At 37.9% G+C, this 72089-nt stretch overlaps 2 gene segments (V, D, J or C); both read right to left on the minus strand.

The window, feature by feature from the left end:
- Nucleotides 1-23951: 23951 nt before the first annotated feature.
- Nucleotides 23952-28653, minus strand: LOC124239563 (immunoglobulin kappa variable 4-1-like). The segment is given in 3 exon segments: nucleotides 23952-23975; nucleotides 28036-28379; nucleotides 28597-28653. Coding segments are annotated over 3 exon segments (417 nt in total).
- Nucleotides 28654-41235: 12582 nt separating this feature from the next.
- Nucleotides 41236-41841, minus strand: LOC124239649 (immunoglobulin kappa variable 4-1-like). The segment is given in 2 exon segments: nucleotides 41236-41576; nucleotides 41793-41841. Coding segments are annotated over 2 exon segments (390 nt in total).
- Nucleotides 41842-72089: the final 30248 nt, after the last annotated feature.

The raw sequence follows: 72089 nt of genomic DNA on the forward strand, positions 1-72089 counted from the left end.
TCAATTTGGAGAAGATATTTGCAAACCATATCAGATAAGGGGTTAATATCCAAAATATCCAAATAACTCATACATCTCAAAAACAAAAAAACTAACAATCCAATTAAAAAGTGGGCAAAAGATCTGAACAGACATTTCTCCAAAGAAGATATACAGATGGCCAATAGGCACATGAAAAGATGTTCAACATCATTAATTATCAGCGAAATGCAAATCAAAACTACAATGAGATATCACCTCACTTCTGTCAGAAGGGCTATAACTAACAAGACAGGAAACAGGTGTTGAAGAGGATGTGGAGAGAAGGGAACCCTCAAACACTGCTGGTGGGAGTGCAAACTGGTGCAGCCACTACAGAAAATAGTATGGAGATTCCTCAAAAAATTAAAAATAGATCTATCATATGATCAAGCTATTCCACTGCTGGGTATTTATCCAAAGAACATGAAAACACGAATGCATAAAGAATACATGTATGCCTATGTTCATCGCAACATTACTCACAAAAGCCAAGACTTGGAAGCAACCTAGGTGCCCATCAAGGGATGAATAGATTAAGAAGATGTGGTATATATACACAAAGGAATACTACTCAGCCATAAGAAACTATGAAATCCGGCCATTTGTGAGAACATGGATGGAATTTGAGGGTGTTATGCTAATTGAAATAAGTCAGAGGGAGAAAGTCAAATAGTGTCTGGTCTCATTCATAAGTAGAAGACAAAAACAACAACAAACAAACACATAGAAACAGAGATTGGATTGGTGGTTACCAGAGGGGAAGAGGGGAGGGAGGAGGAAGAAAGGTGTGATTAGGCTCATGTGTGTGGTGATGGATTGTAATTAGTGTTTGGGTGCTGAACATGATGTAATCTACACAGAAATCAAAATATATAACGATGTACACTTGAAATTTATATAATGTTATAAACAAATATTACCACAATGAAAAATAAATTAAATTAAAAAAAGAAAACAGTATGGAGTTTCATCAAAAAATTAAAAGTAGTGTTACCATATGATCCATGAATTCCACTTCTGGGTAACTCTAAAAGATCTGCACCCCCATGTTCATGACAGCATTATTTAAAATGGCCATGATATGGAAACAACCTAAGTGTCCATTTGGGCATGAATGAATGAAGAAAGTGTGACATATGTATGCAATAGAATATTATTCATCCATAAAAAAATAATGAAATCTTGCCATTTGCGACAAAATGAATGGATCTTGAGGGCATTATGCTAAGTGAAATAAGTCAGACAAAGAAAGACAAATGCTGTATGATCTCACTTATATGTGGAATAAAACAAAAAGGCCAAGCTCATGGATACAGAGAACAGATTGGTAGTTTTCAGAGGTAGGAAGTGGAGAGCAGGCAAAACAGGTGAAAGTAGTCAAAGGTACAAATTCTCAATTATGAAAGAAACAAGTCATGGGGGTATAATGTACAGCATGGCAACTATAGTTAATAGTACTGTATTGCATATTTGAAGGTTGTCAAGAGAGTAAATCTTATACGTTCTCAACACAAGGAGAAAAATTTTAATTCTGTATTGTGATATGTTAACTAGACTTATGGTGGTGATCTTTTCACAATATATGCAAATATTAAATCATTGTGCTGTACACCTGAAGCTAATGGAATGTTGTGTGGCAATTATACCTCAATTAAAATTTTTTTTTAATTTTTTAAATGTCTCCTTTGACTAGGAAGAACGAGATGGCAATGGTGCAAAGAATTTTCCTGGTTTACAAAGATCTTGGCAATTGTCAGGAAACGTAATAGAAGTACATTAACTGGGAGGCAAGACACATGGTTCTGCCTCCAGCCCAGTCCTTCCCCAGCTACATAGCCTTGAGAGGATCACTTCCTTTCTTAGGAACCCAGTTTTCTTCTATTTGTAGTGAATAGAGTTAGACATGGTTTGTCTCTTCCAGTTCAAACAGTCTACAAGCCTACAAAACCCATCCAAGGATGCACTAAGTCTATTTTCTATTCAGTTTAACGTGGTTCCAGGGTGAGGTGCAACCGAGAGAATTTCAGATTAAATCAGCACCATCAGATGCAGCTTTCAGGGCTTCAGAATCTACTGAAGAGAGTCGCCTGAGGGTACCAGAGCAAGCAAGGAGAAAGCAGCAAGTGCCATGTGACTGCTGAAAACACCTTGTTCATTTCTTTCAATTATTTAATAAATAACTATTGAACACCAACTGTATACCAGACACTTGTCACTGAAAGCACAATGGTGAGTGTAAGCCCTTCGTGAGATGCCTTGTGAAATGCAAGAAATAATGAGTGAGGTGAAGAATAATATTGTTCATGGGATTGGAAGATATGACATCCTGGGTAGAGACAAGAGTCAGTGACATGTTCTGTATGATCATTCTTGTGACACTAGTTTTACTTCTAGGTTGATGAATCCTGGTATATACGCCTTACATTTAGGTAGACTCCCACTGGTTTCTGTTGTTAATGTTGGCACCTGCCCCTTGTGTGTAGTACTTCAAATTCCCAGCCAGGCGATTACAAGAGCTGACTAAATATCTAGCCTGTCTCTTCACTTCACTTAAAAATGACATGAAATTACTGGACTTAAGGTTCAAGGGGTGAACATCAAGAGATGAGCCCTTGTAATCTGTAGCAGTCCTAGGTGTCTTTTGAGGGCTACACTAGTCCAGCTGCAGAATCTAGTCAAGCCAATTCAGACAATAAATTGAAAAGTATCCCATATTTGTTTATCTTCTTGGCATAGGAATTACCTGTTTCAAAATAAAGTTTATAAAGACACAGGTTGAAAACCATCTTATATTAAATTTCTTTTGGAGGAGTTAGTTCTTTGGCAAACTTCTCAATCTCTTCTATAATTATGAGTTTATTCTGGTTTATATCTCTTTTTGAAAGAATTACTTGATTGATTTTTGGAGATGAGGAATTGTCCACTTCATTTAGATGTTCAAAAGGCAGGGGTTTAAAGGGGTTTTATTTTGAAAACAGGTAGAAAATTGGGTAAATAAATTCTATCAAATCCAACACTGCCTACCCCAGAAAACCAGCGTAAGTGGATTTCTGTTAAAATGAAGGAAGAAGAAAAGTCAAACATGAGATGACGAGGGGCAGAGAAAAGGCAGTGACCACATTAACCATGACAGCAGTGAGAGAGATCAGTAACCCCTTTGGAATAAGAATCTGAAACAGGAAGGGACCACACATTTGAGAAACTTCTGAGAATACTTGGAGAGGTGCAGCCTTCACCAACATGTCACAGAGAGGCCCGATTAGTATTATTTGGGTACTAAAAAGAGTGAATCAACTGATGAATGAATACACAAAATGTGGTATGACCATATAGTGGAATATTATTCAGTCATAAACAGGAAAGGCGTACTGATAAGAGCTAAAACAGGGATGAACCTTGGAAACACCATGCTTCGTGAAGGAAACCACACAAAAAGGACCATGTGTTATGATTTCATTTATATGAAATGTCCAGCATGAGCAACTATAGAGATACAAAGTAAATTAGCTGTTGCCTGGGGCTGGAAAGGATGGGAGTGATATAGATAAGGTGTCCAAGGTTTCATTTTGAGGTGATGAAAATGTTCAAAAGTTGATGATGGTGTTGGTTACATTTGTACTGTAGCATGGTGAATATATTAAAAATCATTGAATTGTACACTTTAAATGGATGAATTATGCGGCATGTGCATTATATCCCAATAGAGCTGTTACCCCCCAACCACTACCAAAAAAAGAAAAAGAAGATAATCATGAGGGTAGCCCCAGAAGGCTGGAAAAATGGGGATAATCCAGGAAGCATGTACTTTAATTCTTAAAAGTTCTTTTTTTATGTTATTACAATCTCTTTCTCATTCCCAATGTCTATTTGTGGTTCTCTTTGTCCTTTGCCAAACTTTCCAGAAATTTGTCTATTTTATTGCTCCTTTTCAAAGAAATATTTCTTGGTTTTATTCACCAAAATCTCTTTTTTGGTTCTCATCTGCTTCTATTTTTATTTTTACTAACTGCTTCCTTCTGCATTCTTTTGTTTTATCTTGTTCTGTGGCCAGCTTCTTGAGTTTAAAGTTAATTTATTTATGTTTGATCTCTTGGCTCTTTAGTCAGTAAAGAAAATATATTTTCATTTGAGAACCACTTTGACTCCTTCCCATAGATTTTGATATGTAGTGTTCTCACTGCTGTTTACTCTTAAATAATCTGATGCCTGTAATTTGATATGTTTACTTCTTAAGACTTTTAGAGTGGTGTGCAATTTTTGAGTTTTTTAATTTCCAAGTCAACAATTTATTAGTTGGCTATTTCATGGCTAAGTTCTAGTTTTGTTGCATTGTGGTTAAGACAACGCCACCAATGATATCCACTTTGGGACAATGTATTGTTCCATTTTTTGGAGGAGGGGCCTAGGGCTAGTACATAACCAAATGTTGTAAATATTCAGTGGCCATTTGAGAAGATTATGTTATAAACACAAATATATTCCATGGATATGTATAAATGTATATATTTTTATGTATACATCCATATATATATATATATATCAAATTGAACTGAGACACATGTCTCTTTCTATTTTTCTATTGAGGGTCAGTATGGGGATTCGAAAGAATTTATTTGAAGCTTGTGCTTCTCAGTCAGGGAACCCAGACAGAAGTATTCTCAGCTGCCTTCAAAATGTCCCTTCTGACATAAGCTTGCTTTGGAAGGAGGCAAATAATCTTTAACATGTTGACGTCAACGCCGTTACCTCACTCTACGATCAGTTCTGTGATTCCACAAAGGATATAGAATGATGGGTGTGAGAGGGAAAGAAGAGAGAGGAGAGAGATTCAAAGTTTTTATCGTGTTGTTCCAGTCTTCCATATACATATAGAAGGTCTTCTAGTATAATTGTCATTTTCTAAAGCTATTACTGTGTCTCTAATATGATATTATTTATATATAGACTTTGATGCAATGTGACTCAGTATAAAATCCATCACTAGTAAGTCTTCTTGGTGAATGGTATTTTTTATTTACAGTCAAAATATCCTAGTTCATGAGCTTTGGGTTCAAAATACACAGAAGAAACAGAGCAACGGACATTCCATTTCCTAACCGCATCCTTGTGTTTCCTAAGAGCACACTGACCTCCCTTTCGGAGAATTACTTCTTTCTGATTGGATACAGTCAGGTGAGGATGTCATGGGGCCCACCCTCTTCTAGCCAGAGGTGAGCATCTGACCCAAGTGAGGCTAAACAAACCTCCCTCCTTGCAGCCTGAATCTTGAGGAAAAAGACACAGAGACTGAAAGTATTTCATTCCATCTAATAACAGCAGCTTGACCAGCCTGTTCCTGCTATAAAGAATATTTGAGGGTGAGAATGAACATAAATTAGAGGCTTAGAGGCACTGCCCTTCCAGCAACATTGTTGACACCAGGTGAGATATCACCTTCTCCACCTTCTCCACCACCACCACCCCCAGAGCCTCTCTCAGCTGCTACTGATCCATGAGTGCCAAGGGACACACCTCTCCTTAAGTCCCAAGGCCCACCATCATCTTAGGAAAATTGGCAGTCACAGTACCCACTGCCTTGCTTCCATGGTTCCCAAAACATAATCACAAAAATAAATCAATCTGCTATAAGTGCATTTCCCACACTGATGGTTCTTCAGTCTTATGATTGATCTTCTTTTTTTTTATTGAGTTAATGATAGGTTACAATCTTGTGAAATTTCAGTTGTACATTAATGTTTGTCAGTCATGTTGTAGGTGCACTTCACCCTTTGTGCCCGCCCCCCACCCCACCTTTCCCCTGTTATCCACTAAACTGTTCTTAGTCCATAATTTTAAATTCCTCATATGAGTGGAGTCATACACAGATTATCCTTCTCTCGCTGGATTATTTCACTTAACATAATTCCCTCAAATTCCATCCATGTTATTGCAAATGGAATGATTTTGTTCTGTTTTGCAGCTGAGTAGTATTCCATTGTATATATGTACCACATCTTCTTTATCCATTCGTCTGTTGCTGGGCACTTAGGTTGCTTCCATGTCTTGGCTATTGTAAATAATGCTGCAATAAACATTGGGGTGCATAGGACTTTTGGGATTGCTGACTTCAAGCTCTTTGGATAAATACCCAGTAGTGGGATGGCTGGATCATATGGTAGTTCTATTTTTAATTTTTTGAGGAATGTCCATACTGTTTTCCATAGTGGCTGCACCAGTTTGCATTCCCACCAGCAGTGTATGAGGGTTCCTTTTTCTCCGCAACCTCTCCCACATTTGTTGCTATTAGTTTTAGATATTTTTGTCATTCTAATGGGTGTAAGGTGATATCTTGGTGTAGTTTTGATTTGCATTTCCCTGATGATCAGCGATGATGAGCATCTTTTCATGTGCCTATTGGCCATCAGTATATCTTCTTTGGAGAAATGTCTGTTCATGTCTCCAGCCCATTTTTTGATTGGGTTGTTTGATGTTTTGTTGTTGAGTTGCGAGAGTTCTTTATATATTATGGATATTAAGCCTTTGTCAGATATATGACTTGCAAATATTTTTTCCCAGTTAGTGGGTTGTTTTTTTGTTTCAATCCTGTTTTCATTTGCCTTGAAGAAGCTCTTTAGTCTGATGAAGTCCCATTTGTTTATTCTTTCTATTGTTTCCCTTCTCTGAGAAGGTATGGTGTCCGAAAAGATCCTTTTAATACTGATGTCAAAGAGTGTACTGCCTACGTTTTCTTCCAGAAGCCTTATGGTTTCAGGTCTCACCTTTAGGTCTTTGATCCATTTTGAGTTTATTTTGGTGAATGGTGAAAAAGAATGGTCAATTTTCATTCTTTTACATGTGGCTTTCCAGTTTTCCCAGCACCATTTGTTGAAAAGACTTTCTTTTCTCCATTGTATGCCCTCAGCTCCTTTGACAAAGATAAGCTGTCCACAGATGTGTGGTTTTATTTCTGGGCTTTCTATTCTGTTCCATTGATCTGTGCACCTGTTTTTGTACCAGTACCATGCTGTTTTGATTACTGTAGCTTTGTAGTATGTTTTGAAGTCAGGGATTGTGATGCCTCCCGTTTTGTTCTTTTTTCACAGGATTGCTTTAGAAATTCAGGGTCTTTTTTTGCCTCATAGGAATTTTAGGATTCTTTGTTCTAATTCTGTAAAGAATGTCATTGGGATTCTGACTGGGACGGCGTTGAATCTGTAGATTGCTTTAGGTAGAACGGACATTTTAACTACGTTTATTCTTCCAATCCATGTACATGGAATGTCTTTCCATCTCCTTATGTCGTCATCCAATTCTCTCAGAAAGGCCTTGTAATTTTCATTATATAGGTCCTTCACTTCCTTAGTTAAATTTACCCCAAGGTATTTTATTCTTTTTGTTGTGATTGTGAATGGTATTGTGTTCTTGAGTTCTTTTTCTGTTGGTTCATTACTGGAGTATAGAAATGCTACTGATTTATGCAAATTGATTTTATACCCTGCAACTTTGCTGTAGTTGTTGATTACTTCTAACAGTTTTCCAGTGGATTCTTTGGGGTTTTCTATATATAAGATCATGTAGTCTGCAAACAGCAAGAGTTTCACTTCTTCCTTTCCTATTTGGATTCCTTTTATTCCTTTTTCTTGCCTGATTGCTGTGGCCAGGACCTCCGGTACTATGTTAAATAAGAGTGGTGATAGAGGGCATCCTTGTCTCGTTCCTGTTTTCAGGGGGATGGCGTTCAGTTTTTGCCCATTGAGTATGATGTTGGCTATGGGTTTGTCATATATGGCCTTTATCATGTTGAGGTAGTTTCCTTCTATGCCCATTTTGTTCAGAGTTTTTATCATAAACGGCTGTTGGATCTTGTCAAATGCCTTCTCTGCATCTATTGAGATGATCATGTGGTTTTTATTCCTCAGTTTGTTGATGTGGTGTATCACGTTGATTGATTTGCGGATGTTGAACCATCCCTGTGTCCCTGGTATGAATCCCACCTGATCATGATGTATGATCCTTTTGATGAATTGCTGAATTCTGGTTGCCAAAATTTTGTTTAGAATTTTTGCATCTATGTTCATCAGTGATATTGGCCTGTAGTTCTCTTTTTTCGTAGTGTCCTTGTCAGGTTTTGGTATCAGCGTGATGTTGGCCTCATAGAATGTGTTAGGAAGTGTTCCATCTTCCTTAATTTTTTGGAAGAGCTTGAAAAGGATAGGTATTAAATCCTCTCTGAAAGTTTGGTAGAATTCCCCAGGAAAGCCATCTGGTCCTGGGGTTTTATTCTTTGGGATGTTTTTGATTGCTGTTTCAATCTCTTTCCTTGTGATTGGTCTGTTCAAATTGTCTGCCTCTTCTTGAGTGAGCTTTGGGAGATTGTAGGAGTCCAAGAATTTATCCATTTCCTCTGTTGGCATATAGTTTTTTGTAGTATTCTCTTATAATCTGTTGTATTTCTGCAGAGTCTGTTGTTATTTCTCCTCGCTCATTTCTGATTTTGTTTATTTGAGCTTTCTCCCTTTTTTTCTTTGTAAGTCAGGCTAGGGGTTTTTCAATTTTATTTATCTTCTCAAAAAACCAGCTCTTTGTCTCATTGATCCTTTCTACCGACTTTTTCATTTTAATAGTATTTATTTCTGCTCTGATTTTTATTATTTCTCTCCTTCTGCTGACTTTGGGCTTCATGTGTTCTTTTTTCTCTAGTTCAGTTAGGTGTGCTTTAAGGTTGCTTATTTGGGATTTTTCTTGTTTGTTAAGATGTGCCTGTATTGCGATGAATTTTCCTCTTAATACAGCTTTTGCTGTATCCCATATGAGTTGGTATGGCATGCTATCATTTTCATTTGTTTCCAGGTATATTTTTATTTCTTGTTTAATTTCTTCAATGATCAATTGCTTGTTCAGTAGTGTGTTGTTTAGTCTCCTCATCTTTGTGCCTTTCTCAGCTTTTTCCTTGTAATTAATTTCTAGCCTTATAGCACTATGATCGGAGAAGATGCTTGTTATTATTTCAATTTTTTTAAATTTGTAGAGGCTTGCCTTGTTTCCCAACATATGGTCTATCCTTGAGAATGTTCCATGTGCACTTGAGAAGAATGTGTATTCAGCTCTTTAAGGGTGAAGTGATCTATATATGTCTATTAAGTCCAATTGTTTTAGTTTTTCATTTAGCTGCACTATTTCCTTGTTGATTTTCTGTCTGGATGATCTGTCAGTTGATGTGAGTGGGGTGTTGAGGTCCCCTACTATTATTGTGTTGTTTTTAACATCTTCCTTTAGGTCTGTTAATAGTTGCTTTATGAATCTTGGTGCTCCTGTGTTGGGTGCATAGATATTTATAACTGTTATTTCTTCTTGATGAAGTGTCCCTTTGATCATTATATATTGTCCCTCTGTGTCTCTCCTTACCTGTCTTATTTTGAAATCCACTTGGTCTGATATAAGAATTGTAACACCTGCCTTTTTTTCCTTGCTATTTGCTTGAAGTATTGTCCTCCACCCCTTCACCCTGAGTCTGTGTTTGTCCTTGGGGCTGAGGTGTGTTTCCTGGAGGCAACAAATTGTTGGATCATGTTCTTTAATCCATTTTGCCACTCTGTGTCTTTTTATTGGAGAGTTCAATCCGTTCACATTGAGAGTGACTATTGATGCATGTGGACTTAATGCTGTCAATCTGTCGCTCATTATCTTGTTTTCCTGTGTTTCTTTTCCTGTGTGCTTTAGCCTACCCATTTAATACTGCAATTTCTTATGCTGGGTTTCTTAGATTTTTTCTTATTTATGATTTGTGACTCTGTTCTGTATTTTATTTTAGTGTCTACCTTAAAGTTTGCATTTAGAATCTCGTGTATAATATAGTCTATTCTCTGGTGGTCTCTTACTTACTTGACCAATACTGATTTAGACCCTTTGCTCTTGCCCTCCTAAATAATTATTTTCATTTTTCATTCCAACTCGTCTTATTAATTTGTAGTTAGAGTGATAAGATCGTCCTTGCTTTGGTAGTTTCCTTACCTTTACCCTAATGCTATAATTGAATAATTGCTATCCTGTTCTGGTTCTATCCATCGGTCTCCCTAGTCTGTGGATTGTGTCCCCTTTCTCCCTTTTTTCTTTTTTCAGGTATGAGAGCCTTCTTGAGGATTTCTTGTAATGGAGGGCTTCTGGTTACAAATTCCCTTAACTTTTGTTTGTCTGGAAAAGATTTAATTTCTCCCTCATATCTGAAGGAGATTCTTGCTGGATATAGTATTTTTGGCTGAAGATTTTTATCCTTTAAAGCTTTGAATATGTCAGTCCATTCTCTCCTAGCTTGTAGGGTTTCTGTAGAGAAATCCGCTGACAGTGTGATGGGGCTCCTTTATAGGTTATTCTCTTTTTTTTTTCTTACTTCCCTGAGTATTTTTTCCTTATCTTTCCTTTTTGCCAATTTTACTACTATGTGCCTTGGGTTAGCTCTTTTTACATTGACAAATCTAGGAGATCTAAAACCCTCCTCTACACACATTTCTCCATCAATCCCTAGATTTGGGAAGTTCTCTTCAATAATTTCGTTAAGCACACTTTCTGCTCCATTTTCACTTTCCATATTCTCGGGAATTCCTATGATCCTTATGTTCTTACTCCTCATTGAATCCATTATCTCTTGGAGATTTTCCTCATTTTTTTAAATTCTTAGTTCTCTTTCTTCCTCTGTCTGGAGCCATTCAGCCTGTCTATCTTCAATTATGTTAATTTGCTCTTCTATGGTGTCTACACGGGCATTCAGGGAATCCGTATTCTGTTTTATCTGGTCCATTGTGTTTTTCATCTCAAGTAATTCTGTTTGATTCTTCTTTATGATTTCAAACTCTTTTGTGAAGTAACTCCAAAACTCGGCTTGTTTCTCTATCTTTCTCTCTACCTCATTGAGTTTTTTGATTATAGCTGCTCTGAACTCATTATCACTTAGTTTACCTAATTCCAAGTCCTCAGGACTTAATTCTATGTTTTTATTGTTTTCCTTCTGGTCTGGGGCTTTTATAAATTGCTGGATGATAGAGGAGCAGTTTTTTCGCATGGTGGTAGAATTATGTTGCAGTTACAGCCTATCGCCACTAGATGGGGGTTGAGAGCGGCGTGTTATGAGCTCTCCGCCTTGGGGCAAGATGGCTGCGCCCACTGGCTTTGCCGGGGGGAGGGGCTGTTACTCACACGTGCTGGTCTGGGTTCAGATCAGTTCTGTTCTCTGGTCTCCCAAGGCCCTTGGTTTATGGGGTCCCCACGGACAGAAACTTTCCCCCCGTCAGCGGGTCTCCACTGAATCAGCGGCAGGAGTCCTGGATGATCCCACGGTCTCGCGGCCCCTCCCCCGCTCCTTCCCGACCCGCACCGCAGCGATCGCAGACTCTAGGTGACAGAGCGATGTTCTCTCCTACCGTTCCAGCGCCTCGGAGGCCGTCTGCAAGGTTTATGATCTCCGCCTTCTTGGTATTGTAGGTCTCTAACGAGCTGGCATTATGTTTATTCTCTGAAATTCAGTTCTTACAATCTTTTGTTGTATTTTGGAGGGTAGAGAATCCCAGGTCAGGTCACCCCGCCATTTTGCTCCGCCCCTTGATGATTGATCTTCTTGTTATATACCACTTATCATATAAGTTTTGTCCCTAGAAATGCTCTTTCCTCTATTTTTCTGATATTACATATGGTTTCTCCTTCAGTTGGCAGTTGCCTGATATGTCTTAATCCATTGCCTTAGATGTTTCAATCATTTTATGTATTTGTTTTAGATAAATCTCATCTAAACAGCATATGGCTGCATTGCTATGTTTTATTCACTCTTCTTTGGCTTTCAATTGTGAAATTTTTATTTTTTGAGGATGATTAAGCCTGAGCTAACATCTGCCACCAATCCTCCTCTTTTTGCTGAAGGAGGCTGGCCCTGAGCTAACATCTGTGCCCATCTTCCTCTGTTTTATGTGGGACACCTGCCACAGCATGGCTTGACAGGTGGTGCATTGGTCCACACCTGGTATCCAAAGCAGCAGATCCTGGGCTGCCAAAGCAGAGCATGCGAACTTAACCACTGTGCAACCAGGCTGGCCCCTCAATTGTGAAATTAATATTGTCAAGGTATAAACTTTTCAAAAATTTAAATAAAGTTCTCATGCATATATATTGTGAGCATGTAACAAAGATTCATTTAACTTATTAATGACAGGACCAGATGGTAAAGCTGGTTCAAAAAAGGATATACATGTACACACACACACACACATACACACACACACACATATCAATAAGGCAATAATATTGATAAATGAGATGCAAAACTTGTTAATGTCCTATAGAGCGATAAAACCATAAGCAGTAGGGTTATCTTCTCAGACAAAAATCACTTATCATTTCCATGATGTAAGTTTTCTCTAGGTTTACATCTGACTTTTTCCAATCTACTTTTTAATCAGTAGTAAATAGAAGACAAACAACATTTTTTTCTCTATCAAATCAATTCACCTCAAAAAGACACATAGTGTTGAAGAAAAAATTTATTCATGACACTTATTAAAAACAGTAAGACAGGCTTATTCGGGACCATCAACATAGGTGTAGGGTCTATTGCAATTGGGTTATACAGTGGAAGAGGGAGTTTGAGCTCAATTCCAAATACAATAAGAAAAAGTGGGAATTTATAGCCAAGGAGCAGGTGGGGTCAGTGGATAGAAAATTACTAAGAGGAAACATCAGGGGTCAGGGGTGATTCTGGCTAAACCAACCTGACAAGATGCTTGCTGAAGGCAGGCCAGGATGATCAGACACCACCTGGGGGAAGGTAGAGGATGAGGAGCCCGATCAGATATCAAGGAGGGAGCATTCTGGTTTAACTCATTTAGCAGGATTCTTGATAAAATTGGAAAATACAAAGATACAAAAGCTCAAAAGTCAGGGACTAGTTGAGAAAAATCTTTGGAAAGTAATGTAAGAAAATTTCCAAATTTGATGAGCATGATAAATTTACAGGTTTAAGAAGTGCAGCACACTCCAACAAGATATACTCAAAAAGACTCACATCTATTCATGTCATAATCAAACTGCTGGAGAACAAAGAAAAAAATCTTGAAAGGAAACACAGCAGAGAAAATGATGTGTAGAGGGAAACACAACAATTCAAACATATGCAGACTTCTCATCAGAATCTATGGAAAACAGGAGACAATTGAATAATAGAGTCAATGTGAAAAACAGAAGAAACACCAGCTCAAAATTCTATATGTCTAGTGAAAATATTCTTTGTGGATGATAGAAAATGAAGACACACTGTGATGAAGGGAAAGCAAGAGACTTTGTTGCTAGCATACCAACTTTAATAGAAATGTGAAATAAAGTTCTTCAGTCTGAAGAGAAATAACACTACAGGAAACTGCAAACTTCAGGAATGAACAAAAATGCAACATAAGTGATAAATCTCTGAGTAAATAGACTCTTTCTCTCCTCCTAAGAACTTTAAAACATGTATGATTGTTGAAAGCACATAATATAACAATGTCAGGTGGATATTAGAATGCATATGGTGGTACATCATGTAAAGGACAAAGCTGAAGACACCTATGTTATTCCAGAGCTCCTACATTTTTCTTGAGGTGGTAAAATACTAGCTCCAAGTAGGCTGTAAGAATTTATATTCATCTTTCAGACCACAGAGTAGACCAAAGCACAGTTGGCTGTTCTGCAAAGAATATGGCAGGGACAGAGCAGCAAATATGGCCATGCGCTGCATAACAACATTTTGGTCAATGACAGACCATATGTGATGGTGGTCCCGAAAGATTAGTACCACATAGCCTAGGTGCGTAGTAGGTTATACCATCTAGGTTTGTGTAAGTATGCTCTACACTGTTCACACAATCACGAAATTGCCTAATGCCACACTTCTCAGAACGTATCTCCATCATGAAGCGACACACAGCCCTATTTCGTCATCAACATCTGAGAGTAGGAGAAATTGTCCCAAAATGAAAAGGAAAAGACTCAGGGCAAGTGAGATGGGTTGTTGCCTGTAATGCAATGTACCATATTAATAATGACACTTCAGTATAAAATTAAAAGTCTGAGGAAATTGATAAACTGGACAAGACACTAAGGCAATTGATATAAACCAGGATTGTTTCAGGTAAGATTACTCTACAAATGAATGAATGAAAATCACAGAAAGTAACTTACACAAAATTACATAATCAACAAGGATGATAACAGTGTTTATCAGATAAGCTGCATATCAGAATCAGCTGGGAAACTTGTTACCAATATCTTGAGCCACAATCCAGTCAAACTGGTCAGGATTCTCAGGTCCATTTGTTTTTGGGAATCTGTATTTTATGAAGGTCCCCAGACTTTTCTTTGGTAGTCTGTCTGTGCCACAAAGGTGAATGGGCATTTAGGGACCACTGCTGCATCATGCAAGCAGTGCCCGTGACAGTGCAGATAATGATAAAATCTACTTCATATGGTTTTTATATGTATTAAGTGAGAAGTGTAAAGCATAACATAAATGATGTGATCATTATTACCCAAATATAGAAGTAATGACAACCCAGCTAATGAATGAAAAATGCCTATTTAATCTGGAAATTATTCAAGATTCATGGCTGACCTTCAAAGTGTGGTAGGTTGGAAATCAAGACTGTGCAGACTATTCTAGAGAAAAGTAGACTAAGAAATGGAAGCAACAAACGTACGTTAAATCAGTAGCTGGAAGACTCATGAAGTTTGAGACTGTATTTCTTAGTGTGATAAAAATTAAGGATGGTAATAAACTGGGAAGAAAGAGCCACTTGTGAAGGATGATAATGAAAGTAGTTTCCAAGTGTTTTCTCTGTGCCAGGCACCGTTCAAAGCATTTGACATATACTGAATCATTTTGCCCCACAACAATCATTAAAAATAGATAGAATTACTGTTTCCATGTTATGTGTAAGAAAACCTTGTCACTGAGGAGTTAAGTACGTTACTCAAGGTCAATTGGATAGGAAATGTCAGAGTTGAATGAAAAAATATGATACCTGAAGAATTAGGCCATGGGGTAATCTGTCCATGGGGTAATCAGCGATATGTAGGATTACAGACTTAGAGAATGGTCTTTAAAAGAAGAAATATGACTAATGGAATAATTTTCCTTTTTTTTTCATACTTTCTTTTGCTTTCAAAATAAAAGCAGTACTAAGCAAAGAAACTCAGGTAGGACTACAAAAAGCACAATCAGAAGTCGTTAAGCAAAAGGCCTGGCTGGTAAAAAGGGGCCATGGGGAGGGACGACAAGAGGCAGCTCTGGGTCAGTGGTGGAGGTTTTGAAGCTGAGGCTCCAAGATTTGGATAATAGCGAGGAAAAGAGGAAAGAAAGGAGCCTGAGAAGGAATTAAATAGGGAATTTAGAGGCAAGAAGTCACTGGGAAGTGATTCATCAGGGTATAATGATTCATCAGGGCATAAATCTCATTGGATCTTATAAACCAGTGAGTTGAGCTGGAGCCTGACTGGGTTCAGCCCTGTGCATCTAACTGAACAAAACATGCCAACATAATTCCTGACAATGAAATAGAAGAGTCCAGAGAGGCTGTGGGAAGGCAGGATAATGAACCCCAAGGCTGTCCAGGCCCTAAACCCTGGAACCTGGTAATATAGTACCTCACAGGGTGGCAAAAGGAACTTTGAAGATGTGATTAAGGGTAAAGATTTTGAAAGAGGAGATTCTCCTGGATTATCTGGGTGGGCCCAATCTAATTACATAAACCCTTAAAAGCAGAGAATCTCTCCTGGCTGTGACCAGAGGAGGATGTGAGTATAGAAGAAGAGTCAGAAGGATGCAATGTTGCTGGCTTAGAATATGGAGAAAGGGGGCCACTCCCCAAGGAATTTGAGAAGCCTCTAGGAGCTTGCAAAGGCAAGAAAACAGATTCTCTCCTAGAGCTTCTAGAAGAAAAAGCAGCCTTGCCAATGGCTTAGTCCGGTGAGACCCTTCTTGGTCTTTTGACCACCAGAACTGTGAATTGATAAATTTCTACTGTTTAAGCCAGTAAGTTTGTGGTAATTTGTTACAGCAACAATAGAAAACTAATACAGAGGTCTTACCAGAATTTTCCTGTAGGGACCTTCCACAACAGGGGGTCAAAGAGTTAATTACCTCCTGAGCCCTGCAAACCATCCCATAAGTGAGTCAGGACACACAGCTTCTCTGGCAGACAGAGAAAGTGCACAAGTCCAGGGCTGCAAGGGGAGGAAGCAGCTGGTGATTTAGGTACTGGCTGACAAGCTGACAAACAGACCTGAGGAAGTTTGTGTCCAAGGCTGGAGCACTGTGAGAGGAGACCTATAAACTGCTGACTGTAAAAGTTGGCTACATCAGCAGCAGAGGAGGCTGCTGATGGTGAGAGTGAGATCAGTGGCAGATCCACTGCCACTGAGTCAGTCAGGGACCCCATGTACCTGAATGGATGCCCAGGAGATGAGCAGCTTAGGACCCTGTCCTGGTTTCTGCTGGTAGCAGGATAGGTAGTTGCTAATGCTCTGGCTGGACTTTACGGTTGATGGTGAATCTCTCTCCTGCAGAAACAGCCAAGAGCCGAGAAGCCTGGATCATCACAATGTCCCCACAGGCCCCTGTAAACAGCAATGAATGGTGGCTATGCATACATACAGTATGGTAAGAAATTTTAAAACATTTTTTACAATGTTACATGCCACACAGACTCTATTAGGTATAGGGGGATCTGTTTTGGAAATAACTCTTATTTCACTCTGCATCTAAAATCATTTTCTAACCAACAAAAACATTAATCTGGATAGACTGAGATACTTTTAAATCTCTCACCTGAGACCCAGAGCAGCAAAAACATGAGGAGCTTGGCCTGATGTATTATTGTTCTGCCATTGCCCTGTCGATGCAGCTCAATTCACATCGCGGAGGGAAAGAACACATTTGTAAAACTCTGGGCAGACAGCCGGCTCAGAGAAGACCATGCAAACAAATAGTGATTATGGAAATAAATCATAGCAGTGGTTGTGGAAGCATGTAATATAAAGAAAGAGTCAAAAATAGCATCAGAAAATGTGACTGTTTGACTATGAAAGACACACACATAAATTTAGAAACTGTAATTTCCAGTAAGTATTCAGAAAGCTGTTGAAATAGAAAACATTTTTCAAAATCAATAGCATTTTCTCACACAAGCTACAACCAACACAAGATAATGTAACAAAGAGCCTCTATGTTAAATACACACACTTTGTGTGTGTGTGTGTGTGTGTGTGTGTGTGTGTGTGTGTCCTTAAAAACATTCAGGCTCTGAAAAGATAGATAGTGGGAAATCTTGGATTTTCTGCAACCAAAAAATATTTTATTACTAAAGTTGCTTTGTCCTGTAGGCATATAAGTACACTGCAAACCTATGACCTTGGGTACCAGGACCATGCACCACCCAAAGAGGCAGAAGTGGAGGCCCAGAGACCACGCAGGTGAGAATTTCTGAAGGAGAAGAATCCTACATTAGGCTGGAGCCCCTCAGGACTCCACTGTCAGGATAAGAGCAAACTAAATCTACACTGAACTCTCCCCTCCCCTCAACTTCTGGGAACTGAACTGCAGGGACAACTGCTTAGATTTGTTGCAGAACTGGAGAGGAAAGGGGAAAGCAAGAGGAAAAAAAACCTTCCCTAAGAAGTTGTGACTGTAGCTCAATCCCCACATGGGATCACATCCCAAGCATGCATGGCCTAAGTGAGTCTGGAACTTTCCAAATTTGAAATTGATTTAGCCCATCCAACTAGTAGAGCCCCCAAACATCGGGAATAAACAAACAGAAAACATCTCTTGAGGAGGACACATCCATTCTAAACTCTCAGGAGACCTCATAAATGATTTTTGAAGGACCAACTTCAGCAAGATATCAGAGATTTCTTGATATACAAAAAAACAAGACTACCTGAATGTGAACAACACAAGTAACAGCAGAATCACAGAAAGCAGATAACCAAGTCCTCCTAGGATTACAGATTTTGAAATTAGCACAAATAGTTTATTTTTTAAAAAATGAATAACAAACATGGATGTATCAAGAGGGTAAAAGGAAACTAAAGTGGTGATATTACAGTCTTTAATTAGAACCAAACTAAAACCCAGAACAGCCAACACAGTATTGAAGAAGAACAAAGTTAAAGGACTGACACTACCTGACTTCAAGACTTACTGTAAATTTACAGAAGTTGAGATAGATTGGCACTGGTGAAAGAGTAGCCAAATACACATCAATTGAACATAATAGAGAGCCCAGAAATAGACCTATACATGGATACAGTCAACTGATCTTTGACAAAGCAAAAAAGGCAATTCAATGGAAAACAGACAGTTTTTTCAGCAAATGGTGCTGGAACAACTGGACATCCACATTCAAAAAAAGAATCCAAACACAGACCTTACACTTTTCAAAAAAATTAACTCAAATGGATTATAGACCTAAATGTAAATCAAAACTTTAAAACTCCTGGAAGATAATATAGGAGGAAATTTAAGTGACCTTGAGTTTAGTGATGACTTCTTAGATATAACACCAAAAGCACAATCCAAGAAAGAAAAAATGTATAAGCAGGACTTCAGTAAAATTAATAACATATGCCCTGTGAAAGATACTATTAAGAGAATGAGAACCAAGCCACAGACTGAAAAAAAATATTTTCAAAAGACATATATAATAAAAGAGTTGTACTAAAATATACAAAGAACTCAAAAATTCAATAATAAGAAAACCAACAACTCAATTAAAGTGGCAAAATATCTGAATGGACACGTCACCGAAGAATATATACAGATGGCAAATAAGCATATGAAAACATGCTCCACATCATAGGTCATTAAGGAATTGCAAATTAAAACAATAAGATACCACTACACACCTATAGAATGACCAAAATCCAAAACACTGACAATATCAAATGCTAACAAGGATGTGGACAACAGGAACACTTATCACTTACATGCAGAATCTAAAAAAGCTGAACTCATAGAAACAGAGACTAGAGTGTTGGTCAACAGGGACTGAGGGTGGGGGAAATACAGAGATACTGGACAAATAGTACACACTTTCAGTTATAAGATGAATAAGTCCTGGGGATCTAATGTGCAGCTTGATGATTATAGTTTATAGTACTGGATTATATACTTGAAAGTTGCTAAGAGAGTAGATCTTAAATACTCTCACCAAAAAATGTCATGGTAATTAAGTGATGGGACAGAGGTGTTACCTAACACTGTGGTAATAATCCTTTTGCAGGCTTTGGTGTATCAGATCAACATGTTGAACACCTTAAACTTACACAATGTTATTTGTCAATTATAACTCAAGAAAGCAGGGGAGAAGTTGCTAGTCACAAAAGAATATATACAAATATACAATATGATTTGCATTTCCCTAACAATTAGAGATGTTGAACATCTTTCCATGTGCCTCTTGGTTATCTGTGTATCTTCTTTGGAAAAATGTCTGTTCAGATCCTCTGTCGACCTTTGGTCGGATTGTTCAGTATTTTGTTGATGAGTTGTATGTAATTTATATAATTGACATATTATCTTCTTATCCAAAATATGATTTGCAAATATTTTCTGCCATTTGGTGAGTTATCTTTTTCTTTTATTCATTGATTCCTTTGCTGTGCAGAAGGTTTTTAATTTGATGTAGTCCCATTTGTTTACTTTTTCTTTTGCTTCCCTCACTTGAGAAGACATGATATTCAAAAACATCCTGCCAAGACGGATGTCAAAGATTGTACTACCCATGCTTTCTTCCAGGAGTTTTATGGCTTCAGGTCTTACATTCAAGTCCTGAACCCTTTTTGAGTTAATTTTGTGCATGGTGTAAGATAATGGCCTACTTCCATCCTTTTGCATGTGGCTGTCCAGTTTTCCCAATACCATTTATTGAAGAGATTTTCCTTTCTCCATTATACGTTCTTGACTCCTTTGTTGAAAATTAGCTGTCCATAGATGTGTGGATTTATTTCTGGGCTCTCATTCTATTCTATTCATCGGTGTGTCTGTTTTTGTGCCAGTCCCCTGCTGTTATGATTACTATAACTTTGCAGTATATTTTGAAGTGAGCGAGTGTGATACCTCCAGCTTTGTTCTTTTTTTCTCAAGATGGCATTGGCTATTCAGCGTCTTTTGATTCTATTTACATAAAGTGCCATAACAAGCAAAGCTTTATGTTTTAGACACCAAGAATGTAAAAACCAGGAAATGATTACTAGAAATGTCAGAGATAGGGTTTCATTTTGAGGCGAAGGAAAGGTTACAATTAGTAAAGGATACATTGGATTTCAGGGAAGAGGGAGACCAGAAATATACTAGATATGATGACATCTTGAGGCGTACTTGATCATTATCCAAAAAAAATGTTCATGTGTGTGTGTTGTGCACTTTTATCTTTTATAATAAATTTTTAAAATTCGTTACAATTTCACAATTTTATTGATAATTACTAAAAATTATATCCACAAAGTACCTCACACAGTCCTCGGCATGGAGTATTTGGTCAATTAATATATGTCGAATAAACAAATGAATAAAAAAGAAAATGAATAGCAGAAAGAACTAATTCTATTAAAGTTAATATGATTGAATAGGAGAAGCACATCTCGCACCAACTGATATCTCCAATTCAGATTTGTCTTCCAAACTCTTAATGTTTGGATGTTTCAAAGGCACCTCAAACTCAATATCTTTACAATATAAATATAACTCATTATCTTCCCCCTCCCCACATCCAATGCTGCCAAACCCCATCCTAGGAAAGGGGACACCATACATCTTGTTGTGTAAACCAGAAACAGAGCAGACATTCTTGACACTCCTCTTTGCCTCAATCCTCATAGCCAGTTTTACATCCTACATATTCCCAAATCCATCCACTTCTTTCCATCCTCACAGTGAGGGCCTTAAACCAAGACGCCAGCATCTCTCTTCTGGACTCCTAAAGTAGCTTCCTAACTTCTATTTTTGCTTCTATTCTGATCTCTCTCCAAAATGTTCTCCAATGAAACCAGAATGACCTTTTTAAAGGCAAATTTCATCATGTCATCTGTCTGATTAAAAGGCTTCCAAATCTTTCTATTTTGTATAGGATAAACAAATAAGAAACTTAGAATGCCCTTTCCGATGGCCTCAGACATACAACTTCTTGTTCAAATTCAGCATTTTTGTAGCATTCTTTAATCAGTGTGTATATCCCTACCACTGACACCCTTGATAGAATGGTTCATGTCTTTCATTGGTCACCATCATTATTATAACACCAGTAGTCAGAAAAATGCCTGATATACAGTGGATTCTCAATTAGTATTTGTTTAATAAATGCATAAATGAAAACACAATTAAGGAAGAAAAGCATCGATTTTATCATTTTTATTGACAACTATAACACAACCCTAAGCAATATACTACTGAGACTTGTTTTACAACCCCATAAATTATTCTAAATTTTAATAGAAAAAAGAGTTTAGTACAACTATAAATATTTTGTGAGAAAAAAATTTGATGATTTAATTCTGTCAAATCTGGAAACATATTTTTATCAGTCACAACTTTTCGTTGCAAACAGTAAAAACCAACTCGGTCTAACCTGAGCAGAAAATGAAACGACTGCCTCATGTTATGGGACTTACAGATTTGATGGGAAGTTTGGGTAACACGGGGAGCTAGATGGCATCCTGGAAGGGTGATCTGATTCTCATAAATGGAGCCATTTCTGGGGGATGGAGCTTGAGCAACATCAAGCAAAAAGAGAAGCTGCAAGATGTTGTTACCATCCCAGATCCTCATGCTCTGCTCTACTGTGTTTCAGATGAGAGAGTATTTACAAACACAGAGATGGAGATTTCCCTCCAAGTAATCCTCAATCTTATCTTAGAAAGATCCACGATCTTAAAATTGCATGTAAAATAAATGCTTCAAGCAACATAAACCTTTCCACCTGTCACAGAAACTGCATTTCAGCTTGATTTTTCCTTCTATCTTGAGTGACACAGCATCTCTGGATCAGCCCCATGTGCCTCTGATTGCAGGTTCCACTGGGTAGATCATGCTCTCACGCTGCAGAGTCCTTGCTTGTCTCTACAGGAGAGAGAGTCTCCATCAGCAGCAGGGCGCCGTGGAAAGCCTCTTCTGCATAGATGTGAAGCATTGCTTAGCAGGATATCACCACCGACCTGGGCAGGCCCCCAGGGCCCTCACTAACCACGATTCTACTCAAGTTAACAGCATGCTTACCCAGTTCAGTGGCAGTGGGTCTGGGAGAGACTTCATTCTTATCATCAGCAGCCTGGAAGGTAAAGATAATTACTGTTTTCCAACCTCAAGATGTACTCTCATAATGACATGAGCCCAAATATTAACCTTTATACCAGGGTAGATGGGATAGACAGCCCAGCTGTGTCTCACTTGCTAGTTACTTATACAAATATAGGGTTATTTTTTGTTGTTTGTTTGGTTGGTTTTGTTGGAGGAAAAAAAGAGTTGGCATGGTGTAGTTTAAAAACCTGCAGCTGGGACTCCTTTTACTCCAAAAGAAAGCGAGTCTCCTTTTCTATCTTTCCATCCACTTCCTTTAAATCTTATTTCAGTACTAACTCTGGGTCTCAGTGCTGGGTCATGCAACCCAGTCTAGTCCTCTCCATTCAGATCCCAAACACCCTTTCCACTGCCTTTACTGCTGTTCCCCAAATAGAACCTCTTCTCTAGGCAAGTTTGTAGTCACTATCCACTGAGCATCCATATTTCCCTACTTTGCCATTTAAGGTGGGTCCAGAGGAAACATCCCAAGAATGAGAAAACACTAGATATCTACCCATCCTTGTGATAGAACCAGTGCAAATTATACTTTTCCCAATACGTTTTTAACATTAAAAAGACTCCTAATGTAAAAATGAGAAGTGAAGAATAGGTTCCTTTTATCGTTAGTAAAGTCTTTAAATTGAAAAGAACAGTAAAGCAGGTTTTAAGAGAGGAGAAAAAATGTATGGAAGACTTGCGAGATGAAGGGCTCAGATTCCTAAAGAGCAGGATATTAAAACCCTCCCCAACTCCTCACGCCCCTTCCCTTTTTTTGGAGGAAGATTAGTCATGAATTAAGGACTGCCAATCCTCCTCTTTTTGCTGAGGAAGCCTGGCCCTGAGCTAACATCCATGCCCATCTTCCTCTACTTTATATGTGGGATGCCTACCACAGCGTGGCTTGCCAAGAGGTGCCATGTCCACACCTAGGATCCAAACCGGCGAACCCTGGGCTGCCAAGAAGCAGAACGTGTGCACTTAAGTGCTGCACCACTGGGTGGGCCCCATCCCTTCTCAGGCACTGAAAAGCCCTATAGCTTCCATCTCTTCTGAGTACTCCCTTAGCTTTTGTGATCTTTAGCCTTCCGGTCTCTTGTGAATACAGTACTTCACCTGCAGCCTTCTCAAGTAGTTTCTGTTGCCCCCTTCCTTTATCATTTCAAGATCTTTTCCAAACCTCCTACCTAAAAAGTAAAGAATAAAGAAACAATCATTGAATTCAATGTGGGTAGACTACATCACCAAATATCATTCCCTATTGCAATCATCTACCAGCTCCAAAGTCTTTTCTCACTTCTGGGATATTTTAGTTCCTGGCTCACAGACACTCTCTTCAACCCCATGCTTGTCACAATTCCTGGTAATTTCAATATACGCATATATGATCCTTCCACTATCCTGATCTCTCAGTTCTTTGATCAATTCTCCTCCAACTGTCTCTTCTTCACCCAACCTTGATCACTTACTTCCATGGCCATACCTTAGATGTGACATCAGAAAGTAATTCCAACTTCTTTATCATCAAAATGTTAAGCATTTCACTCTTTGCCACTTCTAAGAGCTCTGCAGCTCCCTCCATCTGGTATGCCATTGGCAAGAATTTTTAGCCTTCATCAGGACGTGAAATCTGTAGGGAAAAAAATGCTGTGTTTCAATGGAAAATTAGGCAGGTCTATACTATACCTTTCTGGGTTATCAGAGTCTACCCCTGTATACTGTCTTTGAGCTTTTCTGCAACTCTTCATAAATTATAAGTAACTGATAGATACCTGAATTCTGTCCTGTATACTAGAGATTTAATTGACTTTCTTACCTCTCCTTGGAAAACTACTTAAGGTGTCCCCATTTGCAATTCATTCCTTTACTCCTTTTATATCCATGCTGTTTTGATTTTTCCTTTGAGCCGGTTATTATATCTTCCTAGTTCACTGATATCACATGAGTAAAATAATTTAACACACGTTCTTTATTACTATTTATCTGAGAGAGTTGAAATTATACTGTTCTTTGAAAATTATCTTTTAATAAATCTGTTGACCTTTCCTCATTTTCTCTGTCCCTAAGGCTCTCATATTCTCATTTCCCTCCTTACTCATCTTAAATTCCATGATCTTTCTTTATAATGATTCCCTTACATGCAAGATCTCCCTTGACCTTCCATTGTTTCATTTCATACAGCAGAATCTCAAATCTCCACGTGCCTGCTCCCATATTTCTGATATGGCTGGACAAAAACACACAATAATTCTGACTTATCTCACTTTAGATTCATAACCACAAACTTCCTGAGGCCCCCTAATCCTGGCCTACAATCATGTTACATTTCCCTAGCTCATTCAGTTTTCACTATTTCTCTTTCCTTCTTTTATTCAAGTCCTAACCTCTCCTCCTCCATCATAACTTTAAGCGAATTACCTCACTTCCTGTTTCCTAGGTAAGGAGAGGCAATCAGAAGAGAAATTCCACAAGCTACTCCCACAGGTTCTTCTGATCCCCTGGTATCTACATCGCCACTCTCTGCTTTCCTTCCTGTTACTGGAAATAAGCAGACTGCCCTCCCATCTGAGGCCACTTCCTCTGATCCCATACCTCTTGCCTCCTCAACAACATTGCTTTGCATTTCTCAATCTTACTTGAATTATTACTATTCCCTCTTGAGCATCATTCCCATCAGCATGCAAAGCTGTTCTTTAAAAACAGTTTTGACCTCACATCTCCCTTCAGCTATGGCCTGTTTCATCTTCTCCTTTACTGGAAAGCTCATTGAAACAGCTGACTACAGTCACCACTTCCAAACCTTCTACTCCCATTCTTTCTTCAGCTTCCTCCATTCAAGATCTTATCCACACCCTCTATTTGAAACTGCTCTCCTCAAGGTCACGAATAACTTCCAAACTTTGGACTGTGAAATCCAATGCTCACATCCCAGTCCTCACCTCACTAGAGCCATCAGCAGCATTAACCATGTTCACAACACTCTCCTCCTTGATACAACTTTTTGTCTAAGCTCCAGGACATCACTCTTTCTTGCTTGTCTTCTATCCCACTCTTCCTTCTCAGACTCCTTGGCTGGCTCTTACTCATCTCTCCTGACTCAGAGCTCAGTCCCTGGGCCTCTCATCAATTTAACACTTATCACATTGGTTATAATAGTTCAATATCCACTCCAGTTTTCTCCCCTGAACTCTAGTCATGTATATTCAATGGTGTAATTCACAACCACTTGGAGGTCTAACACACATCTCAAACTTAAAATGCCCAAAACCAAGTTCTTGCTCTTCCTTCCCAAATCTATTCTTGCCACAGTTGTCTCTATCTAAATAACGGCAACTCTGCCCTTCTGGTCCTCAGAGAGAAAACTTGCAGTCCCCAGACCTCTCTTTCTCTCACACTCCTTGTCAAAACCATCAGTGTATTGTTATCTCTATCTTCAAAATATAACACTTCTCACTTCCCCTACTGCTACTGCCATAGAACAAAGCTGTCATCATCTCTAGTCTGGATAATAGCAATGGCCTGCTAACAAAGAGATCCTGCAAAAGTACATATCAACTCATGTCCTGCTCTATTCGAAACTATCCCACTTAGCACATCATTCAAAATAACACCCAAATCATAGAGAAGTCTACAAAGTCCTACACATTGTGTCCTCCTCGTTATTTCTTTGATCTTGTATCCACTATCCCCCCTTCACACTACCTTTTAGCAACAGTGCCTTCCCTCTATTTCTGCAACATGCTGCTCACATTTCTGCCCCACAAATCTCTTTTCTTTAACTAAAACTCTATTGCTTGGAGGTATTTCTATGGCATATTACCTCACCACATTAAGACTTTGATTAAGTCATACCTTCCCAGTCAAACTTCTATAGTAGATTCATGAAAAAACGGACCACCTATTCCTAAGAGGGATCCCCCGTGCCTCCTTATATCCATGCATTTTGCAATGTAACTTTGTATTTCCTCGTTTCAAGAGATAGGGGCTATTTACCCTCTCCTTCAATAAGAACAATTGCACTGATCAATAAAATGCATCAAATGGGACACTGTGACAGTGCTAAGTCTAGGCTTCAGAATGCCTTAGGTAGTTTTACTTTCTCTCTTCAGGCCCGGTCAACTGCAATAGGAAGTTGGATTAGTCTGCCGGTTGATGAGAGACATGAGGTCTCTCATCACCCAGACAGCCTCAGCTGATGGTCAGCCAACTACAGAAATGTGAAGGAGATGAAAGTTGTTTAAGCCTTTCTATATTAACCAGCACCCCGTTGACTTGTCAGCTGACTTTAAACACACAGGCAAGCCTGCCAAGGTCAATCAAGTCTGTCCCATATGAACAGAACCAATCAGCTCACCTATAAACATAACAACGATAAAAACACTACCACTTTAAGCCACTGCATTTTGTAAGTGGTTTAATTACACAATAATAGATAACTACTACATGATCCAGTTTTATGTTTGTACTCACTCTTACCTCTGCATGCTTTAACACTTTCTTGCTTTATTTCTCTTCATATCACTTACAAAATGACCAAGTAAATATTTACCAATGCACTTGTTTCTTCTCTCATTCCCCCAACTGGAATGAAAGCAGATATTTCTGCTCCTGACACAAAGAAGGTACTTAGAAAACATATCTTGAATGAATGAATGAGTCACATGTATTCCTCAAAGTCAATACTTCAAATATATTTCTGAATATTATGAGAAGGTGTCATGCAGGTAAGGGTGTTCAGACTACACTGATGAGGTTTGCTGTGATCTTTCCTGAAGCTAAATTTCGTTAATCCCTGTATTTCAAAAGGAGGTGAAGAAATAATAATAAAATGACTGAGTTTCTCCATTTTTGCACTGAAATTGGCATGTTAATTTAATGTTGTCCAAGGGACTCAAGATATAGTACATTTGAGCCACAATATCCTTCAGTCGAAAAGTTAGACTTAGGTACCCATTGGGAAGGATTTAAAGAAAAAGATGACAAATGATGAGGAAAGGTAATGGAGAACACTATATAGTTCTCGAATGACAGAGTTAAAGAATTTCAGAACTACCTTTGTAAGAATGAGTATGATGAAGGAAATGGAGAGAAGATAAAAGTGTAGTACAAAAGGAGGTGGAGTAGGAAAGCAACTTCAGAGACACTGACCAGAAAAGCTTGGCTGGAAAACAGCGTCCAAAGAAAGAAAAAGCAAGAGAAGGATGATACCTTCTGTGTGGAAGGTTTTGATTAGGAGAGGTCAAGTATTTATTACTGGGATGACCCAGAGTTCTAAGGGTGATTACAGATAGAGAAAGCAGACCAGGAGAATCAGGAATCAAAATAGAAATGTTCCAGAGTCAAGGAGACACAGAGAAGTAAGAATGGATCCATAAGGGTGTAAAATTCACTGAACCCTTCTCCAGCGTGTAGAGACAAACTGTATTGACATAATCATGCCATCAGTCCATGGGAAACGTGCAGGTTCCTGTGACATAAAACCTCCTCATCTCTATGAGATTTTTACAGCTTTTTTTTAATAAGCTCCCAAAAAAGGGGATCCAGAAAGAACAAACTCCTTTAATTTTTCCTGGGCCCTACAAATCCTTCAAAGAATAAGTTAGGAGATACGACCTCTCACGTAGACATAGGAATTGCATGTTCATGTCTGTGTGCAGAGGAAGCAGCTGGTGCAGAAAAGACACACTGACCCATGGTTTTGGGGAAGAGGTTTGTGTTCGAGGCTGAAGCACTGTGGGAGGAGCACTATTATACTGCTGACAGTAATAAACGGCCACATCTTCAGCCTGGAGGCTGCTGATGGTGAGAGTGAAATCTGTCCCAGATCCACTGCCACTGAATCGGTCAGGGATGCCAGATGCTCTGCTGGATGCTCTGTAGATGAGCAGCTTAGGAGCCTGTCCTGGTTTTTGCTGGTACCAGGCTAAGTAGCTGCTAACACTCTGACTGGCCTTGCACTTCATCTCGACCCTCTGTCCTACAGACTCTGCCAAGGAGCCTGGAGACTGGGTCATCACGATGTCCCCACAGGCACCTGCAATCACAAATGGACAATGATGACACACAGACATTTTATCATAGACACACTGAAATACATAATTTAAAATGTGCCTTCTAATGGTATTACGTGTCAGCACATAATTGAGTCTATTTTGGAAATAGCCTGTATTGCCCAGTATATGTTAAAATTGGTTTTTTACCTCTAAAAAGATATTACCCCAAAAGCATGGAGACACTTTTAAATTTCTCACCTGAGACCCAGAGCAACACAGATATAAGGACCTTTGTCAGCGACATCATCTTGCTGCCCCTGCCTGCCTGATGCAGCTGAGCTCACATGGCGAAGGCCCCTTTTATAAAACCTAAGCAGGTGATCTGGGCCTGCAGGAGCCTATGCAAAGCACTTAATGAGGATAGAAGCAAATTGCATGTTCAGTGGGTTGTGAAAGTATCTAATGCAAATGAAGTGCCAAAAATATCACCACCAAAAATGTGTGTGACTATAACCACACAAGTCAACTTAAAAGCCCTAAAACTACAAACTGTTAGATGATCTAATGAAGAGTTTCTATTTTAAATTCAAAAATGTTTTTAAATGAGTTCAGTCTCCAGAAATGATGGGCTAGGTTCCTCATATCAACAAATCTGGTAAAATAATAAAACTTGCTGAAAAAAATACTACGAAACGAAAAAATAAAGGAAGTGAAGTAAGGAGGAAGGGGAAAAGGAAGGAAGGAAGTGACAGAGGGAAGGAGGGACAGAAGGAGGAAGTGAGGGAGGGAAGAAGGGATAAAAAGAAAAAGGAGAACTTTGAGGCCAATTTTTTTTAAAAAAATCTATGACCAGCATATGACTGACCTCTAAAGCCATTTATATCCTAAAGGTATGTAAGGACACTGCAAACTTCTGAGCTTGCATTTCGGGGCCATTCAAGGGTGGGAGAGATAGAAAACATGACCAGAAATTACTCATTTGGAAAGACACATGGGGCCCTAATTTGAGTTAGGGGCCAGAGGGACTCTAATCTCAACTGAAGAGTCAAGGAAAGAGAAATTGCAACCTATTCTTCCCACAACTGCGAGGAACTGAAAAGAGGGTTCTTCATTCATTGCAGAAATGGAGAGGAAAAAAAACAAGACAACTTTGGGGAGTTATGGCTGGAGATCAACCTTTGCAAGGATTTTGACTCCTTGTATGCATGGCCTATATGGGTCTGGGACTCTCCAACCTTGGAACTGGATTAAGATATTCCTACTGGTCCAGCCTTAAATGAAAGCTGTTCTGGAAAAGGGCACATCATTCCTAAGTCCTCAGGAAACCTCATAAATAACATTTTAAAGATCATTAGTACCAAAAAATCAAAGAACCTTCACATCCAAGACAATAAGATAATTTGGAAAAAAATTACAAACAACAAAAATGACAAAGAATAAAGAGTTCTGCCCAGAATTCAGATGTGGGAATTATGATATTATTAGAGTTTATTTAAAGAAATAAATTACAAATTTGACACTGTGTGCAAGGTACAGGAAATGTAAAATTAGATGTCACTGCAGAATAGTGCTCTTGTAAGAGCACTAATCCTTTTCATGAGGGTTCCACCTTCATGACCTAATCACTTTGTAATGGTCCAACCTCCTAATACTATCACGTTGGGGATTAGGATTTAAGATGTGAATTTGTGGGGACACGAACATTCTGTTTTTAGCATCAGTTAAAGAGGAGGTCCACTTCCAGAAAAAATGCAGTAACAAGGATGAGATTTACATTCCTGTGCATGTGTGTGTGTGTGTGTGTGTGTGTTTGTGAGTGTTGGTGTGTGTGTATGTGCGTGTATCTTTGAAAAAAGTGGTTTTCAAGACACTGCACATCAGACAATGAAGGACAGTCTGAGAGACAGGAAACAGATGAGCTGAGTCCTGCAAGTTTACCAACTTGTTACCTTGAGAGAGTCTCAGGCTGCAGCACAAGGAAGAGGAACCCAGGCAGAGCCCAGTAAATTCCCTGGTTGAGAAAACAAAACTGAAAGCCCAGAAAGACTGAGAAAGCTAAAGTTTGCAGGACAAAGTACCACAGAAGGAAGAGCTGCAGAGATAGAGAGAAACTCCTATATCTGTTGATACTTCATCGAGAATAGTCAACAGAGAGCTGACTGGTGCATGTCTATGAGGAAGCACCCTAAGGCTGAGCAAAGAACCTTCCAAGGAAATTGGAGGTAACACTGTCTGGCACTCACACAGGGACAGGAATAGTGACAGGTTCCACAAGGAGATTTGAAAACCTTCTAATTCACAGGACACTGAGTAAAGTATTCAGAAGGACTTTGTCTCTATAATGAGGAATAATTAGCTCTAGACTAAATACTGCTGTAGTCCCAACAAACAAAACATAAAAGCAAGACCCAGAAGAATCAAACTATTTCCAATAATGTAGCTACGTCCTAGAACAAAGCTTAAGAACATTTATAGCAATACAATGAGGTATTGTAGAACCAAAGTAGAAGTTACTAGACCTTGCATCCAATGAAAGGTTAGCAGCATACTAAAAAGCAGGAATATGACCCATAATGAGGAGAAGAATTAATCAATTTAACCAACCTAGAACTGACATAAATTTTATTTTTAGCAGGAAAGAACATTAATAGTTATTATAATTGTATTACAGATGTTGAAAGGTTAAGTAGAGACATAGACTATATTAAAGAAGAGAGTTAAAGTGAACTGCTAGAGAGGAAAACTACAGTGTGTCTGATATAAAAACTGGATGGAATTCATCAGAGATCACAAAAGATGATATAAAAACCTGGGTAGAATTAACTAGAGATGACAGAAGAATAGATTAGGATACAGAGCGACATAACAATACAAACTATTCAACACGAAAAAAGAAGAAAAAGAATCCAAAAATATAGCAAGTTCATCAGTGAGCGATAGGACAGCTTCACATGGATAATGTACACTTAATTGGAGTCCTAAAGAGAAGGAGGGTCGGAAACAGAAAAAAATTTGAAGAAATAATAGCCAAAAATATTCCAAGTTTCATGAAAATTATAAATGACCAGATCCCGGAAACTCACTGAACTGCAAGCAGAAGAAAGCTGAAGAAAAGTGCACCAAAGCTCATCATCATAATCCAATTATTCAGAGCCATGATAAGAAGAAAATCTTGAAAGCAGTGAGAGAAAAAAAATATTACATACAAACATAAGGATGTCGGCAGATTTCAGAGACAGTGGAACAACATCTTGGAAGCGTTGAAAAACAAATGTCAATCAACAATTCTATACCCATAAAAATGATATTTCATAAGCAAATGTGGAATAAAAACTTTTAAAACACATCACATCAAATACATCACTACTAGTTCTACACGACAAGAAATACTGAAAGAATTCCTCCAGGAAAAAGGAAAATGATAGCAGATGAAAATATAAATAGCACTGGAAAAGGAAACGGCAGGAATAAATTTATAAAGTTTTTTCTTGTGATTTAAACCTCTTTGAAAATTAGTTGACTATCTAACAAAAAATTATGACAAGGTATTGTGGGATTTATAATATATATAAAAGTGAAATGCATGATAACAATAGCATAAAGGTCAGAGGGGTAGAAATGGAATATATTATTGAAATTCTAATAGATTGGAAGCGTTAGTACCTTATGGTAAGTTAAAGGTACGTACTACAAACCCAAAAACAACCACTAATAAAATGTAAAGAATTAAACATTATAAGCTAACAAAGGAAATAAAAGTGAGTCATACCAAATAGTCAATTAACAAAGGAAGTAAAAATGAGTCATACAAAATAGTCAATCCAAAAGTAAAGAGAAAAAGAGGAAGAAAGAACACATGGAATAAATAGAAAACAAATAGTAAAATATAAACAGATCAAAATTTAACAGATTAACCATTCTGACATTAATCAAAACAAGAGTGGTTATTTTAATATCAGATGAAGTTGATTTCAGAGCAAAGAATATTACCAGGGATAAGGAGGGACATTCTGTAATGATAAAGGGGTCAATTTTTCAAGAACACATAACAATATTAAACATTTGGGTGGATACATTCACTATCTTGATTATAGAGATTAATTCACAAGTATATACATATAACATGTCAAGTTGTGTATTTGAAATACGTGTAATTTATTGGATGCTAATTTTACCTCAATAAATCAGTTTTTTAAAAATCACTCATAATCAAGTCTAAAAACAACAAAAGAGAGAAAAAATAACCACTCAATCTGCTAGAAAAATAATCTTACATAAATTAGCACTTTGACACTTTCATGGACAGTTGAAGGACTGTTCAATCCTCCAACACCATTTACCTTGCTGTTGATTTTTTTTTTTTGAGGAAGATTAGCCCTGATCTAACATCCGCCACCAATCCTCCTCTTTTTGCTGAGAAAGACTGGCCCTGAGCTAACATCCGTGCCCATCTTTCTGTACTTCATATGTGGGATGCCTACCACAGCATGGCTTGCCAAGTGGTGCCATGTCCACACCCGGGATCCAAACCGGTGAACCCCAGGCCACCAAAGCAGAATGTGCACACTTAACCACTGCACCGCTGGACCAGCCCCCTGCTGTTGATTTATATGCTATGATTATAATATGTTTTACTTATATGCATATTTTAACCCTGCAAAATATTATTTTTGCTATGTACAGCTGATAGACATCATGCTTATGCCCATATTTTATGCATTTCTTACTGCATCTCTACATTATTTGTCCATTGCTATGTAACAACTTGCCCCAAAACTCAGCAACATAAATATTAAACATTCATTTTCTCACAACATTTCTGTGAGTCGGGAATTTGAGTATGGCTCCCCTGGCTGGTTCTGGTTCCAGGTTTCTCACCAGGTTGCTGTCAAGATGTCAGTCACAACTACAGTCAGCAAAAGACTTAGCCAGTAGCTTTCCAGGTAACCCACGCATATACAGGCACGTTAGTTCTGGCCATTGGCAAGAGGCCTCAGTTTCTAACCATGTGAATCTGTCCACAAAGCTACTTACCTGTTCTCAGAAGATGGCATCTGGCTTCCTCTACAGCAAATTATCCAAAAGAGAGTACTAAGAACTCACAATCTCTTTAATGTCCTAGTCTCTCAAGTCTCACATTGTTATCTCTTCAGTATTGTACTGGTTACACAGTTATCCTGAATTAATGTGCAGAGAAGTGTGTGAAAATCAGGAGAAAGTAATACCAGGAGGCTGGGAACACTGGGAGACATCTTGGTGGCTGGGTATGACGATTTCTGAGTTTCCAACTGGATTCCTCTTGCCTAAAATATCTCCTTTAGGCTTCTTTTCACGTGAGTCTACTGGTAATAAAGTATTCCAATTCTCTTCTGAATATGTCTTAATTCTAGAAGGACACTTTTCTTTGGTACATAATTTAAATTAGGAAGTGAATTTTTTCTTCCACGTTGAATATATACTATTACATTGTCTTCTTGACTTATTGTTTATTATCAAAATTCAGCTGTAATTCCTGTTGTGTGTTTTTAAAGGAAATTTATCTTTTTTCTCCTGTTGTTTTTAAGGTTTTGCTTTTCTGTTTTTGTTTTTGCTTTGTTTTGTTTTTTCTTGCTGAGGAAGATTAGCCCTGAGATACCATCTATGTCAATCTTCCTCCATTTGGTGTGTGGGACGCTGCCAGAGCACGACTGATGGGTGGTGTAGGTCCACGTCTCGTATCCAAACCCACAGACCTTGGCTGCCCAAGCGGAGCACGCCAAACCCCACCACTACACCATGGAGCTGGCCCCAAAGCCTTTGTTTTTCTCCTTGGTTTTAAGCAACTTTACTATGATGTACGTAGGATGAGAGATCTATTTATTTATCCTCCTTGTGTTTCTTAGAGCTTCCTGAACTTATGACTTGGTGTCTTTTGTCAGCTTTGGAAAATGACCAAGCATTATATCTTCAAACATTGCTTTTTCCTCCATTACTTTCTTTTCTTCTGTCACTTCTCTTGCACACTGCCTTCTCAACAAATGCCCTGTGTTAAAGAATCTCTTTTCCATATTTCCCTTCCTTTTGTCTCTCTTTTCTTAATTCTAGACATTTTCTTCTAATCCGTTTTTTAGTTAACTCACTTCTCTTGAGCTGAGTTTAATCAGGTGTGAAATCTGTTCATGGAATCCTGAATTTTACTTATTTTATTTTTTCAGTACAATATTTATACCATGTGTTGAATTAACCAATTAATTAAATCTAAGTGCTTTCAAGTAAATTCAGTTGCATCCAGTGGTTTGAAACGCCAGCTCAGGGTAATTATCTCAACCCCCTTCTGGTCACAGGTGCTATTTAAGCTTTTGTCGCTTCTCCTGTTCCTAATCCTGCTGGTCACTCTAAAAGAGAGGGAAGAGTGAGGGAAAATCCCTTAAAAGGCATAGTTTACTGTAGCTTCATGTGCACTACAAGTTCAGCTACTGAAACTTTTGTAATCTCTTCTCCGAGTCAGGGAGATACTCGACGCTGACTCAATCAGGAGGCACAGTTGGTGTTCTGTGGGTGTCCATCTGGCCTCTGCACTGCTTCTTGGCATGAGAAATTTCCTAAGACTCAGCTGTACTCTGTATCAAGTAGACCCTAGCTGGAGATCAATACCTCAGCCCTCACAAAAGGTCAATTCTCCCTTCACTAAGCCCCTCAATGTTACCCTTATGAAGGTTAATTTTATGTATGGTATGACTGGCTATGCTGTCAGTTGTTTGGTCAAACACCAGTCTGGATGTTGCTGTGAAGACATGTTTTGGTATGATTAACCTTTAAATCAGCACTTCACAAAAAGCACATTATGCCCCATAACATGGGTGGGCCTCATTCTCTCAGTTGAGACCTTTGACAACAAAGACTGAGATTTCCCAACAAAAAAGAAATTCTTCCTCAAGATTGCAACATAGAAGCCCTGACTGAGTTCCCAGCCTGCAGATTTCAAACTCAAGACTGAAACACCAGCACTGACCTGAGTTTCCACCCTGCCAGCCTGCTCTACAGATTGTGGATTTACCAGCCCCCACGCTTGCAATTTCTTAAATCTCTCTGTGTATACATTCTACTGGTAATTTTTCTCTGTAGCATCCTAACAAAAAACACTCTGCAAACCTTATGTTCCACCGCTTAAGCCCACAGGAATAAGACATTTCTGACTGTCATGCCAGACATAGTAACTGCTTTCTTTCTCTCACTCTGCCCTCTCACTGGGGGACTCATTGGTTCTCTTACTTTCTCCAAGCTTCATGGGGTGGGACTCAACTACTGGGCTGCATATATCGGAAATCTAGGCAGGATAGGGTGTGGTACACGTACATACTCTCCATTTCCCCCTGCCCCCCCAAAAAACAATATAAGGAAAATCCAATTTCATTTCTACCTGTTCTCTGTTCCTGAATTATTGTGGGTAACGGAAACACTGATTGTCTCCACCTCAATTCTTCTCCCTTCCCTGAATCCTCAACCTCCTCAAAAAGGCAGAGTAGTAAGGAGTAGTAAGGATGGGGTGACAAGCTATCCCAGGACTTTCCTGATTTTAGCGCTGGAATCTCAGGTCCTGAGAAATTATCGCTCCTAGTATAACCGGAAAGATTGATCAAACTAGACAGGGATACAGGCCAATCTATCAAATTGTATTGCTATAATATTACTTGAATATTTTCCATATATGACCCATATCCTAGGCTTTTAAACTCTGAAGTCAGTAATCTGGCAGATTTGGGTCCCAGACAACTCTCCCACCAGTGGAGACATCATGTTTCCATTATGAATTATGGGAGGTGTGGTTGCAGAAGAAGCTTACATACGACATGATGTCTCAACATATTAATCTGTCAACAATCAGTAATTCATATATGAAGCTGAGTACACTTTAATAACCTTCTAAATCATTTATTAATCTTCTGAAGTAATGAATTTCGCATGGATTGTGAAAGAAGGCATAGACTCAAACTGTGACTGTGGCACTAGCAAAGTGGCTTTTTTAGAATGAAGAAATACATAGTACAGATTTTAAATAGAATTTTGCATATATTTAATATAAATGTTCTACACTGAAGATATATCTTAAAATCAGTAATATGCCAGGGGCAGGGAAACTCATTATTTCTTTTAATGCCTTAGTAAAAACAGAAACTGTGGCAATGGTACCATCAATCCACAAAATTCCACAGTCACATCCAGGACCGATGAGCAAATGAACCAAGCTTGTTAACAAGAGAGGAATGAGAATCCACATAAACAGGAATGGCCTTTCAGCTGTCACTGACTACATAAGGTGGCAGGGTCAGGGAAATTGGCTGAGAAAGGGCAGTAGCACTTACATCCTGCAGATTTAGGAAGGCCACTTAAAGTCAAGTGACGCAAAAAGCAATGGTTTCAAAGGTATTGAGTGCACCGTGAAAGTAGTCCTGACTCTAAAGGCACATTCTGCCCCTAATTTAGGCAGGGAGAGAAAAATCTAAACACAGGTAATAGAAGTGAAAGGACATGTGAGCTGACACCTTGTTACTACACACCTGTGCTGAAGAGATTTTCAAACATGAAGTGAGAGCAAACTGATGTGATGGAAGGTGTGCCACATAGCCCTTATCTTTCTAAAGACCTACTAGTATAATTATAATATATATTTTAATTCAAATGATTATTATTCTCACATCCAGTAAATTAAATAAATACTATTCTAATTGTTTCAGAGAAGGCGTTTCCGTTTTGTTCTTCATTATTGTTTCCAGTTCTCTGATGAAAGTATTGGTCTTCTCTTTCATCTCTTGAATGTTGAAGTATAGTATATTGTCAAATGTCTATCTCCATTATCTGAATGCTATGATTCTATTGTTGTTCCTCTTAGTTTTCAATCACATGGTCTTGTTTCCTCATCCACTTAGCTATTTTTTATTGATTTCTAGACACTTTATTTGAAAACCTATATAAATAATTTTAGGTTGTGATGATACTGTATTTCAGATTTTGGAATCAATTCAGAATGCTAGGAGTCCAATATTATTTTAATTCAGTTTTAGGAAGTTAGATAACTGGAAGATTGCCTTCAGTCTCTACAAGGGCTTATCTGTTTCTGATTTACCCCTACTCCCTGCATGCAGCCCTTTGGGATTGTTTATCAGGCTCCTCTTCCTTGACAAACCCCAACCTATTTTTTATTCATCTAGGTTCACAACATTCTCAAAAGCTCTGATCAGCTTCTCTGCCTCTCAGTTGCTTTTTCTGGACTTGACAGATATTCCAGTGGGAAAGTGGCCTCTAATACTGGGTTCACCTCTATAAGTTTTCTTCTTTCCAAGATCTTGGAAATTCTTCACTGCCTAGTAATTTTAATCAGGAGCATTGATATGAAATACCTTCTTCATCATAACAAAAAGCAGAAGACCAGGAAATTCCAATCTCTTCACTGACTGTTACTTCATTTAATCTAATCAACTACATATTGGCCTGAATAGTAAACATTCTCAATAAATTTCACTGATAATGTTCAATCCCTGCCCCACAGTAACATGTTTTGAAGACAGCTCAGGATATTCAATAACTCCTAAGGGCCAGCCTTCCATTGAAACATAAACAGTTCCCAACGGCTCTTTTCACATTACGAAGATGTTAGAAATCTCAACAAATGGGTGACTATATCCGCTAGAATAATTGTGAGACCAGGGTCATCCTGTTGATACTTCCATTTAACAACTTGCCACTCTCTCTTGATCATTCATTGAATGCAGAAAATGAATCAGGAGAAGTCTTTAACTGGGAGAATCAAAATGTGCTGCTTATTATCAGAGGAGGTTCACAAAGGAATATTTGATTCTGTTGCTTGTAGCCTCAAATTTCCTAAAGCCAAGTTAAATGCCAATCTTAAGCTCACTAGCTGCAGGATTCCATGTATTCCAGCTCTAATTTAAACTAGGATGCACCCCACAAGACATTTGGGATTTTGTGAGAGTAAGCAAATAAGATTTAGAGTTTATGTGTTTTAGATTTCTTTTTTACCAAATGTGGAATGAGAATTGGCATATCAAAACTTTACATCCAGGGAAATATAATTTATAACACAGAATTAATTTATGCATATAATTAGGGATTTTTTTCTTATTTTCCCTTGTGGCACTAGAAATCAACCTTAGAAAAATGAATAAATAAAAGCATGTCATTTTATTAATTCAATATGGTATAATAGAAACAAAATATTACTGCTTAAATGTCCAGGATTAAGAGCATGCACTTATACTATGATATCTAAACAAAATAGAATATTGTACAGCCAGAAAGTGATAAAATAAAGATGTTAATCGATTAAAATATTTCATGAAATGTTATTCTACACTTACTCCATTGGTTATAATATTTCAACCTCCAGTCCAATTGTCTCCCCTGAACTCTAGACTCATGCATCCAATGGACTACCTCCCAACCACAGGTGGAAGTCTAATACACAGTTCAAACTTAAAATGACCAAAACCAAATTCTTGATCTCCCCACCACTGTCCCCACAGTTTTCCATATCTAAATAGAGAACTCTCCCTTCTGGTACTCAGAGGAAAAGCTTGCAGTCATCTTGAGACCTCCCTTTCTCTCACACTCCTCGTTAAAACCATCAGCATACTGTGATCTCTATCTGCAAAATACATTACTTTTCACTTCCTCTACTACTGCCATAGAACAAAGCGGTCATCATCTCTACCCTGGATGATAGCAATTGTCTCCTAACAGAGAGATCCTGTAAAGCTACATATCAAATCATGCCCTGCTCTATTCAAAACTATCCGACTTAAAACAGCATTCAAAACAAAACCTAAATCCATAGAGAAATCTACAAAGTCCTACACAATGTGGTCTCCTCATTATTTCTCTGATCTTATTTCCACTACTCTCCCCTTGCACACTCCGCTTTAGCAACGTTGGCTTCCTTCTATTTCTCCAATATGTTGGTCACATTTCAGAGGCAGAATTTCCTTTAACTAAAATTTCCTTTAACTAACGCTCTAGTCCCTGGTGATATTTCTATGGCTCATTTTCTCACTACATTAAGACCTTGATTAAGTCACACCTTCCCATTCTCACCTTCTCCATGACATTCTCTGGTAGGGTCATTGCAAAAACAGGTCCTCTACTCTTAAGGGGGATCCCCCATTCCCTCCCTATATCCATGCTTCTTCCAATATCACTTTGTAGTTCCTCTTATCAAGAGGTACGAGCTATTTACTCTCTCCTTCAATAGCATCAATTGCATTGATTATTAGAATGCATCACATGGGACATTGAGACAGTACTGAGTCTAGGCTCAAAGATGTCTTTTGTGGTTTTACTTTCTCTCTTGGGACCCTGCCAACTGCCATAGGAAGTTGAGATTAGCCTGCCAGTTGATGAGAGACATAAGGCATAATCACCCAGACAGCCTCAGCTGATGGTCAGCCAACTACAGAAATGTGAAAGAGATGTGAACTTTTCTATATTAACAAGCACACAGTTGACCTGTCAGTTGACTTCAAATGCACAAGCAAGCCAGTCAAGATCAATCAAGCCTGGTGCATATCAACACAACTAATCTGCTGATCCATAAACATAATGACCAAAAAGATACTATCATTTTAAACCACAGAGCTTTGTGGGTGGTTTATTACATGACAATAGCTAACTACTACTTCATTTAGTTTTAAATTTCTACTCACTCCTGCCCCAGCAATCTTTTACAACCATCCTTCCTTTATTTTTCATCCAGCACTGAGAAAACTATAGTAAACATTTACCTATGCAATTGTTTATTGTCTGGTTTCCCCAACGGAAACGAAAGAAAATATTTTTGCTCCTGACACATAGAAAGCACTCAAAAAAACATATCTTGAATGAATAAATGCCATGAATGCCTCAAGAGCAATACTTTAAATATATTTTTAATTATTATGAGGAGCTGTTATGCAGGCAAGAGTGTTCAGACTACACTGATGAAGTTTGCTTGGATCTTTCCTGATGCTAAATTTAGAAGTAATACTAAAGTGACTGGAGTTTTTTCCATTTTTACACTGAAATGGGCATGTTATTTAAATGCTATCCAAGGGATTCAAGTTGTAGCACACTTAAAGCCATTATATGCCTCAGTCAGAAAATTAGACTAGGGTGCCCAAGGGATGGGTTTAAAGAGAAAGTTGACAATTGATGAGAAAAGGTAATACAGAACACTATCATATATTTCTAGAGTGACAGGATTAAAGAATTAGAGAATTGTCTTTCTAAGAACGAGTACAGTGGAGGAAATGGAGAGATGATAAAAGGGTGTTACAAAAGGAGATAGAGTAGGAAAGCAACTTCAATGACATTGACCAGAAAAGTTTGGCTGGAAAATAGGTCCAGGTAAGGAAAAAGCAAGAGAAGGATACTACCTTCTTTGAGGAAGGTTTTGAATAGGACACATCAAGCGTTTAATATTGTGATAGTCCAGAGTTAGAAGGGTGATTGCAGATAAAGAAAGGAGACCAAGAGAATCAGAAATTAAAATAGAAATGTTCCAAGATCAAGGAGGCACAGGGAAGAGAGAATGAATCCATCAGGATGTAAAATTCAATGGATCCTTCTGCAGAGGATAGAGAGAAACCTTATTGATTAATCATGGGATCAGTCCATGGAAAACATGCAGGTTCCTGTGACACAAAAACCCCTGACCTTTAACAGATCTTTATAGCATTTTTCTTAAATTGCCTCCCACTAAAAGAGATTCAAAAAAGCCAATTCCCTTAATTTTCCCCTGGGCCCTACAATGTATCCAAGGAATAAGTCAGGCGATATGACCTCTCAGGTAGATGGAGGAATGTACATGTTCAGGTCTGTGTGGGGACAAAGCAGCTGGTACAGAAAAGACTCACTGACTCATAGCAGTCAGTAGGAGTAGGAGGCTTCTGTTCGAGGCTGAAGCACTGTGGGAGGAGAACTATAACGCTGCTGACAGTAGTAAACTGCCACATCTTCAGCCTGGAGGCTGCTGATGGTGAGAGTGAAATCTGTCCCAGATCCACTGCCACTGAATCGGTCGGGGACCCCAGATGCTCTGCTGGATGCTCTGTAGATGAGCAGCTTAGGAGCCTGTCCTGGTTTGTGCTGGTACCAGTCCAAGCTGCTGCTAACACTCTGACTGGCCTTGCACTTCATCTCGACTCTCTGTCCTAGAGACGCTGCCAAGGAGCCTGGAGACTGGGTCATCACGATGTCCCCACAGGCACCTGCAATCACAAATGGATAACGATGATACACACACACTTTATCATAGACACATTAAAATATGTAACTTAAGATATGCTTTCTCGTGGTATTACATGTCAGCAGGTAATTGGATCGATTTTGGAAATAGCCAGGATTTCCCAGATATATTGAAAAAATTTTTTTAACTCTAACAAGATATTACTCCAAAAGCACTGAGGCACTTTTAAATTTCTCACCTGAGACCCAGAGCAACAAGGACATAAAGACCTGTGTCTGCGTCATCATCTTGCTGCCCCTGCCTGCCTGATACAGCACAGCTCACACTGGAAATGCCCCTTTTATAAAACCTAAGAAGATGACCTGGGCCTGCAGGGGCCTATGCAAAACACTCAATGAGTATAGACGCAAATTGCATGTGCAGTGGGCTGTGAAAGCATCTAACGCAAATCAAGAGCCAAAAATATGATCACCAACAGTGTATTTGTATGACCAGAAGACACAAAAGTCAACTTAGAAGCTCTAAGATCAACTTAGAATTCTGAAACTACAAACTGCTAGATGATCTAATGAAGAGCTTCTACTTTAAATTCAAAAATGTTTTTAAATGAGTTCAGTCTCCAGAAATGATGGGCTAGTTTCCTCATATCAACAATCCTGATGAAGTAATGAAACACGTTAGGAAAATAAGCTATAAAAGGAAACAAGGGAGGAAGGAAAAGAAGAGAAGGAACAAAAAGAAAATGGGGAACTTTAGGCCCAATGTTTTAAAAAATCCATGATCAGAAAATGTCTGGACTCTAAAGCCATTTTTATCCTGAAGGTATGTAGGGACACTGCAGACACTTGAGCTTGGGTTTTTGGGCCATGCAAGGGCCAGAGAGATAGAACACAGCTCCAGAATGTACTCATTTAGAAAGACACGTGGGGCCCAATTTGAGTTAGGGGCCAGAGGGACTCTAATTTCAAAGTAAGAGTCAACCAAAGAGAAACTAGGACCTATCCTTCCCACAACTAGTAGGAACTGAAAAGACTGCACTGCATTCATTGAAGAAATGGAGAGAAAAAAGAAAAACAAATGGGATTTCCTTGTGAACTTATGGCTGCAACCAACATTTACAAGGATTTTTCCTCCACATGTACATGGCCTATAGGGGTCTGGAACTCTTCATTCTTGGAACTGGGTTAAGATATTTCTACTATGGCCAGCCTGGTGGTGCAGTGGTTAAGTTCACACATTCCACTTTGGCAGCCCTAGGTTCGCAGTTTAGGATCCCAGGTGCGGACATGCCACCGCTTCGCATGCCATGCTGTGGCAGGCGTCCCACATATAAAGTAGAGGAAGATGGGCATGGATGTTAGTTCAGGGCCAGTCTTCCTCAGCAAAAAGAGGAGGATTGGCAGCAGATGTTAGCTCAGGGCTAATCTTCCTCAAAAAATAAAAAAGATATTTCTACTAAAATGGACCCCAAATGGAAGCTGCACCAGAGAAGGGCACACGAAACCTCACAAATAATTTTTCAAGCACTAATACAACCAAGAAATCAAAGATCTTAGCATCCAAGAAAATAAGGTGACTTGAATTTGAATGAGAAAAAACAAAAATAATAAAGAAAGAGTTCTGACCAGACTTCAGATTTGGGAATTATGAAAGTATGAAAGGTTGTTTAAAGAAAGAAATTACAAATTTGACGTTGTGTGGAAGGTACAGGAAACTGGAAGAAAAGCCACTGGAGATTTAAGAAGAACGAAATAAAATTTCTACAAATTAGAAATAGAATAACCATAATTTTACACATCAATTATCTTAACAAAAATAGCCTAAACTGAGTGGTTTATAAAAAAAGAAATTTATTTTTCACAGTTCTAGAGGCTGGGATGACCATAATTATGCCACCAGCAGAGTCAATGTCTGGTGAGTACCCACTACCTGGTTCATATATGGCCATGTTCTTGCTGTATCCTCACATGGTAGATGGGGTGAAGGAACTCTCTGCGGTCTCTTTTATAGGAGAAGTAATTCCATCCACGAGGGCTCCACCTTCACAACCTAATCATCTTCCAAAGGCCCCACCTCCTAATACCATCACATTTGGGGTTAGGATCTAAGATATGAATTTGGGGGACACAGACATTCGGTCCCTAGCATCAGTGGAAGAGGGATTTCTACTTCCAGGCAAAAAAGGATAAAAAGGGGGGCCGGCCCGGTGGCGCAGCGGTTAAGTTCGCACGTTCCGCTTCTCGGCGGCCCGGAGTTCGCTGGTTCAGATCCCGGGTGCGGACATGGCACTGCTTGGCAGCCATGCTGTGGTAGGCGTCCCACGTATAAACTAGAGGAAGATGGGCACGGATGTTAGCTCAGAGCCAGGCTTCCTCGGCAAAAAGAGGAGAACTGGCAGTAGTTAGCTGAGGGCTAATCTTCCTCCAAAAAAAAAAAAAAAAAAGGATAAAAAGGATGAGATTTATATCCCCTCGTGTGTGTGTGTGTGTCTATACCTTTGAAAAAGAATCGTTTTCAAGACACTAGATATCAGGCAGTGAAGGACAGTCTGAGAGACAGGAAACAAATGACCTGAGTCCTGTGAGTGGACCAGCTTGTTGCCTTGAGAGAGTTTTCAGGCTGCAGCACAAGGATGAGGAACCAGGTAGAGCCCAGTGGACTCTCTGGTTGAGGAAACAAAGCTGAAAGTCCAGAAAGACTGAAGTAGCTAATGTTTGCAGGACAAAGTACCACAGACAAAAGAGCTGCAGAATAGAGAGGGTTCCCCAGGTCTGTTCATCGTTCATCTGGAATATTCAACAGAGAGCTAATTGGTAATTGGTGCATGTCTATGAGGAAACTGCCTGAGGCTGAGCAAAGAACCTCCCAAGGAAATTGGAGGTAGCAGTATCTGGCACTCACACAGGGCCAGGAATAGAGCCTGGTTCCACCAGCCAAACTTGAAAACCTCATAATTCACAGGACATTGAGTTAGGTATTCAGAAGGTCTTTCTCTTTATAGTGGGGATAATTAGATCTAGACTAAATACCACTCTGGTCCCAGCAAACAAAGCATAAAAGTAAGACTCAAGAGAATCATACTGTTTCCAAGTAATTTAACTATGTCCCAGAACAAAGCTAAAGAATATTTACAGCAATGCAATGATGTCAAGCGCCCAACAAAGTAAAATTCACTAGACCTTGTATCCAATGAAAGGTTAGCAGTCATGCAAAAAAGCAGGAATATGACCCATCATGAGGAGAAAAATTGATCAATTTGACCAACCCAGAACTGACACAAATGCTAGAATATGCAGGAAAGAACAACAAAAGTTATTAAAACTGTATTACATATATTCAAAAGTTAGTAGAGACATGGAAGACATTAAAAAACAGAGTTAAAGTGAACTGCTAGAGATTAACACTACAGTGTGTCTGATATAAAAAACTGGATGGAATTCATCAGAGATGACAGAAGAATAGACATGAAGACATTGAGGAGTGAGGTGATATCTCAGTGTAGTTTTGATTTGCATTTCCCGGGTAGTTAATGCTGTTGAACATCCTTTCACGTGCCTGTTGCCCATCTGTATACCTTAGTTGGAGAAATGTCTCTTCAAATCTTTTGCCCATTTTTTAATTGAGTTGTCAGTTTTTTTGTATTTGAGATGTATGTCTTCTGTATATATTCCAGATATTAACATCTTATCAGACATACAGTTTGCAAATATCTTCTCCCATTTGTTAGGTTATCCTTTCACTTTTTTTATGGTTTCTTTTGCTGTACAGAAGCGTTTTAGTTTGAGGTAGTCCCACTTTTTTATTTTTTCTATTGTTTCCCTTGCCAGGTCAGACATGGTACTTGAAAATATGCTGCTAAGACCCACATCAAAGAGTGAAATGTCTATGTTTTCTTCCAGAAGTTGCATGTTTTCATGTCTTACATTCAAGTCTTTAATCCACTTTGAGTTAATTTTTGTGTATAATGTAAGATAATGGTCTACTTCCATTCTTTTCCATGTGACTGTTCAGTTTTCCCAGTAGCACTTATTGAAGAGATTTTCCTATCTCCATTGTATGTTCTTCACTTCATTGTCGAAAATTAGCTGTCCACAGATGTGTGGGTTTATTTCTGGGTTCTCAGTTCCACTGATCGGTGTTTCTGCTTTTGTGCCAGTTCCAGGCTGTTTTGGTTACTATAGCTTTATTGTATATTTTGAAATCAAGGAGTGTGACATCTCCAGCTTTGTTCTTTTTTCTCAAGATTCCTTTTGCTATTCAGGGTCTTTTGTTGTTCTATATAAATTTTAGGATTCTTTGCTCTATTTCTGTGAAAGATGTCATTGGAACTTAATAGGGATTTCGTTGAATCTGTAGATTGCTTTAGGAAGTACGGACATTTTAACCATTTTAATTCTTCCAATCCAAGAGCATGGAATATCTTTCCATTTCTTTGGGTCTTTTTCAATTTCTTTCAACAAAATTTTACAGTTTTCAGTGTACAGATCTTTCACCTCTTTGGTTAAGTTTATTCCTAGATATTTTATTCTTTTGTTGAAATTTTAGATGGGATTGTATTCTTAATTTCTCTTTCTGCTACTTGCTATTAGTGTATATAAACGCAACTGATTTTTGTATGTGGATTTGTATCCTGTGACTTGACTGTATTCATTTATTATTTCTAAAAGTTTTTAGTGACTTCTTTAGGGGGTTATATATATATAAGGTCATGTCATCTGCAAATAGTGACAGTTACACTTCTTCCTTTCCAATTTGGATCCCTTTTATATCTTTTTCTTGCCTTATTGTTCTGGCTGTGACTTCCAAAACTATGTTAAATAAGAGTAATGAAAGTGGGCATCCTTGTCTGGTTCCCATTCTTAGAGGGAGAGCTTTCAGTTTTTCTCCATTGGGAATGATATTAGCTGTGGGTTACTCATGTATGACTTTATTACCTTGAGGTGCTTTCCTTCTCTACCCATCTTATTCAGAGTTTTTATCAAAAATGGATGCTGTGTCTTGTCAAATGCTTTGTCTGCATCTATTAAGATAACCAGGGGATGTTTAGTCTTCATTTTGTTAATGTGCTGTATCACATTGAATGATTTGTGGATGTTGAACCATCCCTGCATCTCTGGAATAAATCCCACTTGATCTTGGTGCATGACGTTTTTAATGTATCATTGTATTTGATTTGCTAGTATCCTATTGAGGATTTTTGCGTCCATGTTGATCAGTGATATTGACCTGTAATTTTCTTTTTTTATTTTGTCCTTATCTGGTTTTGGTATCAAGGTAATGTTGGCTTCAAAGAATGAGTTAGGAAGCTTCCCTCCTCTTCAATTTTTTGGAAGAGCTTGAAAAGGATAGGTATTAAGTCTTCTTTGAATGTTTGGTAGACTTCATCAGGGAAGCCATCAGATCCTGGATTCTTATTTTTGGGGAGGTTTTTGATTACTGTTTCCAGCTCCTTACTGGTTATCAGTTTATTCAAATTCTCCATTTCTTCTTTATTCAGTTTTGGAAGGTTGTGTGATTCTAAGAATTTATCTATTTCTTATAGATTATCCAACTTGTTGCCATACAGCTTTTCGTAGTATTCTCTTATGATCTTTTGGTTTTATGAGGTGTTCATTGTAGTTTCTCCTCTTTCATTTTTTATTTTATTTCAGCCTTCTATCTTTTTTTCTTGGTGAGTCTTACTAAAGGTTTGTCGATTTTGTTTATCATTTCAAAGAACCAGCTCTTGGTTTTCTTGATTTTTTCTGCTGCTTTTTAGTCTCTATTTCATTTATTTCTCCTCTGATTTTATTTCCTTTCTCCTACTGATTTTTCACTTTCTTTGTTGTTTTTTTTTCCAGTTCCTTTAGAGCCAGTGTTAGGTTGCTTACTTGATATTTTTCTTATTTGTTGAGGAAGCCCAGTATGCTATAAACTTCCCTGTTAGAACTCTTTTTGCTGTATCCCATAATTTTTGGCATGTTGTATTTTCATTTTGATTTGTCTCCAGGTATTTTTTTATTTCTCCTTTGATTTCTTCATTGACCCAATTGTTGGGCAGTAGCATTTTGTTTAATCTCCACATTTTTGTGGCTTTTCTGATTTTTTTCCTGTAGTCGATTTCTAGTTTCATACCTTTGTGGTCAGAAAAGGTGCTTGGTAGTATTTCAGTCTTCTTAAATTTATTGAGACTTGTTTGTGGCCTAATATGTGATTAATCCTGGAGAATGTTCCATGTGCATTTGAAAAGAATGTGTATTGTGTGGTTTTTGGATGGAATGTTCTGTGTATATCTACTAAGGACATCTAGTCTAATGTGTCTTGTAAGGCCAATGTTTCCTTACTGATTTTCTGTTTGTATGGTCTATCCATTGGTGTAACTGGAGTGTTAAAGTCCCCTACTATTATTGTGTTACTATTTCTCCTTTTATTTCTGTTAATAATCGCTTTATATCTTTAGGTGCTCCTATGTCAGGTGCATAGATATTTACAAGTGTTATATCCTCTTTTTGGATTGTTCCCTTTATCATTATGTAGTGCCCTTCTTTGTCTCTTGTCACGGTGTTTGTTTTAAAATCTATTTTGTCTGATGTAAGTATTGCTACCCCAGCTTTCTTTCATTGCCATTTGCACGGAGTATCTTTTTCCATCCCTTCACTTTCAGTTTCTGAGTGCCTTTAGGTCTGAAGTGTGTCTCTTGTAGGCAGCATATAAATGGGTCTTGTTTTTTTAGCCAATCAGCCACCCTATGCTTTTTGATTAGAGCATTTAGTCCATTGAGATTTACAGCAGCTATTGATAAGTATGCACTTATGGGTGTTTTAGTAGTTCTTCTTTGTTCCTTTGTTCTTCTCTTGGTTTCTTCCTTTGTGGTGTGATGGCTTTCTTCAGTATTATGTTTGGGGTCCTTTCTCTTAATTTTTTGTGTATTTATTATAGGTTTCTGGTTTGCGATTACTATGAGGTTCATATATAATAACTTATGTATACAGCAATCTGTATTAAGTTGGTGGTCTCTTTAGTTTGAGCTCTTTCTAAAGCTCTACTCTTTTACTCCCCTCCTCCCACATTTCATGTTTTTTATATCATATCTAACCTCTTTTTTTATGTTCATGTATCCATTACCCTCTTATTACTAAAATAAGTAATTTTAATACTTTTGTCTTTTCACTTTCATATTATCTTCATAGCTGGTTGATCTGCTGCCTTTACTGTATTTTTGCCTTTACCAGCGACATTATGACCTTTTTAGTTAGATAATTTTCTTATTCCTATTTGTGGTCTCCTCTTCCCCACTTAAAGAAGTCCCTTTAGCACTTCTTCTAAAACTGGTTTCTTGATGATAAACTCCTTTAATTTTTGCTTCTCTGGGAAACTCTTTATCTTTCCTTCCATTCTGATGATAACCTTGCTGGATACACTATTCTTGATTGCATGTTTTTTTCCTCTCAGCACTGTAATTATTTCATGCCACTCCCTTCTAGCCTGTAAGGTTTCTGCTGAGAAGTCAGCTCATAGTCTTATGGAGTTTCCTTTCTATGTTACTTGTTGCCTTTCTCTTAGAGCTTTTAGGATTCTCTCTTCATCTTTAATTTTGGATATTTAAATTACAGTGTGTCTTGGTGTGGACCTCTTTGGGTTTATCTTGTTTGGTGCTCTCTGTGCCTCCTGTACCTGCATGTCTGTTTCCTTCCTTAGGTTTGGAAAGTTGTCAGCTATTATTTCTTCAAATAGATTCTCTGCCCCTTTGTCTCTCTCTTCATCGTCTGGAACACCTATAATATGAATGTTAGTGTGCTTGATATTTTCTCAGAGTTTCCTTAGACTGTTCTCATTCTTTTCAATTCTTTTTTCTTTTATCTGTTCAGCTGGGGTAATTTCCTCTAGTCTTTTCTCCAGCTTGCTGATCCATTCTTCTATATCATCTACTCTGCTATTGAGTCGTTCTAATGAATTTTTCATTTCTAGCATTTTATTCTTCATTTCTAATTGGTTCTTTTTTATATTTTCAAATTCTATGTTGGCGTTCTCACTGAGTTCATCCATTCTTCTCCCAATATCAGTGAGCATCCTTATGAGTCTTTTGTTGAACTCTTTGTCAGGTAGATGGTTTATTTCTGTTTCATTTAGTTCTTTTTTCTGGGGTTTTGTCCTGTTCCCTTACTTGGAATGTATTCTTTTGCTTCCTTATTTTGCTTCTTTCTCTGTGCTTATATCTGTGTATTAGGTGGGTCAGCTATGTCTTCTGTTCTTGGAGAGGGGATCTTATGTAAGAGATGCCTTATGAGGACCAGCAGTATGCTTCCCACTCATCTCATGTTCCAAATATTCCCGTAGTGACCCCTATGTGGGCTAGGTGTGTCCTTCTGTGGTGGCAGAGTTGCCCTTGCTGCAGGTGCCTGGAAAGGCTAGACTGTTCCCATGGTTGGCTGGCTGTAATATTCAGCTGTGTGTGGCTGCTATGGATACTTCAGCCACTTTCTCAGATGTAGGGAGCCCCAGCACAGTTGGCTGCAATGTCTAATAGCACATTCCTGTTGCAGTTTTTCTGTTAAGTGAGTAGGTCCCCAGCATGGCTGGTTGCTAGGCTCAGGGGCTTACAATTGCTGTAGGCCTTGGCCTGCAACGCTGTTGTCAGCTCTCTCAGGATTGCAGCTGAATGGGGCTGGCCTCAGGCACAGGAGCACTCAATAGTTTCAGGCTTAGGAAGGTGGAGTCAGCTTTTAGAGAAGAACAAGTATTCTGCAGCTAAGTCCCACCAGCCACAGGGCCACAAACACTGTCAACACAGTCTTACCACATGTGTGCATCCAAACCCCCTGAAGTGGACCCATTCGCTCCACTGCAGTGGCCCCACACACTGCCCAATGCCCCACACACTCCACTTGCTCCTCGTGCATGACTTCCCCCACAGAGGCAGACCTACTCAGCTGCAGAGGATCCAGGCACCCATCCTATGAAGGTCTAAAAGACGCCCAAGGGCTTGCTGTTGTCTGGGACCAATCCCTAGGGCAGGCTGCCTGGCCTGGATGAGCTGGATTAAAATGGTGCTCCAGTAGGTGGGGCAGACCCTGGACTAATAAGACAGGGGAAGAACTCCAATGATGTCTGCCAGCATCTGCATCAGCACACATGTACTAGGTCACAGTAATGGCTGGTGCCCATGTCTCAGTCCCTGGAGAGGTCTCACCTCTCACTGAGATGCATCCAAGCCTATCAAGTGAGTCTCTTTTCATCAAAGGACTGTGCACCTTTCTTTCTTGTGGTTTCCAAAATGGGTGAATTTGTGTATGGGCCCTTTAAGAGCCAGCTTTTTTTCCCTTATGTCTGATAGCTTTTCTGAGGGTCTTCCCCATTGTTATTAGTAGCCAGCAAAGCCAGATATTATGAGACTTGGCTCAGTTATACTGATTCCAAAGGATGCTGATAGCAGAAATGCTCCCCCACAAAGGCCCCCCACTCCTCTAGGGAAGGCTACATACCTTAGGATTGCTCCCAGCCAGTACTGAAGTGCTGCAGTTTGTGAAGGTGGTTTTTTTCTCTCCAGAAAGGAATTTCTGCCTCTTCCACCTCAGTCAGGACTGTCCCTTGTTACAGGGGTTCTTTTTAGCCAGTTTTCAGTTCTCTCATAGAGGTAATTACTCCCAGAGTAGCTGTGAATTTGTTATGTCCGTGGGAGGATCTGAGTTCAGAGTCTGCCTGCACTGCCTTCTTGACACCTCTCCCAAGAAGAATATTTTGAAAGCACTGAGAGAAAAAATATATTACAAAGATAAGGATGTCAGCAGATTTCTCTTTGGTAGCAATGCAAACCAGGGAACCAAAGAACAACATCTTCAAAGCACTGAGAAGAAGTGTCAACAAAAAATTCTATACCCAGAAAAATGATATTTCCAAAGCAAATGTGGAATAAAAACTTTGAAAACATACCAGAATTGAAAGAATACATCACTAAAAGTTCCACACTAAAAGAAATACTGAAAGAAGGCTCCAGGAAAAAGGAAAATGATAGCAGATGAAAATATAAATCTCACTGGAGAAGGTCACTGAATGGGTAAACTTACAAGTTTTTTCTTATTATTTCTTATTACTTTCTTATTATTTCTTATTATTTTTATTATTATTATTTCTTTAAAATTTAGATGACTATATATTCCAAAATTATAAAAATGTATTGTGGGATTTACAACATGTAAAAAAGTAAAATGCATGACAAAATAGCATAAATATCAGGGGGAGTGGAGATGGAATATATTATTGAAAGATCCAACAGTAGATAGGAGTGATGGTAGAGAATGGTAAGCTAAAGATATATACTACAAACCCCAAAACAACCACTAAATAAAAAGGCAAAAAATTGAAACATTGTAAGCCAACAAAGGAAAAACAAAGAAATCATGAAAAAACACTCAATTAATCAAAAAGTAAACAAAAAAATAGAAGACGGGGAAGAAAGAACAGATGGTACAAGTGGAAACCAAACGGATACAAACAGATTAAAATGTCAAATATTACCCATTTTAACACTAGTCCAAAAAATGGAGTGGTGATTTTAATGTCAGATGAAGTTGATTTCACAGCAAAAAATATTACCAGGGATAAAGAAGGTCACTGTGTAATGATAAAGGGGTCAGCTATTCAAGAGGCCATGAAAATATTAAACATTTATGTGGATACATTCGCTATCTTGATTGTAGAGATTAATTCACAGGTATATACATATATCATAACCTGTCAAGTTGTACAATTTAAATATGTGCAATTCATTGTATGTTAATTTTATCTCACCGAAACAATTTTTTTAAATCACTCACGATTGAGCCCCAAAAACAGACAGAAAAAAATCACTATATTTATTCATCAAAAAAAAAATCTTACATAAATTAGCACTTCTACACTTTCGTGAATGAGGGACTATTCAATACTTCAAATCCATTGACTTTCCTCTTGCCTTATATGCTATTATTCTCATATATTTTACTTCTATGTATATTTTAACCCTACAAAATATTATTTTTGTTTTATACAGCTGAGGGACCTCACACTTATGGACATATTTTACTTCATTGCTTACTGCATCTCTACATATGTTATTCATTGCTGGGTAACAAATTACCCAAAGCTCAGCAACATAAATATTAAACATTTATTCTCTCACACCATTTCTATGAGTCAGGAATTTGAGGATGGCTTCCCTGGCTGGTTCTGGATCCAGGTTTCTCATCAGGTTGCTGTCAAGATGTCAGCCAGAGCTGCAGTCAGCAAAAGACTTGACCAGTAGCTTTCAGGGTAACACACTCACATGTTAGCAAGCTAATGCTAGTCATTGGAAAGGCCTCAGTTTCTTACCACGTGAATCTTTCCATAAACCTACTTGCCTGTTCTCACAAGGTGGTATCAGGCTTCATCTACAGCAAATTATCCAAAAGACAGTAGTAAGAAGTCATAATCCCTTTAATGTCCTAGCCTCTCAAGTCACACACTGTTATTTCTTTCATATTGTACTGGTTACAGAGGTTATCCTCATTTAATGTGGAGAGGAGGGTGTTAATATTAGAAGAAAGGAATACCAGGAGGCAGGGGACATTGGGAGACTTCTTGATGGCTGGTAATAATGATACTTGAGTTTCCAAGTGGATTATTCTTGCCTGAAATATCCCTTCCTTTTAGGATGGGTCTACTGGTAATAAACTGTTCAGAATTTTTTCTAATATATCTTTATTTCGTCTTAAATCTTGAAAGACATTTTCCTTTGGTATGTAATTTAATTTGGAATTTTTCCAGGCACTGTGGGAAAAAAATTTCAATGTCTCCTTGCTTTATTGTTTCATATCAGAAGTCACCTATAATTCTTAGTGTGTGTTTTTAAAGGAAATTTATCTTTCCTCTCTGGTTCCTCTTAAGGCTTTGGTTTTCTCTTTGATTCAATCAATTTTACTATGCTAGGCTTATGTTTAGTTTTCATTTTATTTATCCTGCTTGTGTTTGTTTCGCTTCCTGAATCTGTGACATGATGTCTTTCATCAGCTTGGAGAGAGATCAAGCATTATATCTTCAAACATTTCTTTTTCCTCCATTAACTTTCTGTTCTGCTGTCACTTCAATTGCACATTGACTTCTCAACAAATCCCCTGTGTCAAAGAATCTCCTTTCTATTTTCTCCTTTCCTTTTGTTTTTCGTTTCTTAAATACAGACATTTTTTTCTAAGCTATCTTTTAGTTAACTAATTTCTCTTCAGCTAAGTTTAATCACCTATAAAGTATGTCCTTGGAATCCTGAATTCTAGGTTTTTATTTTTTCAGTTAATTATCCTCATTTTTGTTAAATTAACCGAATAATTAAATCTAGGTGCTTTCATGTAAATTCAGTGCAAACCAGTGGTGTGAAAAGCCAGCTCAGAGGTACTATCATCCCCACTTCTACTCACGGATGCCATGAAATATTTGGTCCTTCTCCTGTTTCTAGTCCTGCTCTTCATCTCAAGCAGAGGAAAAAGTGGGGGAAAATCCCTATGCATTCATGGGGAGGAGGGCATAGGTTATTCTGGTTTGAGCTATACCGCAAGTTTACCTAATGAAACTTTTGTACTCTGCTCTCTGAGTGGGAGAGATACTCAATGCTTACTCTATCAGGTGGTATATTGGGTGTTCTATGGGTGTCCATCTGGCCTCTACACTGTTTCTTGTCATGAGAAATTTCCTAAGACCCAGCTGTACTCTGTATCAAGTAGACCCTAGCTAGAGACCAATACCTCAGCCCCTACAATGGGTCAATTCTTCCTTCACTGAGCCCCTCAATTTTCCCCTTATGATGGTTAATTTTATGCACCAACTTGGCTGGCTACGGTGCCTGTTATTTGGGCAAACTCTAGTCTAGATATTGCTATGAAGGCATGTTTTGGTGTACTAACATTTAAATCAGTAGACTTTGCATAAAGTAGATTACACCCCAAAATGTGGGTGGGCCTCATCCAATCAGTTGAAAGATTTAACAACAAAGACTGAGGTGTCCAAAAGAAGAAATTCTTCCTCAAGATTGCAACATAGAAGCCCTGCCTGAGTTTCTAGCCTGCTGATTTCAAACTCAAGACTGAATTATCAACACTAACCTGAATTTCCAATCTGCCAGCCTGCTCTACAGACTTCTGGCTTACCAGCCCCCACACTAGCAATTCCATAAAATATCTCTCGCTATGTATATATCCTATTGGTTCTGTTTCTCTGCAGGACCCTGACAAACAACACTCTTCAAATACCTTATGTTCCACCACTAAGGCTATAGGAATGAAACATTCCTGATCTTCACACCAGGCATAATAGTTGCTTTCTTTCCATCCCACTACTCTCTTGCTGGACTAATCTTATTACATCTCTTATTTTCCCCAAGCCCCCATGAGGTGGGACTCAACTGCTGGGCTGCATATATTGGAAATCTAGGCACAATAGAGGGCGGTACAAGTTGAAAGTCTCAAATGCTCACCCCCCCCCCCAAAAAAACAAATTAAGTGAAAATCCAGTTGCATTTCTACCTGTTCTTCTCTGTTCCTGAATTACTTTGGGTAACAGAAACACTGATTGACTCCACCTCAATTTCTTTTCCCTTGCCTGAATGCTCAATATCCTCAGAGAGGGCAAGTAGTGAGGGAATAGATAGGACAAACAGCCACCCCAGTTTTTGCAGGACTTTCCTGATTTTACCACTGAAATCTCAGGCCCTGAGAAACCCTCACTCTTAGGAAACTGAAAAGATTGACCAAACTAGACAGGGAATCAGACCAACCTATCAAGTTGTCTCTTTTTAATATTTTTTGAAATCTTCTTCATCTATCACTTATACCCTAGGTTTTAATCTCTGAAGTCACTAATCTAGCAAGTTTGAGTCCTTGACTATTCTCCCACCAAATGGAGACTTCATGTCTCCATTCTGAATCATGGGAGGGGTGTTTGCAGAAGAAGCTTACATACTATATGATGTCTCAACATATTAATCTGTCAACAATCAATAATCCATATATTAAGCTAACAGTGTACCTTGATAATCTTCCAAATCATTTATTAATCCTCAGAAATAAAGAACCTGGCATGGATAATGAAAGAAGGCATACACTCAAACTATGAATGTGGCACTAGCAAAGTGGCTTTTTAGAAGGAATTAGTGTATGTTAGTGCAGATTTTAAATAAAATTTTGCATATGTTTAATATAAATTTTCTTCACTGAAGATTTATCTTAAGATCAATAACATCTTGGAGTCTAGGAAACCCATTATTGTTTTTAATGATTCAGTAAAAACAGAAAATGTAGAAATGGTACCATAAGTCCCCAACATTCTACAGTCACATCCAGAGCAGATGAACAAGTGGGCCAACCTTGCCATGAGGAGAGGAATGAGAATCCAGATAAACATGAATGACCTTTCAGCTGTCACTGACTACATAAGATAGCAAGGTCAGGGAAATTGGCTGAGAAAGGCAGTAGAAGTCAGATCCTACAGATGCAGGAAGGCCACTCAAAGTCAGATGATGTGAGAGGCCCTGGTTTCAAAGGTATTGAGTATACCATGAAACTAGTCATGGTTCTAAGGGTAAATTCTGCCACTAATTTAAGCAGGAACAGTAATCTAAGCAGAGGTAATAAAAATGAAAGCTCATGTGAGCTGATGCCTTGTCAATACACACCTGCTCTGAAATGATTTTCAAAGATAAAGTGAGAGCAAACTGGTGAGATGGAAAAGGTGCCAATAGCCAATATCTTTCTAAAGACCTACCAGTATAATTATATCTTATTTTTTAATTCAAATGCTTATTATACTCACTTCCAGTAAATTAAATATGTACTATTCTAATTGTTTTAGAGGAGGAATTTCCATTTTGTTCTTCACTGCCATTTCCAGTTCTCTGATGAAAGGATTAGCCTTCTCTGTCATCTTTTGAACATTTAAGCATAGTATATTATTAAATATCTAACTCCATTATCTGAATCCTATGGATTCTATGTTATTTCTCTTAGTTTTCAATCATGTAGTCTTTTCTGCTCATACACCTAGTTAACTTTTATTGATTCCTGGACACTTTAAATGAAAAACTGTATAAATAATTAGAGGCTGCAATGATACTGTCATTCAGATTTTGGCATTAATTAAGACTGCTAGGAGTCCTATATTATTTTAATTCAATTTTAGGAATTTAGATAACTGGAAGATTTCCTTCTATCTCTACAAGGTTTGCTCTTTTTCTGGTTTACACTTACTGCTAGCATGAAGTCCTTTGGAGGTGTTTATTAGACTCCTCTTACTTGACAAATGCCAAACTCCAATTTTTTTGTTCATCTAGTCTCACAACATTATCAAAAGCTCTGCTCAGCTTCTCTTACTCTCAGTTGCTTTTCCTGGACTTCAAAAATATTCCAGTGGGAAACTGGCCTCAAATACTAGGTTCACCTCTATAAGTTTTCCTTCTTCCACAATCTTGGAAATTCTTCACTGCCTAGTAATTTTAATCAGGAGCATAGATGTAAAATACCTTGTCCAATGTAACAAAAAGCAGAAGAGCAGACAATTCCAATCTCTTCAGTGACTCTTGTCTAAGTTAATCAATCATATACTAGCCTGAATAGTAGATGTTCTCAAATAAATTTCATTGATACTGTTCAATCCGTGCCCAACAGTATGACTTTTTTAAGACATCTCAAAATATTCAATAACTTCTAAAGACAGCCTTCCATTAAAACATAAACAGTTCCCAAAGACTCTTTTCGCATTATGAAGATGTTATAAATCTCAAAAAGTGGGTGACTGTACTCACTAGTGTAACTTTGAGACCGGTCTCATCCTGTTGATACTTCCACTTAACGATTTCCCACACTCTCTTGATCATTCATTCTATGCAGAAAATGAATCAGGGGAAGTCTGTCACTGGGAGGATCAAAGTGTTCTGATTATTATAACAGGAGATTCACAGAGAAATATCTGACTCTGTTGCTCTCAGCCTCAAAACTTCCCAAATCCAAGTTAAAGACCCAGCTTAGGCTCACTACTTGCATGACTCTATGTCTTCTGGTTCTATTTTAGACTATGATGCATCCCAAAAGGACATTTGGGATTTTGTGAGAGTAAGCATATAAGATTGAGAGTTTATATCCTTCTGAGTTTTCTTATCAAAAGTGAACAAGATTTGCCATGTCTAAACTTTGCATCCAAGCAAATAAATTCATAACAGAATTTATTTATACATATATGTAGGAATTTTATCATGCATATATGTAGGAACTTTATCTCATTTTCTCCTATTACACTAGAGATTAATCTTAGGAAAATAAGTCAATAAAAGCATGTCATTTATTAACTGAATGTGTTCTAATAGAAAAAAATTACAATAAATTATCACTTAAATATCTAGCATTAAGAGCATAAATTTATAAAACTATGATATGTAAGCAAAATAGAATTTTGTGAAGCCTAAAAATAATAAATATAAAGACTATGTAACTATATTAAAATATTTCATGAATTGTTATTTGAAAAAAGTGATATAAAAATAAACGAATTATGGCTGCACCTATAAAAATTATTTTTATACACACAGACAGAAAGTTATTATGGCAGAGACATTATGACTCTATATATTCTATTTGCTCACCTATATTTCTCAGTTTCCTTACAAATTTAAACTAGTTTGGGCCAATAAAATATGAGTGGAAGTAATATTTATCCCTTACAGGTTGAGTCAGGGAAGAAGACCATGTGCAATTTTCCAGGCTCCTCTCTCTCTGTCTCTCTTTCTGTCTTGCTTATTGATGAGCACAACATCCAAAATTTATACTTTCTTAATGTGTTTTGGGGTACTTCATTGTTTGTGTATAGAAATGCAACTGATTTTGGTACATTGACTTTGTATCCTAAAAGTTTACTGAATTCATTTATTAGTTTTAATACTTTTGGGGGAGAATCTTATAGTTTTCTGTATGTGAGATCTATCATCTGTAAACAGAGAAAATTTTACTTCTTCCTTTCTGATTTGGATGCCTTCTATTTCTTTTTCTTGACTAATTGATCTGTCTATGACTTCCAGTACTGTGTTGAAAAGGAGTGGTGAGGGTGGACACCCTTGTCTTGTTCTTGATCTCAGAGGAAAAGTTTTTAGCTTTTCACCATTGAGTTACGATGTTAGCTGTGAGTTTGTCATATATATGACCTTTGTTATGTTGAGGCACCTTCCTTCAATACTCAAATTGTTGAGAGTTCTTATATGAAAGGGAGTTGAATTTGTCAAATGAGTTTTCTGCTTCTATCAAGATGATCTTATGATTCTTATTCTTCATTTTTTTAAGGTGGTGTATCACGTTTATTGATTTGCATATGTTGAACCAAGCTTATATCCCAGGGATAAATCTGACTTGATCATGGTGTATAATCCTTTTAATGTACTGTTGAATTCAGTTTGCTAGTGCTTTGTTGAGGAGTTTTGCACCTATTCATCAGGGATATTGGCCTGCAGTTCTCTTCTCTTGTGTCTTTGACTTTGGTGTTAGTGTGATGTTGGCTTCATAAAATGAGTTTGGAAGCGGTCCCTCCTCTTCTATTTTTCTGCAGCGTTTTAGAAGGATTGGTGTTACTTCTTCTTTGAAAGTTTGGTAGAATTCACCAGTGAAGCCGTCTGGTCCTGGACTTTATTTTGTTGGAGATTTTTATTATTAATTCAATCTCCTTACTAGTAAATGGTCTGTTCTGATTTCCAATTTCTTTATGATTCAGTTTGAGGTGGTTGCATGTTTCTAGGAATTTATCCATTTCTTCTAGGTTATCCAATTTGTTGGCATATAAAGATTTAAAATGATCCTTCAGGATCCTGTTTATTTCTATGGCTACTGATTATAATGCATCCTCTTTCATTTCTGATTTTATTTACGTGAGTCTTCTTTTTTCCTTAATTAGTCTAACTGAAGGTTTGTTGATTGTGTCTATCTTTTCAAAAAGATAAACTCTCAGTTTCATTGGTTATTTTCTATTGTCTTCCTAGTCTCTACTTCATTTATTTCTGCTCTTATCTTTGTTATTTCCTTCCTTATGGTGACTTTGGGCTTAAATTGCTTTTTCTTTCTCTAGTTCCTTGAGCTGCAAAGTTAGCTTGTTAATTTGAGATTTTCTTCCTTAATGGAGAAGTTTATCACTATAAACTTTCCTCTTAGAACTGCATTTGTTGCATTCCATAATTTTTAGTGTGATGTATTCCCATTTTCATTTGTCTCAAGATATTTTTTGATTTCCCTTTTTATTTCTTCTTTGACCCATTCATGAGTTTGTTTTTTAATCTCCACATATGTGAATTTTCCAGTTTTCTTTCTGTTATTGATTTCTATTTTCTTATTATTGTGGTCAGAAAATATGTTTGTATGATTTCAATCTTCTGTTTACTAATACTTGTTTTGTGATCTAATCTATTATCTATCCTGCTAAATGTCCTTTGTGCACTTGAGAGGAATATGTATTCTGCTGCTATTGGATGCCACATTCTATAAATGTCTGGTAGGTCTATTTAGTCTAAGGTATAGTTCAAGTCCAATATTTTCCTATTTGTTTTCTGTCTGGATGATGAATCCACTGCTGAAAGTGGGTACTGAAGTCCCTTACTATTATTGCAGCTATCTACTTCTTCCTCAGATATGTTAATATTTTTTTAATATATTTAGGTACTCTGATATTTGGTGCATATAGATTTACTACAGTTATTTCCCCTCGATGAATTGACCCCCATTATATTTACATAATATACTTTTTTGTCTCTTATTACAGCTTTTGAATTAAAGTCAAATTTTGTCTGATGTAAGTATAGCCACACCTGTTCTCTTTTAGTTGTCATTTGCATGGAGTATCTTTTTCTATCCCTTCATTCTAGCTGATGTATGTCTTTAAAGCTGAAGTGAATCTCTTGTAGGCAGCATATCTTGGGTCTTATTTTTTAGCCATTCAGCCACTCTATGTCTTTTCATTTGAGAATTTAGTCAATACACATTTAATGTAATTATTAACGGGTAAGGACATACTATTGCCATTTTATTCCCTGTTTTATGGGCGTTTTGTAGACCCGTTGTTTCTTTCTTCCTCCCTTGGAGTCTTCCATTTTGAACTGATGATTTTCTATTGTGATATGCTTTTTTTTTTTTTTTTAGGAAGATTAGCCCTGAGCTAACTACTGCCAGTCCTCCTCTTTTTGCTGAGGAATCCTGGCCCTGAGCTAACATTGTGACCATCTTCCTCTACTTTATATGTGGGACGCCTACCACAGCATGGCGTGCCAAGCGGTGCCATGCCTGCACCCAGGATCCGAACCAGCAAACCCCGGGCCACAGAGAAGTGGAAAGTGCGAACTTAACCACTGCGCCACCGGGCCAGCCCCTATAGTGGTATGCTTTGATATCTTTATCTTCTCTATATCTACTATTGTTTTTTGCTTTGTGATTAGCATGAGGCTTACATAAAGCATCTTATAACAGCATTTTAAGCTGAAAAGAACGTATCTTTGTATACAAAAACAGAACCTATTTACTGTTCCTATTGCATTTTGTTTTTTGATGTCACAATATACAAATCTTTTTATTGTGTATCCACTAACAAATTATTATAGCAATATTTATTTTTTAATTAAATTACATTACAATATTAGTATTCTGAATTTGACTGTATATTAACCTGTGCCAGTGAGTTTTATACTTTCATGTTATTTCATGTTACTAGTTAGCACCCTTTCTTTTCAGCTCGAAGAACTCGCTTTAGCATTTCTTGTGAGGCAGGTCTAGCAGTGATGAAGCCCTTCAGCTTTGTTTGTCTGGGAATGTCTTTATCTCTCTTCAATTCTGAAGAACAGCTCTGCCAGGTAAAGTATTCTTGGTTGGCAGTTCTTTTCTTTTGGTACTTTGAATATATCATCCCTCTTTCTTCTGGTTTGCAAGATTTCTGATGAGAAATCCACTGATAGCATTGGGGGAGTTCACATGTATGTTAAAGCTTTCCTCTTGTTGCTTTCAAGATTGTCTCCTTCTCTTTGATTTTTGACAGTTTTATTATAATGTATCTCAGTGAAGTCTTCTTTGGGTTGAAACTTATTGGGGACCTTTGAGCTTCATGTACATGTATGTCCATATCTTTCCCCAGATTTAGGGAGTTTTCAAACATTATTTCTTTAAATAATCTTTCTGACCCTTTCTCTTTCTTTTCTCCTTCTGAGATGCCCATAATGAGAATATTGTTTCACTTCATGTTTCTCATAAGTCCCAGAGGCTTTCTTCATTCCTTTCCATTGCTTTTCTTTTCTCCTCTGACTGCATAATTTCAAATGATTTCTCTTAGAGTTTGCTGATATTTTCCTCTGCTAGATCAAGTCTATTATTGAAACTCCCTACTGTATTTTTTAGCTCAGTCTTCATATTCTTCAGTTCCAAAGTTTCTATTTGGTGGGAGGGTTTTTTTTTTTTTAATGTTTTCTATCTCTTTCTTGAACTTCTCATTTTGTTCTTTAATGCTTCCCTGATTTCGTTAAAATTGCTTATCTGTGTTTTCTTGGAGCCTTCTGAGGTTCTTTAGAAGAATTATTTTGAGTTATTTGCAGACTATTCATGGATCTCCATTTCTTTGGGATCAGCTACTGGAAGTTTATTCTGTTCCTTTGGTGGTATCACGATTTTCTGATTCTTCATGATCCCTGTAGCCTTGCATAGGTGTCTGCAAATTTGAAAAACAAATCTACTCTTCCAGACTTTATGAGCTGACTTCATTAAGGGAAGCCCTTCACCTGAAGTTGAGGGGCAAGCTACAGTGTGCTGTGGCTCCAGGTCAAGTGCTGCAGGGCATCAAATTTGGGGGCATGTGGCAGCTTCAGACCTGAAGGGAGAAGGTGTCTCATTAGCCCAGGCAGCTGGAGTCCACAACTGAGACAACTGCATGATCCTTGATGGTAAGAACAGTCGGAGCGCTTTAGTAGCTTCAAGGGCTGTTGAGGTCCTCAGCAGTGCCACCAAGTGCAGCAGGGAAGAACAGGGCTGCCAGCAGTGGTAGCCAGAACTAGCAGTGTGCACACACTCAGTGGCAGGGGCTGTCTACAGGTGCTTGCCTAGTGCAAGGGCCGGCTGCAGGCACTCATGAAGTGGTGAGGGTCAGGACCAGCATCAAAGGCTAGAGCTGATTGTGCATGCATGAGCTGCTACTAGCATGTGGGTTGTTGGCATACACTCATGTAACTGCAGATACTGGCTGCAAGTGAGTATACAGCGGTGAAGATGGTGGCCTGAGTCAGTGGTGTGCTGGTGCACAGCTGCAGGGGCTGGCTGTGGGCATGCCCAGGGAGGTGGAGACTGGCACCTTGAGGGCATTATGCTAAGTGAAATAAGTTAGACAGAGAAAGACAAATAACATATGATCTCACTTATATGTGGAGTCTAAAAAAAAACAAAAACAAAAAAACCAAACTCAAAGAGAACAGGTAGTGGTTACCAGAGGTAGGAGATGGAGGTGGGCAAAATGGGTGAAGGTAGTCAAAGGCACAAACTTCCAGTATGAGATAGATAAGTCATGGGGATGTACTGTATAGCATAGTACTACAGTTAATAATACTGCTTTGTATATTTGAAAGTTGCTAAAAGTAGATCTTCAAAGTTCTCATCACACAAAAAAAAATTGTAACTATATATGGTGACAGATGTTAATTAGACTTATTGTGGTGATCATTCCACAATATATATAAATATCAAATAATTATTTTGTACACCTGAAACTAATAGAACGTTATATGTCAATTATACCTTAATTAAAATAATAAATAGCTTTCCCAACTTACAAAGAAAATATCTTTTAGGACAAGATGTTATTAATGGTTCAAACATTGTTTCATTTGTAGGATCACAATTCTCCCTGGGCGAATGGGAGGTTTGGAAGGTTACTTTCAAAAAAGAGTGGACACTTGCTCCCATCTGCTGGTCACATTCATGCACTATAAATTTCTGACCTGCAGAGGCAGCGTAACCACTTTTTGTCTAAACAAGGACTTCTAAAATTGGTCACACGATGGTCTCTTACTTTTAACCAGGGAAATTGCTTAAAGGGAACCTTGCTCATCAGTCTTTGTTTTTCAAAATATCAGAATATTAAAGCTATAAAGAGCCTTACACCTCTTCTGTTCCAACATTTTCATTTTACATTTGGAAGCAGAGGATCAATCAGAAAAGTTTTATGTAAGGTCATTTGCAAAGTTCATCAGACTAGAATCCTAGTGTTTTTCCCACCATTTCAAGTCCCTTCTCATTGACAGCCAGGTACAGGGCACAAGATAATCCACACGTTGTACCAACTCTACCATCTCGTACTCTGATGTCCTTTTCTGCTTCTCACGCTCACCGACCACACCAAGCGGCAGGAAAAGAAAATACATGTCTTCCAAAATTCTGATGACTTATCCTAAAACTTTCTTGGGAAATATTTCTTCAGTCTTGAGTTTGATTTCTTTTAAAAATCCTAGAAATTTTGCATTCTATTCCATAATAGGCCCGTTTGTGTTTAATATAAAATATTTTAATCACAAATTTTGTACTCCTGGAAATCCTCATTACCCTAGTTTAAAAACTGCCACCTAATAAAGTACACAGAATCAAATTATCTCAAGTAAGTATAGCCGCAAAATAAAACAACGCCTATTGATATTCCTTTATTCTGTCTTTACTTAAAATTCTGATTTTTTTTAATTGTGGATTTTTTGCACTAATTTTGACTTTTAAATATTGCACTAAAATATTATTTCTCTGAATCATTGAGGTTTTTGGTAACGCCTTAAATTTTTTGCCTGAGGCAAGTGCCTCACCCACATTGCCCTAGTCCCCACCCTGCGGTGGAGACTCCAAAGAGCCTGGACAACTTTCAAATACCTGAGGTTTAAACATCTTCACTATAAAAATCAAATTATCCCTGTGAACTTCATACTCGATATATGAAGATGCACGAGTTTCCAACTACGACCAGTGATGAGACAGTGCTTGTTAAAGTCACAGCCCTCCAAGGCACCAGATTCCTGAGGTGAAAGAGAACCCCAGGTTCTGAGCAGGGACCAGAGTCACAACAGAGGTGGAATTTCAGGTTGACATTGAAGGGTTGGCAGCATCTGGGCTGGTCCCTCAGGAGTGAGGAAGTCCTAGGTCCTCCTGAGAGAAGAAAGAACTCCGCACAAGCAAAGACCAGAAAGGAGGCCCCGTGGTTGAACAGGAAGGGAAGGAGGCATGGTAAGAAACACAGTTGGACAGTAGGGAGGGGTGAGGTCAAATCACCCTGGAATCACCTGTAAGGTTCATGAAAATCCGATGCCCAGTCACCACCAAGGCCAGTTTCATCAGAATCTCTAGGAGCGGAATTCTAATCAGAGTGGCCTAGGATGAGAACCAATGATGTAGGCCTGGGAGAACGTGACAAGGAGTTTCTAGGTGAAATAAGAAAGCTCTGAAAATTTTTAAGCAGGGGTATACTTTGATCTAGTTTACTTTTCTTTCAAGATCACTCTGGTTACTGTGTGAAGGAGAATATTCCAAAAGACTTGCTGTTCATCAGCTACCTGTTGGTAAGTTTGCTCCCTCTGTAAGTGGGTCTAACCAATGAAAAGTAGTACATACTAAGAACTTACTGCATGCCCAGGCACTATGCAAAATCATTCATATACACTATTTTATTTACTCTTCACAGCACCTTTGTAAGAGAGATGTTATTATTCCCACACTTTAGATGAGAAATTTGAGGCTTTAGGGAAAGTCATCATTTACCTAATGCCACACTCAACTCATAAAATGCAGAGTCAGGGTTCTAATCCTACACTACACCTCCCCCCACTGGAAAGAGACGTGCTGGCCAGAGGATGCTACCATCCAGTTTACTAGATGGTTAGATTTTTTGTTTCAAATGAATAAGTGGGCATTTGGGTTGGCATTAGGATGAGCCCATTCAGCTCTGAAATAGCAGCAAAGGGTTTATGAGCCACAAGTCTAAGAGGTGAACCCTTGACTCTGGTGAATTCACTAAGGAAAACTGCTGAGGTCAATGGATGGACAGTCCACCTGATTCCCAGGCCACACACCAACCTTACCATCTGCAGTTGTCTACTCACAGTCAATATCTGTACAAGAAATAATCATATAAATTCCATTTATGTATTTTCTATGAAATTACTATTTAGACTATTACCCAATACATGGCTCCTATTCAATGCTGCCAAGACAGAAATTGTCCTCAACTTGATAAGAGGAAAACTGTTAGTCACACATAGGAACTGGAACTTTTTCCTGTAGGTACGAGGTATGTAAGTTAGCATGTTTACTTTTTATTGGCTTCCAAGCTCAGAGCCAGGTTTTATGTTCAATTACAGCACTTTTTTTTTTGAGTGAGGTTTACTGAAGTATAATTTACATGTAGTAAAGTCCACCTTTTTAGTGTAAACTTCTATGAATTTTGGCAAATGCATAGCTATGTAGCCACACTACATCCAAGACAGAGAACTGACCCATTGCCCTTAAAAATTCTTTTGAGTCCCTTTGTGGTCAACCTCTCCTCACTCCCAGCCCCTGGCCACCACTGATCTGCTCTCTGATCCTATAGTTTACCTCTTCCAGAATGTCATAGAAGCAGAACCATACAGTGTGTAGACTTTTCAGTCTGGCTTCTTTCACTGAGCATAAGGCAGTGAGGCTCATCCGTGTTGTTGTGTGTGTCAGTGGTTCATTCTTTACATTGCTGAGTCCACCTAGGCTGTACCATAATTTGCCTATATAGTTACCAGTTAAAAGACATTTAGCTGTTTCAAATTTATGACTATTAATAATAAGCTTGCTGTAAACATTTGAGTACAGGATTTTGTGTGAATACAGGGTTTCATTTCTCTTGGGTAAATACCTATTAATGGACTGCTGAGTCATAAGGTAGGTGTAGGCTTAAGTTTATAAGAAACAGCCCAACTCTTTTCCAAAGTGGATGTGCCATTTTGCATCCCCATCAGCAAGGCCTGCGCTTCCAGTCACTCAGGCAGGCTTTGCCACTTTACTGTCTTTGGTGACGTATCTGTTCAAATTTTTAGCTAAGTTTTTATAGGAGTGTTTGTTTTCTCATTATTGACTGTGAGAGATTTTTGTATAGTCTACATACAATTCCTCTCTCACATTTGTGTTTTATGAGTATTTTTTCCAAGTATGTGGTTTGTCTTTCCATTTTCTTACTATGTCTTTTGAAGAGCAGAGGTTAAATTTCAATGAAGTCTAGTTTGTATTTTTTTTCTTTCCTTTTCTGGATCATTCAACACTTGCTTTAATTTTTCTGATTATTATTGTTGTTTTATCTCAATTTGGTTTCTCCCTGTTCTTATTTTTTCACAAATTTTTAATTAAATTCACATATTTGGGGGGAAGGAAGCAAAGTATAAACAGACCAACTTGTGCACAGATTCTAGAGTCATCTTGACTTGCTGAGAAAGGAAATTAGCTCTTTTAGGTTAACTGTCTTATTTTACATTTCATGACATCATAAGGATGCGGATATTACAGGTTTCTTAAATAATAATATTTAAGTTCAAAAAATAAGTAATTTGTCTACAATCACACAGGAAAGGATTCTAATATGGGTTGGCCCACTGAGAGGATCTGTATTATTTCTATATGTCATATTCCACACCCCTCCTTAAAGTTATTTTATATAACCTAAATTAATTTAAGTTAAAATATAATTTTACTTGTTGAATAAAAAGTTTATCATTGATAAAATTTTGCCTATTGTTATACTCAGAAAATACCTTAAACTATGCAGCTCTTTCTAAAGATTGACCCAGACCAACTAAAAATGGTGGTCTTTATGAAATCAAAGTCCAAAATAATTGGTAAAAGTATAGGTAGTGGAGGGGCTGGCCCCGTGGCCGAGTGGTTAAGTTCGCGCGCTCCGCTGCAGGCGGCCCAGTGTTTCGTTGGTTCGAATCCTGAGCGCGGACATGGCACTGCTCATCAGACCACGCTGAGGCAGCGTCCCACATGCCACAACTAGAAGGACCCACAACGAAGAAGATATAACTATGTACCGGGGGGCTTTGGGGAGAAAAAGGGGAAAATAAAATCTTTAAAAAAAAAAAAAAAGTATAGGTAGTGGATAGATAGATAGATATTAAAAATACAGATATAGGTATAGGAGCTAGAGAGATAGAGGTAGGGGTAGAGAGAAAGAAAGAGAAAGAGAGAGAGAGAGAGAGACCAAAATGTTTATACAGGTTTAAAGAGTTTACAGGTTTATGGCGGCTTTGTTTTATTTTACTGTTCTACCAAATTCTCTATAAAGCCTTTATAAATCACTTATAATTTTTAAAATAATTTAAGATTGTTAAATGCTTAATTATAGCATAAAGGTTAAAGGGGGAAAAACATTAAAAATAACTAAAACTAATTTAATATGGTAATAAACTAACAATATAAAAAGAGAGAATTAGGGGCTGGCCCCGTGGCATAGTGGTTAAGTTTTGCACACACCACTTTGACACCCCAGAGTTCACCAGTTCGGATCCTGGGTCTGGACCTACACATTGCTCATCAAGCCGTGCTGTGGCAGCATATGACATACAAAATGGAGGAAGATTGGCACAGATGTTATCTTAGGGCCAATCTTCCTCACCAAAAAAAGAGAAAAAACAAGAAAAAAGAGATAATTTGTGACAACAAAAACACAGAAGAGGAGGAGGAAAAGAACAAAACTTGTGTAAGCAAATTAAGATGCTCTCAGCAGAAAAAAGACTATCTTGTCTATGAGACATTTTATACAGATTTCATGATAACCACAAAACAAAAATCTAGAGCAGAGTCACAAGACATAATAAAGAGGAAACAGAGAAACACATCACAGAAAACTGCCAAAGTGAGGAGTAGACAGAAATGTAAGGGAAAAGAAACAATGGACATATGTAACAACCAGAAAACGTAGGATAAAATGGCAGCATCAAGTCCTCATATATCAATAATCACTCTACATGTAAATGGATTGAATTCACAAATCAAAAGATGCAGAGTGACTGGATGTATTAAAAAACAAGACCCAACAATATGCTGCCTCCAGGAAACACATCTCAGCTCTAAAGACAAACATAGGCTCACAGTGAAGGGATGGAAATGATACTCCAAGTTAATGGCAACTAAGAGGAAGTGGGTGTAGCCATACATAAATCAGACAAAATACACTTCAAGCCAAAAAGGGTAACAAGAGACAAAGGTAGATATTATATAAAAATAAAGGGGACAATCCATCAAGAAGACATAACATTTATTAGTATACATGTACCTAACACAGGAGCACCAAACTATATAAAGCAGCTATTAATAGACATAAAGAGAGAAACTGACAATGAGACAATAATAGTAGGGGACTTTAATACCCCACTTACACCAGTGAATAGATCATCCAGACAGAAAATCAGCAAGAAAACATTGCTCTTAAATGATACATTAGACCAGATGGACTTTATAGCTATATATAGAATATTCCATCCAAAAGCAACAGAATACACATTCTTCTCAAGTAAACATGGAACAGTCTCAAAAAATAGACCATATATTGGAAAACAAAACAAGTCTCAAAAATTTAGAGAGATTAAAATCATGTCAAGCATCTTTTCTGACCACAAAGGTATGAAAGTGCAAATCAACTACAACAAAAAACTAGAACATTAGAGGCCAACCTAGTGGGGTAGTAGTTAAGTTCACATGCTCCACTTGGGCAGCGTGGGGTTCTCAGGTTTGGATCCTGGGGATGGACCTACCAACACTCATCAAGCCATGCTGTGGCAGCATCCCACATACAAAACAGAGAAAGATTGGCAACAGATGTTAGCTCAAGGCCAATCTTCCTCACACACACAAAAAAACTAGAAAATTAACAAGTATGTGTAGACAACATGCTGCTAAACAACTATTGGATCAATGAAGAAATCAAAGGAGAAATAAAAAAAATACCTCAAGACAATTGAAAAAGAAAATATGTCATATCAAAATCTGTGGGATGCAGCAAAAGTGGTATCAAGAGGGAAATATACAGCAATAGAGACCTACCTCAAGAAACAAGAAAAATGTCAAATAAACAATCTAACACTATACCTAAAGTAACTAGAAAAGAAGAATAAACAAAGCCCAAAGTCAGGAGAAGGAAGGAAATAGTAAAGATCAGACCATAAATAAATAAAAAGACAGTAGAAAAGATCAATGAAAGTAAGAGCAGGTTCTTTGAAAAGATAAACAAAACTGACAAAACTTTAGCCAGACTCACCAAGAAAAGAGAGAAGGCTCAAATAAATAAAATCAGAAATGAAAGAAGAAATTACAATGGCCACCTCAGAAATACAAAAGATCATAAGAGAATACTGTGAAAAGCTATATGCCAACAACTTGGATAAACTAGAAGAAATGGATAAATTCTTAGAATCACACAACCTCCATGACTGAACCATGAAAAAAATAGACAATCTGAATAGACCTGTCACAAATAAGGAGATTGAAACAGTAATCAAAAACCTCCCAAAATACAAAAGTCCAGGACCAGATGGCTTCTGTCTTGAATTCTGCCAAACATTAAAAGGAGGTTTAATATCTATCCTTCTCAAACTCTTCCAAAAAATTGAAGAGGAGAGGAGACTTCCTAATTCATTCTACGAGGCCAACATTACCCTGATACCAAAACCAGGCAAGGACAACACACAAAAGGAAAATTACAGACCAATATCTCTGATGAACATACATGTGAAAATTCTCAAAAAAAATACTAGAAAATTGCATATAATACCTTAAAAGGATCATACATCATTTCAAGTGAAATTTATTCTGGGGATGCAACGATGGTTCAACATCCATAAATCAATCAGCGTGATACACCACATAAGCAAAATGAAAAATAAAAATCCTATCATCTCAATAGATGTAAAAAAAAGCATTTAACAGATTCAACATTCATTTGTGATAAAAATTATGAATAAAATGGATATAGAAGGAAAGTATACCGACATAATAAAGGTCATATATGACAAACCCACAGCCAAAATCATACTCAACAAGTGAAAAACTGAAAACAATTTCTCTAAGAGCAGGAATAAGGCAAGCATGCCCACTCTTGCCACTTTTATTCAACATAGCATTGGGAGTTCTAGCCAGAGAAAGTGGGCAGGAAAAAGAAAAAAGGCATCCAAATTGGAAAGGAAGAAGTAAGGTTGTCACTATTTGTGGATGACATGATTTTACATATAGAAAACCCTAAAGACTCCACAAAAAAATCTACTAGAAATAACAAAAGAATACAGTAAAGTTGCAGGATATAATATACCAAAAAAATGTGGTCTTTCTATACACTAACAACTATCACAAAGAGAAATTAAGAATAAAATCCCATTTACAATCACAACAAAAACAATAAAATAACTAGGAATAAGTTTAACCAAAGAGGTGAAAGACCTGTACACTGAAAACCATAACACATTACTGAAAGAAATCGAAGATAAGAATGAAATAGAAAGATATTCCATGCTTATGGATTGGAAGAATTAATCTTGTTAAAATGTCTATATTAATATTGAATCTACAGATTCAATGCAATCCCTATCAAAATTCCAATAAATTTTCCACAGAAATAGAAAAAACAGACCTAAAATTAGACTGGAACCACAAAAGACCCTGAATAGCCAAAGCGATCCTGAGAAAAAGGAATAAAACCAGAGGTATCACACTCCCTGATTTCCAAAATATACTACAAGCTATAGTACCAAAACTTTGTGGTATGGGTGGGAAAACAGACACACAGAATAATGGAATAGAACTGAGGGCCCAGAAATAAACCCACACATCTAAGAACAACTAATTTACAACAAAGTAGCCAAGAACACACAATGGAAAAAGAAAAAGTTTAATAAATGGTGTTGGGAAAACTGAGAAGCTACATACAAAGAATGAAATTAGACCACTGTCTTACACCATACACAAAAAATTAACTCAAAATGGATTAAAAACTTAAATGTAAGACCTGAAACCATAAAACTTCTAGAAGAAAACACAGGCAGTATGCTCTTTGACATTAGTCTTGACAGTACATTTTGGAATATAATTCCTCAGGAAAGGGAAACAGAAGAAAAAATAAACGAAAGGGACTACATCAAACTAAAAGCCATCACCACAGCAAAGGAAACCATCAACAAAATGAAAAGCTGTTCTCCCCTAACAATGGGGAGAAGATATTTGCAAATCATATGTCCAATAAGGGATTAATAGCCAAAATACATAAAGAATTCATACAACTCAACAAGACAAAACAAACAAACAACATTATTAAAAAAATGGGCAGAGTATTTGAATAGACATTTTTCCAAAGAAGATATACAGATGACCAACAGGCACATGAAAAGATGTTCAGCATCATTAGTTATAAGGGAAATGCAGATCGAATGAGATATCACTTCATGCCTATCAGAATGACTATCATTAAAAAGACAAGAAATACTAGTGTTGGAGAAGACGTGGAGAAAAGAGAACTCTTG

This window comes from Equus quagga, chromosome 5 (genome assembly GCF_021613505.1).
Source record: "Equus quagga isolate Etosha38 chromosome 5, UCLA_HA_Equagga_1.0, whole genome shotgun sequence".
NCBI classification, from domain to species: domain Eukaryota; kingdom Metazoa; phylum Chordata; class Mammalia; order Perissodactyla; family Equidae; genus Equus; species Equus quagga.